We start from the raw sequence: 60,948 nt of genomic DNA, 5'->3' as shown, positions 1-60,948 counted from the left end.
CAAAATATTTTAATAGACACCCCACCAAAGAAGATATATAAATTTGAAATAAGCTTATGAAAAGATCTTAACATTACTAGTCATTAGGAAAATACGCACTAAAACCACAGTGATGCTGTTGGGGGAGGCAGGGGGACGGAAGAATTAAAAAACCCACAATGACATACTACTAATATCCACCAGAATGCTACAATTAAAATGACTGGTAATACCAAATACGGCAAGGATTTTAAGCAACTGGAACTCCCATACAATGCTGGTGTGAGTATAAAATGGTACAGCTTCTTCGGAAACAAGTTGGCAGTTTCTTAGAAACCTAAACATCCACATACCATACAACTCAGTAAACTTACTCCTAGGTATTTATCCAAGAGAATTTAAAGGCTTTGTTTACACTGAAAAACTTGTACTTGAATGTTCATAGCAGCTTTATCCGTGATCGCCCTAAACTAGAAACAACCTAAACATCCATCAACTGGTAAGTGGACAAAACCAAACTGTAGTACGTCCATACAATAAATAGAATATTACTAAGTGATAAAAAGATGAATCTCAAAGGCACTATGATAAATGAAAAGCACCAGACATAGTGACATATTATTGTGTGGTTCCATATATGTGAAAGCCTAGAAATGTAAACTGTAGTGACAGAAAGCACTCAGTGGTTGCCAGAGGACAGGGTGAACAGAGGAGATTGACTGTAAAGGGACGTGATGGAACTTTATGGGATGGAAATGTTCTGTATCATGATTGTGGCAACGGTTTCGTGACTGTATCCACTTGTCAAAACTCATCTAATTGTACATTTAAAATGGTGAATTTTATCATGTAATTTATACCTCAATAAAACAAAGAAACAATGTGCTTTGGGGCTCCCTTCTCTTTTAAGTGTGTTGATTCTAACTTTGAACTCTCTCTGGGATTGCACTTAGAACTGCAGAATTTTCTCTTGTATTTCCCTCGGCTCGGTTTCTGCTGGTTTCAGGAGTTTCTTGAAATTTCTGCTGAACTAATAATGCCACCTTTTTCTGATTTTCTAACTATGGTAAGAATTACAAAAACAAACCACCAAACCAACAACCCAGACCTTTGGGCATTTCAAGGGATTTAGGACAGGAGACGAAAGCATGTAGTCAGTTTGCCGACTAGTTCCACAGTATATTCTCTCAATGTTTTTAGGAGGCCAAGGCTTTCCTTGAAAATAGAGCAATTATGAGTAATAGGAGTTTGATAACCTTTAGGGGACACACCACTTAAAATAATTCAGTTGTTGGAATCACTTTCAATTCTTTTGGCCAACTGCAAAGTTTTGCTTTTTATTTCTCTCATCCCTATTAGCACTTAAGCTAGAGGCAATTTTTAACTTTGGATTCTCAAAGTCCTCCAGCTTGCTCAAGTTAACTTGACCTTTAAGATCTAAGTGAAGCTGGATTGAACCCCTATCCCATGTATGTTTGAAATCCATTGTCTCTCCAAGTCCCCCCCCCGAAATATTTGGGGGACTTATTTTTCTTCAATTCACTGGATTCATTTTCTGTATTTGCTAAATTACTTCCTCACTGCATTTAAACTAAGGTGTGAAATCTGCCCCTATCCTTTCTTTTTTTTTTTTATACCAAGTCATCATTCCTTCTGTCCATTACCCCAAACCCTTTACTTTCCTAAACACCACTAACCCATGGCTGTGTACAGCTGATCTGAAGGGAAAGTTGGGGTAACCAAGAAGGGCCCAGCAAGCATCTTAGAGTTGAAAATTAGACATCTGTTTCTTAAAGATCTGGGGGCCATTCACACATTATCTATTTAACTTAGCTTCTATTGTTTTACTAGGTATCTGGGTGCCTCATTTTTAAAATTCCATTTCCTCTTCTTAGCACCCCATCTCTCATTCCTATTTATTTTTTATTCAATTAATGAATTGAATAATTCATTCTTGAATTGGGGTGTTAACATCTAATTATTCTGTTTAACGGAGTCTTACCACATATAGTTCACCAATTTTTGAAAAATGGAAATTTAATTGCAAACCTCTTATGATTCTAGATTTGGAGTTTCAAATAGCCTCAAGATTTGGTATGATTATCTCCACAACTAATCAAGCTTTGTGGTAATTTTACATTTAATACATTATTGTATATGTTGCTATGGTACTGAAAATGTTCCTGTTTTGTATAAACTGTTTCCTATTTTCTACTCATACAGCTGTTGGTATTAGGACAAGGATCAGTCAGGGTCGCAACTGGAAACAGATGACATGCTCAAATTAAAAGATATGCTTTAATTAAAAGATAAATGCTCAAATTAAAAGATAAATCAAGGATATTTACAAAGGGGTTGGCAGGATAGGGGAACCACCAGGTATAATCCAGTAGCAGCAAAACCGTCACCATGCAGAAAAGATACAGAATGAGAGCTGCTACCAGTCCCCAAAAGGAGAGATGTATGGGGGAGGTCCTACTGAGAGGACCCTCTGATTGGCTGAAGGATACAGCCAGCCCAAACTCACAGGGAGGGAGTCAGGGGAATAAATACCTTGACCTCTCCTTCCGGTTTCCTCTGATCTGCTAGATAGAGCTCCTCACCGGCTTGACACAATGCAAATCCGGAGAGCAACGGAACTCCCTGATAAGCACAGCTCAGTCTTCCTGCAGGAGCAGGGCAGAGTCTGGATGTGGAGGGCAAACAGATGGTATTGGGCACAAGTTGCTTACTTTAATCAGAATAATTTTCTCTATTCACTGTTTTCAGTTAATTAATGAGGACTCTGGTTGCTGGTGACAAAAACTCAAGTTGAAGTAGTTTAAACTAAAAAAGGAGACACTGGAGTAAGGGCAGGGAGGAGCTGATTTTAGGGAAATAATGCTACTGGGGCACATGCTGTTTCTCATCTCTGCACATTGCTTCTTTTATAACAAAATGGGGACCTGGTCTCCAGCAGCACTGACACAACATCCTTAGAACAGTGTAATCAGACACAAGACGAGACTCTTCCAACTCCAAACAGAAAGTGTGGAGAAGAACTTTACTATGAGATCTAAATGAAGATTTACATAAATGGGATCGAAGAATAAGTTCAGAATATACCAAATTTTTAAAAATTAATGAGAAAATATAAATAACTAAAAAGATAAATAGATGCATTCAATGAGAATTTTTATTTCAATTATCCACAAAACAATATTATAATACTTTATAAAAATATTAAGTTTTAGGCTACCATTATTAAAAAAGTGTTTGTGCCAGGAGGCTGTTTTGCCAACTTCCTTTTTTGGTAAGGGTTAAGTTCCATATTAAGACACTGAAGATGAAAAGCTGTTGAAAAAAAATCTTCAAATGTACAAAGTTGTTTTCTTTTTTTTTCTGGCAATTTAAAAATACAGACAATTTTAAATGAATACACAATGAGTTAGTGTTTTATCCTTACTGTACAATGGTTATTATAAGGAACTACTTCATTCACTTAAAACCTAATGAATACCATCTATTTTTCCGTGCTTAATGTTCTGATCAGAATTAGTATATAAACATACTTTTGTTACCCTTTTTAAAATGCTCACAAAAATTACAATATCATAGTTCACATAAAGCCCTTTAAAAATCTCATGTCACAGGTTGTAGACATTAAGGGTAAATAATAACAGCACTCTTCTTAGGAAAGACCCTCGTGGTAGAGAGGGATTCAATACTAAGCAGGTTACGTAAACAGAAGAAACAACCACGTTTTTTAGTACCAGAACTGTTGCCAACTTGGGTGAAGTTCATTCATCACATTTTAAAATGGTTTGAATTTGAACATATATCATGGCACAGAATTTTAAATTTAATGATTAAATCAAGTAATAATCGTTAAAAATTATATCTTAAACATATGGGAACCTAACATAATGCTTGACTTAAAGTGTGACTATAAAATAGAGTATTTTAAAACATAAATACCAGATGTTTATTTTATTTATCAGAGTCAGTTTTTCCTTTGCTAGACACATAAACCAGTAATACTGCTATTCGAATTCATATTTTGGAATTTCTTTCTGAGTTAGTCATAAAAATCTGTCTTTTTTTGTGTGTTTCACTTCCGCATTTCAAATGGGCAAAAACTGTTCCCCTTTTTACTACTACTGTTATTATTCAGAATGTTTTCCCACCTCAAATTAACTATATTCTAAAAGAGAAAAAATGATGACCATTAAGTATATTTAAAAAGTGAATGTAGATCCAAACATGGATTTGAAAACTGGAATTCTAAAAATATTTTTCATAAAAGCTATATCACTGGAATTAGTGTGAAGCCTTAACTTCACTATTTTGAGGATGTAACACTCATTTAGTGTGTATGCTAGTTTTACAGTCATACCTCATATCTCTTGACGTCTCAGAAAACAGCTAAGTGAGGAGCTTTGAGTGCCAGCAAAGCCATTTTGCCACTCCATGACATCTACATTAAACATTACATTCCATCCCTCTACCTGTAAAACTTTCACATTCTTTTCTCATGTTTCTTTTAAATACATTTTCCTCTCTTAGTCTATATTCAATACAAGCAAAAGTGCATTCAAGTCCCTGATTCAGTGACATTTTCAATTTGTGGCACCCATCACCGTAAGAACATATTAGCAACATCTCACAGTACCAAGTCCTATTTTTTAAAAAAGGACTGTTTAAATGAGTGGTCTTACATTTCATGCTATCTAAAAATTAAAACACTTCCCCTCGGATTGGATGGTACAATTTCCATTATATATTGCCTTTAAAAAAAATTAAGGGCCAGCCCCGTGGCTCACTCGGGAGATTGCGGCGCTGGGAGCACCGAGGATGCGGGTTCGGATCCTATATAGGGATGGCTGGTTCACGTGCTGGCTGAGCGTGGTGCAGACCACACCTGGCTGAGGATGTGATCCCCTTACCAGTCAAAAAAAGAAAAAAAAAATTAATGCACCTTATGAAAGATCAACTCAGTTTCTAGTTACCTTCATTACTCTAAACTGAACTATTCAGAAAATGACTGAAGTGAAAAATTTCTTATTCTATTTTCCAGTTCCACGAATGAGTATCAACATAGTTCAATCTACTTTCAAATTCTACTACTGTGGTCTAACATTTAATCAAGTTTTAGATGACGTTTATATTCCTTTTTTGGTTCTGAAAAACCTGACCCTTTTCCATGCAAAAGGAGGCACATATTAAGATTGCATATTGGCTGATTAACTTAGAAAAAAACTTTTGAGAATAATAAATGCAAAAGATATTTAAAAACTGGAATGAAATTATTTGGTCCCATTAAGATCCTTAGTTTTAGATTTCATTATGGTATAACTTTTAATCTCCCAAGTTTTGTCTATAACAATAAATAATTTTCTCTTAACTATTCTCAGCTGGGGGAAGAAAAGCAAGGAAATGATTTATAAACAATAGCCTTGTTACTCTTCATGACCATGCTATCATCAGTATCTTAGCTCTACTTTCTTTGGAGCATGAAATAAGTTGGAAAATCATCATTGGTACTTTACAGTTTAACACTTGGAAAAAAAAAGTGGTTTTGTGCAACTATATCTGGAATTCCAGTTTACCATTAAATACACGCGGAGTGAAGATGTTCTTCTTTTGATTCCTGTATGTAAGTGAGGAACTCTACAAAGTTCTTTACATTTTGGCAGATTTGTGCATATAAAACAGGCTACTTGGATTATAAATTTTCCCCTGGCTGGTACTGTGGGTCTGTAGCAGTGAAGTAGTCTTCCAAGAAAGACTGAATATATTCAAATGTTGGTCTTTCATCGGGATCCTTCTTCCAACACAGATTCATCAATTCATGGAGGGATTCTGGACAGCCCTGAGGGCAGGGCATCCTGTATCCTCGTTCTACCTGTTCCAGCACTTCACGGTTTACCATACCTGATACACAAGATTCAAACATTACAAAACAGGGAGGAGAAGGGGAGGTTAGTGAGAAATTGGTAAAGGGCCACAAAATATGACTACATTGTGTAATGCTGAATATACTAATTATCCTGATTTGAGCATTACATATCGCACAAAGGTATTGATATTCAATGCTGTATTCCACAGATATGTGCAATCAATCATGTTTCAATAAAACAAAATTTTAAAAACTTGTAAAACAGGGGCCGGCCCATGGCTCACTCAGGAGAGTGCGGTGCTGATAACACCAAGGCCCCGCGTTCGGATCCCATATAGGGATGGCCGGTTCGCTTGCTGGCTGAGCGTGGTGCTGACAACACCAAGTCAAGGGTTAAGATCCCCTTACCGGTCATCTTTAAAAAAAAAAAAAAAAATTGAAAAACAGGAAAAAAAAAATAGCTATGGTCCTCGTATAGGCCAGCCACCAAAACAAAGACCAAAAATAGTCCTAACCACCACTATCAAAACAAAAACAACCCCCTAGCCACTAACTGATTCAAGGTATAAGTTTATTTAGTGAAATGATTCTTTCAACAAAGAAACAAAATAAATTTGAAATATCAGAGTACATCAAGAAGAGCTTAGAAAATGCTAATCTACGTTTCAACACAGAATTAGAACATAGAACATAGATTTTTAATTTCACCTAAAATCTTACATTTGACACTAATACCTTCAAAAGCTAACCCCATTTGATTAACGAGAATTCAGGGTGCCACTTTGACACGTTCTGATATTAACATTTGGTCATTTAACAATGAGGAATGGTAGCAAGATAATGTCTGGAAGAACATTCAAATAGGGATCCAGAAGAAAGAGTCCTGGTTTTGCCAAATATACTAACTACACAACTTTATACCAAGCCAATTCCCCGACCAGGTTCCTTATCTAATATTACCTGCTTGATTTTCTTCAAGCTGTTACACACAGCTCCTCTCCTGAATCCCTCTATAACTTCCCCCACCCACATTCCCTCAGCAGCAGCTCACCCTGTGTTACCACAGGCCAGCAGAAAGGATCTTTTTCCAATTTTTCTTCCAGACACTGTTTCAGCAAGCTGGCGATCACAACACTCTTGCTGTCTTCCACATCACCTTCCCTATCTGCAAGTCATGCCACCCCTCACGTCCCCTGCAATCTTGAACTGATCATCAGCAATGAGGTTTTTCATAGACTATGATTTCCTTAGGCCAATGGAGGGCGTTAAATCATTATTTCTATCTGTAGTTGTAATATTTCTAAGGAATAAGTATTCCTCAAAATACATTTTTTTGGTTTTTGGGGTTTTTTTTTTTTTTTTCATTAAAGGAAACTGAATGACTTTGGGGACAAATACTTGAAAGTTTTCTGAGCTTTTCATCTGAGCAGGCAGTATCATCTCTAGAAGTGAAATCCAATAGTCTTTACCAACCACAGAAATATAACCAGAAGTTGTAAAGGAGAAGCAGAAAGAAGCAAGGGAATGAACATTCAACGATGGTTTACTATAATAGGAAAACTTTTCTTCCAGTCTTATGCCTTTGTTCTTTTATGCTATGCTTCTTTACTATTATAATTAACTATTAAAATTAATCAACATAAATAAGCCTTAACCTGCAAAAATAACTTCTAATTACCAATAAACTCCTTCATTCAAAACCAGACCCTTCAGAATTTTCTGATAATCAGAAACTATCTAATTATTTTATGCCACCAGCTACGAAAGTAAAATGCAGCAGAGATGGCCTCTAAGAGAAACTCTATCTTCTGGAAGAGAATCATTTCCTGTAAGAGAACTTCTGAGCTTCCAAGTGAGACATGACTCCCTGCGCCCAGTGGGAAGCCAGATCTCTATTCCCCGCTCCTTGGTAAAAAAGGAGACAAAGATTCTAAGGATCGTCAATACTTAAAATCAAATGGTAATCATTTACCAATCTGACAATAAATTTAAACATTCATACCTATTTGCAATTGCCAAAGTTAGTTACTGTCCCAAAATAAGACTAGTGAACAGAAGCTATTGCTCTAAAATGGACAGCATGTTGTGAGAAGAGCCTGCAGTGGACAGGTTTGTGCCACATGTGTAAACTTCTTTCAGAATCCTCTTCAAATCACCAAAGAAAGACAGTGATGCTTATGTAGTATATCTTTTATCTTCTTTAAAGACTGGGAATCTACACCTTGTTTATATTCTGATTCTCATCTGAACATTGAACTAGAATATCCCAATCATATCAATTTTTGTTTTATATATTTTGAAGTTAGTTGCATACTCATTTTGGATTTTTATGTTTCTCTGTCGAATTGACTCTTTTACCTTTATAAAATGTCCCCTTTTGTCTGCAGTAATATTTCTTGCCTTAAAGTCTACTGCTACGTATAGGCTTTCTTCTGGTTAGCATTTGAATACTGTATCTTTTTCCGTCCTTTTAATTCCAGTCAGTGTTTCTGTGGCAGAACTGGTTAGCATGTTTGGCTGTTAACCAAAAGGTTGGTGGTTCAAACCTACCAGGGCCATGCCCTTCACTTTAATTCCAATCATGTTGTATATCTTATATTTAAGTATGCCTCTTATAAACAGCATTTATGTATTGTGTACATAAAATCCAGTCTTATCCCTTTGTTTTTAATTGGAATGTTTAGTGCACTTAAATGTAATACAATTATGAATACAGTTGGTTTTAATTCTACTATCCTTAATTAATGTTCATCCCACCCACAGATTGTCCCCAACTTACGATCGTTTGGCTTATGTTTTCCAACTTTATTATGGATTTATCAGGGTATTAAATGGATTTCGACTTATGGTATTTTCTACTTATGATGGATTTATTGGGATGTAGTTCCATTATAAGTAAAGGAGCTTCTGTATTCCTTTCCCCTCTCTTGCTTTTTATTTTAAGTAAGCATTTTTCATTATTCCATTTTTTTCTCTCCTCTATTAGCTTTTTATTTTACCTTCTATTATTATTTCAGTGTTAATCCCTAAGATTACAACATGCTTCTTTAATTTACTACAATCTTAGAAATAAGCACTTTTACACTTTTGCTCCTTTATCCCTCTGTCCTTTGTGTTATTACTGTCATAAAATTTACTTTATATACATTATAAATTCGATAAGTGGTTTTTTGTTTCTGGTAGCTGGCCAGCATTTTTTCATTGCTGGTGTTTTAGGTCAGCTGTTTTCCCGCAAGCACTTTAAAGACAGAATTTCACTCTTTTCTGGCTTCCATATCCTGAGGAAGAGCTGTCTGTTTAACTGCTGTTCCTATGTAGACAATACACCACCTCCTGTTAGCCTCTCCCAGTGAGTGTAAGTATCAGCAATTAACAGCAACAAGGGAAAGTGGGTGATAATACACAGTGGCATTAGATGTACGTTTGGAGGTATTAGGGAGGAGGGATATGTTAGATAACATGCAAAAACCAGAAGATTATCAGAATAGTTTTTCCTGAAGATTGGCTTTCACTAGCCTCAACTATTGGGATACTTTAGTAGAAGAGTTTGAGAAGTAACAGACTAAAAGAATATTCACTTGTAGCTGAATTTCAAGTGAGCTGAAAAGCCTCCAGAAACTATATGTCTTTTTTTGAGAAGGAAACTTTTTTATTTTTCATCTTAATGACAGATAAACTTCTTAAAGTATGGTTTATAAATATGCTTTGCTAAGAAAAATAAAACATGAAAAAGATCTTCTCGAAATACAGTAGTCTACTGAGGAAAAACAAGGCAAATACTTATACATATTTACGAAAATAAACTGGTCACATTATTAGAAAAGAAGAGTTACTTGTGGGGGGAAAAGACGACGCAGGATAATTAAGATACATGTGTTATCTGAGAGAACAGTACAGATAAAAGGCCCTTGTGGAATATGTCCTAAGGGAGAAAGCAGAGGTGAATGCAGGGCGCGCCTCCTGTGCTTGCCTTATGTCACCAATTGTGGCTCTCATTGGCTGCTGTCCATACAATGTCACAACAAAGAGAAGGACAGGAGGGAGGGAGGGCTAGGGAGAGAAGAAAAAAGGCCTTTTTTCCCGCCTTACATTTCTGCTCCTAATAAACTCCTGTTAAAGTCGCTAATGGGATAACCAAGAGCTAATGAAATGCAAGCTTACCTGGATAAGGCACTCTGCCCTTTGTTACCAGTTCTGTCTGTAGAATCCCAAATGACCATACATCAGACTTTATTGTGAATCGACCATACAGTGCAGCCTCAGGAGCTGTCCATTTGATTGGAAATTTTGCACCTAAAACAATATTGACAATCTTGCTTAAGTTAATTGTATACAAAAACTATTAGTGTAAATATAGCATGAGCAAGGCTAATCTCTTGTTAATATACCTCTTGTATGTGTCTCAGTGTCAAATTCTTCAAAGGTACAAGATACATGAGAAAAATTCTTTAATTTTAGAAATTTATATTAAAATAAATCCCATTTCTTCCTGGTATTCAATAACATTTAAAAAACAACAACAACCCCCCCCCCCCAAAACGGTGGTAGGGACAGAACACCACCCAAGAAAAGAGAGGTAGTGGGTCTAGCAAGCGAAAAATATGGATTGTAGGATCTGTAACTTTTAAGAAACAGTCTGGCATCTAACAACTGGAGATAACTATTGGCTCATGAGGGCATAGTCTGTTGGGTTCTAATATCTACTGGTTTTTGAGCATAATCTCTTTTCTATTTTATGATATCTTGTTAGAAAATTTTATTCTATTATCAGTTTTAAAAGTCTATGTTAATTTACTCAAATATTTAAGATTATAGGTGTCTTACATGGGTGAAGTTATTCACATACGTGTATATAGGGCTGTAAAATATAGTTCTTTAGATATTTAAACAAATGGAAGATCAATTTTCACTAGTGCAATCACAAAAGGTTTCATTTAAAAAGTGACAGCTAAGTTAAGCCTTAAAGAATGGTTAGGATTTTTATACATAAAGATTACACAAGAACAGGAAGATATTCCAGCTGGAGGTAACGGCACAAAGGTATGGAGGCTGAAAAGGAAGCTCTGTGTCTAAAGCAGGGTTTCTCAATCTTGGCACTGCTGACATTTTGGGCCTGATAATTCTTTGTTGTAGGGTGTCTTGCTCGTACATTGTAGGATGTTTAGTGGTATGCCTGGCCTTTACCCACTAGATGCCAGTAGAAGTCCCTGAGTTGTAACAACCATAAATGCCTCTACACAATGTCAGATGTCCCCTGGGGGAAGGGTGGGAAAATATTGCCCCTGACTGAGAACCTCTGGTCTAAGGCCATAGTTCAGTGGTTCATGAAGTTTATTACGAAAGGAATTAAAAAACGCTTATTTGTTGCCATGCCAACAAAAAGGGTAAAGAGGATATTACTTGCTATATTTATAATGTAAAGAACACCTAGTCAAGTTCATCCTTAGAAGAAATAACTATCAGATAGCCATAGCGGTACTTAGTGTATATAATTTTACAAATAAAATCAATGTTTCTATGACTTTTCTGAGGTGACCTAGAAGTATTCTTATTCTATAAAACCCTGTATGTTCAAAGGAGTGTTAAGTAAGAAAAAACACAGACCATTAGGTTATAAGCATTTATGTAAAAGTAATATACCTTGTCTTGCCGTGTATTCATTGTCTTCAATTAATCTTGCTAAACCAAAATCTGCTATTTTGCACACAAGATTTTCTCCTTCAAGAATATTAGCAGCTCGAAGATCTCGGTGAATATAGTTCATTCTTTCAATATACGCCATACCATCAGCAATCTTGGAAAGAAAAAAAAAGGCAAAACATGATACAAAGGAAAGCAGGGAGAAAATTTTGGTTAATATTAAATCAGATCACTGAAAGATCATATATCTCACAAGGAGATGATAGTAACAGGGCACAGTCTAACACATAACTGGAAAAATTAAAAACATTATAATAAAAAAAGCAGGCTAAATTTAGATTTTCAAAATCTGACGCCTACTTTGAAAGCCAAGACTTTCAACCCCCGAGTATATCCAGTCACCATTAGCAGCATAATGTCCTAATGTCTTCTTGTGTCAGTGGTTAGGAGAAGGGATAAATCACAGAGTTAATTAGTGCCTCTGGACACAAGCCCATCAAGATCCATGTTAGGCACAACCTAAGATGTCCTGGTGTAAACCTCACTACAAAGTAGAGGTTGGCAAACTACAGCTTGCAGGCCAAATGTGGCATGCAGCCTGTTTTTGTATGACCTCAGAACGACAAATAGTTTTCACATTTTTAAAGGACTGTAGAAGGAGGAGGAAGCGGAGATACGACAGAGATTGTATGTGGTCCACAAAGCCTGAAACATTTACCCGGCTTATTTTTTTACGAAAAAGATTTGCTGACCCCTCTATCATAGAATGTCTAAGAGCCTTGAACTCGGGAGCATGAACCAGGTCTGGCATATGCGTGTCTCATAGGTATAGTTTCTTGGTATAAAGTTTCTCCAAAGCACCAGATTCTGTGGACATTTGGATGCTGGCTGAGAGGTAAGAGCTCCAGAACTAGCATGTGAACTGAAGCCAATAAAAGGCCCCTTGAATACCTACCACATAGCTGAGTGGAAACTTTTAACGGTTTTCACTTTATAGCTAAAACACAAATTCGGAAGAGTAAAAAAGTCCCATTTATAACTATATTGCCATCTTGTTTTGGATTATCTTAAATAAAAAATTCACCATACACTTTAGATGCCTAATCTTTTCTTTGGAATAGCACTCATCCATTTAAATTTTCTTAAAATATATCGATTGAAATGTAAATAGATATAGACTTTATATTTGTGGAAGCACACATTTTCTAAAAGGCCATATGATTCAAGACAGCACTGGACTGGGAGTTAAATAACTGATTCTACTATTGATTCTGCTACCAACAAGTGATGTGAGTTTTAGATACCTCTGGTCTTCAGACACTATATTATCTATAACATTAGGAACTCACAATGGTCTATCCTCTGATGTTACTTCCTGTTCTAAAATTCTATTTTTTCACTATATAAACTACAATATTCCACTAAAAGTATTTTACATTTTAAGTGTATACTTTCAATTCAAATGGATAAATACACACACACACACACACACACACACACACACACACACACACACACGAAAATACCTGTGCAGCCATATCTACGAGTTGTGGAAGCTTTAAGTACTTTCCATCTCCTTCCTTAAGGAAATCTAATAAGCTCCCTGTAAGACAAAGTAAAATATTCATGGAAAATAAGCAAATCTTACATTAGGATTGAAACAAATACTCCTTTCCACTCCCGAACAAATCACCAAAGCACAACACAAAACTTCTTAGCTTTTCATTCGTTAATATTTTTTGTACTTTTGGAATTTCTGAATAATTATTTTAAACATTCTAGAAGAGGTCTCCATACAGAAATTTTGAAAACTCCTCCTGATAACATTTGAAAAAAGGGGAAATGCAATAACCTCACTTGATCAGAGGCACTCTTTCCTTGCTTTCATCAAGATACTTACCGATTTTTAAGTCAATCTGAATCAAGAATTCAGACAACTAGGAATATCTTATGGTAGTTAAAAATAAATACACATGGCTAAATGAGCTGCTGTGGAAGTGCTGGTCTGACCAACTTCTGTTAATTTTAACAGAAGGTACCATGGAACAGCAAAGTTCTATCAATAAAAATAAAGAGAAAGGCTAGAAAAGTCTGGTTGCTGCATCTCTGTTACTGGATAAAAGCTTACCATGTACTTGAATTTAATCAAGAATATCAGACAAACCTAAATTAAGGCATATTTTATAAAACATAAAACTGGACCATTCTCTTCAAAAATGACAATGTTATGAAAGACAAAAAAAGGCTGAGGAATGGTTCCAGATTAAAGGAAAATGACAACTAAATGCAACACATGACCACGGATTAGACACTGAATCAGTGAAGGGTAGTTGGTGGACTGGTCAAGTGATAGGAAAACCAAATCCAAAGTGAATGAAATAACATGAACAAGTAACAGAAACCAGGGGCAACAAGGTCTATCAGTCCAGAATAGTGGCTTTATGTTGGAGAACAAGAGGCAATGAGTTTGGGATGCATTACAGATGGCCAGCTGCGAAGTAACTGAATACCAAAATGGGGAATTACAATCTTAAAACTAGAAAGGCCTTCCGTTATCTTGTATTCTAAATCTTCCACCTCTGGAAATTATCCTAACCCAGTGATATGATGACACGGAATTCTACCATGTTCCCCCAATTAAATAATTATTGAAATCAATACACAGAGATAAATAGACCTTACCTCCATTATATTTCTTATACTACCAATATCTTGATTTAAAGTTCCCCTTGGAGAAATGGCAGAAGGACGTGGGACCACAGGAGCCAAGGGCCACTGCCACAGACACTGCTGCCTGGTGTGATCCGCCACATTCACAGCCACTGCCAATGCAAGGGGGCTTGCCACCACAGTAGCCACCATAGCCACTGTGCAGGTGGCCTACAACCCACTGGACTGCAGTGACACAGAGAGTCACCAGCAGAGCCCAGGGAAAGAGATAAGCAAGCGCTGACCCAAGACCCAGTTGTCCAACCCAGAGGGGGAACTATGCTGCCACACACAGTAGCACACCTAATGGTGGGAAGTATGTGCACAGCCTATGCAACTGCCTTGACTGAGGAGACACACACAGACCCCCATCCCAAAGAGTGTGGAAACCCAGGATACCCAAATACAGTAAGGGAGAAAATTCCCAATCACCACCAACCCATCCCCCAACTGGGGGAAGCAAGGGCCCAGGAAGAGCCTCTGCCTGTAGGAAAAAGGAAAGAGAAAACCCGCCCAGGGTCACCCATTCAAACTGAGGAGCTCCAATATATCCCAGTGCACCCATCAGGGTTATGTGATGCCATCCAGGGTTCCAGTAAACCTGCCCAGGGTCACCCACTCCAGCCAAAGAGTGACAGGGCACCCAGGTGCTTCTCCAAAAAACTTGAGAGCTTGCCTATGTCCTTGATGAACCAACACAGTGTCACTTACCTCAGCAAGAAACCACTAGGCACTCACGCACAACTCTAACAGTGAATACAGCCAAAGCACCCACACAGAGACTATACTACTCCATCTACCTGGGACCAATACTAAAACACCTTGCTTAATGGTCAAAATTTAAAAACATATATACAGGAGGAAGTCTCTCTCCTCACAGCCAAGAGTAATAGAAGCAACTGCTCTACGGGATGACCTGACATCAACATAGAGATAAAAGAAATATGAAAAAAATGAGAAAATATGATACCACCAAAGGAATACAATAATTCAAAAGTACCAGACCCCATACAGAAAGAAACCCTTGAAATGACTAAAAAGGAATTCTAAGCAACAATCTGAAGGAAACTCAATGAGATACAAGAAGACTAAGATGACACAATGAAATGAGAAAAACTATCCAAGACATGAGGAGGAAATTTACAAAGAGATTAATGCCTTAAAAAAGAATGTAGCAGAACCTCCTTGAACTAAAGGATTCAATCAACGGAAGAAAAAAAAATTTGAGAGCTTACGCAGCAGATTAGAGCAGGCAGAAGAAAGAACTTCTATTCTTCAAGACAGACTTTTTGAAATAACCCAGGCAGACAAAAAGTAGAAAGAATCCAAAAAGTGAAGAAAATCTAGAGAGCTAGCAGTAACCATAAATGCACAAACATCCAAATCATGGGTGTTCTGGAAGGGGAGGAGAAAGGAAAAGGCATTGAAAAACTACTGAATTAAACAATAGCAGGAAATGTCCCAGGTGTAAAGAGAGACATGGACCTTCAGATTCAGGAGGCTCAAAACTCACCAAACAGACTCAACTCAAAAACATCCTCTTGGAGACACATGATAGTCAAACTGGCAAAACTCAAAGACAGAAAAAATCTTAAAAACAGCAAGAAAAAAGTGAAAAGTCACTTATCAGAGAGCCCCCATTGGACTAACAGCAGATTTCTCAACAGAAAATCTACGGGCCAGAAAAGAATTAGATGATATATTCAAAATACTGCATGAAAAAACCTGCCAGCCAAGAATACTATACCCAGCAATGCTATCCTTCAGAAATGAGGGAGAAACAGTGTATCTCCCAGACAAACAAAAACTGTGGGAGTTCACCACCGCACAACCAGCCGTACAAGAAATCCTCAAGGGAGTCCTGCATATGGAGTCCAAAAAATGATAATCACTACCTTGAATATATAAGACAGAACAAAACACACTGGGAGAACAAAAATGCAAACAAGAAAGAGAAAGAAACTATATCCACCACATCAAATCAACCAATAAACACCAAGGACAAACAATAAAAGGGAAAGAAAGGAACAAAATATATTTAAAACATCCAAACAAAAATAGATAAAATGCCAGGAGTATGACAATAACTTTAAATAACAACCCGAAATGTGAATGAATTAATTCTCCACTCAAAAGACATAGACTGGCTGAGTGGATAAAGAAGCTAGACCCAAATATATGCTGTCTACAAGAAACTCACCTCATCTGTAAAGACACACACAGACACAGACTAATAATGAAGGGACAGAAAAAGGAACACCATGCAAATGGGAATATAAAACGAGCAGGAGTAGCTATTCTTCTATCAGATAAAACAGACTTTAAATCAAACACCATAAAAAGAGGCAAAGAAGGACACTGTATAATGATAAAGGGATCTATCCAGAAAGAAGACACAATTATCAATATATATGCACCCAACACCAGAGCACCCACATATATAAAGCAAACACTATCAGACCTAAAGAAAGAGACAGACCTCATACAATAATAGTTGGGGACCTGAACACCCCTCTCTCCATTGCACAGATCATCTAGGCAACAAACCAACAGAGAAACACAGGATTGAAACTACACTTTAGATCAATTAGACCTGGTAGATAACTACCGAACATTTCATCCAACAGCTACTGAATATACATTCCTCTCATCAGTACATGGAATATTCCCCAGGACAGACCACGTGTTAGGTCACTGATCAAGTCTCAACAAATTTTTAAAAATTGAAATCTTTTCTAGTATCTTTTCAGACCACAATGGATTAAAACTAGAAATAACAAGCAAAACTCTGGAAACTATACAAATACATGGAAATTAAACAACATGCTCCTCCAATGACTGATGGGTTCAAGAAGAAATTAAACAGAAAATCAAAAAATTTCTTGAAACTAATCAAAATAAAGACACATCATACCAAAACGTATGGGATACTGCAAAAGCCATACTAAGAGGGAAACTTATTGCAATAAATGCTTACATCAAAGAACAGAATGATTTCAAATAAACAACCTAACACTACACCTCAAAGAACTAAAAAAGAACAATTCAATATTAAAATTAGTAGATGGAAAGAAATTATTAAGATAAAACAGAACTAAAGGAAATAGAGAACCAAAAAATGATACAAAAGATCAATGAAACAAAAAGTTGGTCTTTTGAGAAGATAAATAATATTGACAAGCCATCATCAAGGGTAAATTTTTTAAAAAGAGCCATATAACAAAAAGGAGAAATGGGAAAGGAGACATTACAACTGATACAACAGAAATACAAAGAATCATTAGAGACTATTACAAACAAATTTGCAAACCTGAAGAAAATGGATAAATTTCTGGACACACATAAACCACCAAGACTGAACCAAGAAGAAATACAAGATCTGAAGAGACCAACAGCCACCAATGAAACTGAAGAAGTACTCAGCTGTCTCCCAACAAAGACAAACTCAGGACCGGATGGCTTTACTGTTGAATTCTACCGCACCTTTAAAGAGAAATTAATACCAGTTATCTTCAAATTATTCCAAAAAATTGAAACAAAGGCCATTCTCCCAAACTCATTCTATGAGGCCAGCATCACCATGATACAGAAACCAGACAGAGACAAAACAAAAAAAGAAAACTACAGGCCAATATCTCTTATGAATATAGATGCAAAAATCCTCAACAAAATATTAGTGAATAAAATTCAGCAACACATCCAAAAAATTATAAACCAGGATCAAGTGGGACTCATCCCAGGGAGGCAAGGATGATTCAACATTTACACGGACGCAAGTCAATAAATGTGATATACACATCAACAGTATGGATGCTCCTCAAACAATAACAGATAGAACCAACATACAATCCAGCAATTCCACTTCTGGGTACATACCCAAAGAAACAGAAATTATCATGTTGAAGGGATACCTGCACTCCCATGTTCATCGCAGCTCTATTTACAATAGCGAAGAGTTGGAACCAATGTAAATGTCCACCGACAGACTGGATAAAGAAAATGTGGTATATATACACAATGGGACACTATTCTGCCATAACAAAGAATGAAATTCTGCCATTCATAGCAATATGGACAACCTTAGAGAAACTTAGGTTAAGAGAAACAAGCCAGGCACAGAGAGAGAAATACTGCAGTTCCTCACTCATAAACAGGAGCTAAAGAAATAAACAAATAAATAAAGAGACATAAAAGAATCACAATAACTCATTGGATTTTCAAAAGGATAAAAGAGAACTGAGGCCATCAGAGGTGGGGAAGGGGAGGGTGAAGGGAGGTTAGCAAGAAATTGGTATAGGGCCACAAAATAGGATTACGTTGTATAATGTTGAATATTATTGTTGAAATTATTCTGATTTGAGCATCACATATTGCACACAAGTGTAGATATTCAACACCGTACCTCACAGATATGTACAATCAATTATCTTTCAATGAAACAAATAAATAAAAATAAAAAAAGTTCCTCCTTGTCTCTCTCTTCTAGTTCATCCAATGTATTCTTTGAAATGGCATATCTGGCAGTTGTTTGCAATAGAAATGCCATCAAAAGAGTGCCATGTGATTGAGGGCTTTAGGTTTGCTCTGGCTATCAATAGGCTATGTCACTTCACTTTTGGTTTCAGGCCCTTTTGAGGGGAAAATTTTTCCTATAGCAAACAGGTTGTAGTTACCCCTGTCACCACTAGATGGAACTATATCATTGGACAACTGATCCAAAAGAGTTAAAAAAAAAAAAAATTGACCAAACTCAACATAGGTAATAATCAGGCCTGTTGGCATATTTTCTGACTTACTGGGTCCTGTTTTAAAGCATCATTAGCAAAGGGAAAGAGAGGAAAGAGCATCAACTTTCCCTTCTCTTCGTCCTGGCCATAACCAACCCTGTTACTGAAGATCCCACCCCTGTGGTCTGGGGTTTGAAAGAATGGATAAATTTCAGTTGACAGTGGCAGAAAACAGCAGGTTCTTGGAATCCTGAGCAAGGGGATTATGTTTATATTAAAATGAGATGAAACTAATTTCCTTTACCTATTTCTTTGCTTTTGTACTAAAGATATCTTTTTGATATTATCATTTTAACTCGATTTGCAAATACTTTCTTATTTTTCACTTTCCAAGCTATTCCATTTCCTTTACTCAAGCCTACATTAAAAATAAATTTTCCCTTCTTAATTTTTGTTTTAAATTTTACACTGTCCTCTGGAACTATTCAGTAACTATTCTGTTAAACAAAGTATCAGATTTCTTCTTTTCAAATGTCTACATAAAAATCTGAAACTAAAAAATACTATACAATAAAAATCTACAGTTTACCCCTGAACAACAGGGGTGAGGTAGGTGGGGGGAGTTATGGGAGCCGACCCCCTGGAGCAGTTGAAAATCTAAGTTTTCAATTCCACCACCTAAAGCATACTGTTGACCAGAAGCCTTACCGATAATGTGGACAGTCAATTAATACATATTTTGTATGTCATATGTACATCGTATACTGTATTCTTACAAGAAAGTAAGGTAGAGAAAAGGAAACATTATTAAGAAGATAATAAGGAACAGAAAGAGTGAAAGATTACTTTTCACTGCGATAGCAATTTACTGGAGAGAGAACTGCTACTGTCGAGATGATTAGCATCACAAAGCATTTTAAGTGGATACTCACAACACATGAGCCCAGGGCTACAGCAACAGGAGCCGACTACAGTAGTACCGTATCATGCAGTTAGAATTTAAAACTGCATCTTTACAATCGTTTACATTGCTCTCAACTGCAAATGGCAACATGTCTGGTCTGGGTTAGTGTGTGTAAGTTTTAATAAATTAATTAATCAATTGTAATTTTGTGGTAGTAAATTATAAAACAGACTAGTATCTACATACACTTTGTGTATTCCCGACATATTTAACCTTTGCTTAATTTTTTCAGTACTTTTAGTCTACATGGTTTATCTGTCAGTGTTTGCAAATTGTTGCAAATCTCCAAAAAGTTTTCCAATATATTTATTTTAAAAACCTGCATATAAGTAGACTCACGCACTTCAAACCCATGTTATTCAAGGGCCAACTGTACATGGATAAAAATAAAAATAAAGACTTGTTTTAAAAATTCATCAACACAAATACCCTAAAAGGAACTAATATACACATACCTTTCGACATAAATTCAGTGACGATGTAAATGGGCTCTTCAGAAACAACAGCATATAGTGGAACAAGTTTATCATGTCTTAATTTTTTCATAATCTGAGCTTCTTGAAGAAAAGCTTCTGGCATCATTGTACCTGGTTTTAATGTTTTGATTGCTACTTTTGTGGTTCCATTCCATGTTCCTAGAGAAACAATGCATTTTACCATTTCAATCTATATTTTAAGGGATTTTAGACCAAACTTCGATGAAGAGCAATTACCTTAAATATTTAAACATATTTAATCATAAACTGTGGCAATTTAATCTATGGCTAAACAATGACAAAAAAACAAAAGTTCAGGCTTCTTACCCATCCATACTTCACCAAAACATCCTTGTCCTAGTTTAACCTCTAGTCGCAAAGATTCACGAGGGATTTCCCAGGCATCTTTTGCTAGACCTTGAGTCTGCGGTTTCACAGTTGGACACACAGTTGTTAGCTTGTGGCATAAACCATCAGCATGTTCTAGACAAATAAATAAACTACACTGTGAAATGGATTACACAAAAATTAAGGTACATAAAGTGTGTCAACATTTTTAAAAGTTTAAATTGTAGAAAAACAAAAGCATAATGTCCTATCAGTTTTACTCTAAAAACAAACACAAAAAGGGAACTGTCTATACAAAGCAATACATAAGGTATATATAAGAAGGGAAACATTTTGTTAAATACAATTTTTTAAATAATATCAGCTACAGGATTTTTAAAACATTTTTATTAGCACAATCATTATCACAAGTCATACTTATTCTTTAGATCCTTCATTCAATCCCTCCTCCCTCTTCTCTCTTTTCCCTTCCCCTCTAATAACCATAGATTTGTTCTCTCCATCTCGGAAATTAACTGCTCCTCTGGTGATCTGTTGCCTAGATGATCTGTCCAGTGTTGAGACAGGTGTGACCAAATGCTAAATACATTTTTTAAGTTATTATTATTCCTAAATACTTATTGTGTTCCAGCCTACTGTGCTAATTCAGCACTTTACAAGTATCTCACATAAATGAGGCTTCGAAAACTTGATGCAACCTTCCCAAGTTCCCACAGTTAGTAAGTGATGGAGACGGGATTCAAACCCTGGTCTGTCTGCCTTCTAATTTCTGCTTTTGACTACTGGACTTTATTTATTACCAAAGAGAATGCTATCATTAATTACAAAAGAGAATGCTATCACTTATCTGTTAGAGGCATACCAAAAATCAAGGGAAAAGTTTATTTAGGGGACTGACCTTTTTTCTCTTTTTTGGTGGCTGGTCAGTGTGGGGATCCGAACCCTTGACTTTGGTGTTATAACACTGTACTCAAACCAAGTGAGCTAACTGGCTAGGAGACTGATTTTTTAAATAAGGGAGACACAAAGGCAGGAACCCCCCGAGTCATAACGGCTTTACTTGTGAATCCTGCTTAGACAGACTTTCTTTTTGTAAATGACACACTCCCTGTCATTCTCATCCAGTAACCACACAAATTCATTCTAATAAGGGCAATCAAAAGTGATGTCAAGACTACTGCGTGATCAATGTCAAGATTACTGGTTGACTTGACAGACTCAGGTTGCAGCTCGCTGTCCTTGAAGAAGAAATTATCATGGACATTTTCCCTCCCCTAGTATCAATCATTTAAAGACTTTTAGATGCATTCATATATTAAATTTGTATTGAAAAACTGAGACACAAGACTCTAATATTGACTACCTTTCAAAGGTCCTTGAAAGACAGGAGTATCTATAGTTGCTATAGATGCATTTTCTAGGATGGGAAAAACAAATCTCCAGGCCAAATTTCACTGGATTTATACTTTAGGAAAACTTACATGATGCAGCCCATGCAGGGGATGGTAATCCAAAAGGACAACTTACATAGCTTTTAAGTTAAGTGTTTAGTTTTACCTACCTAGTGTCCATAAATAAAACATTTGCTTGCATGTTTTTAAATTTATTTTCATTATCTGTATTGGTATTTACACGTTATGAAACGAAACTCCAATATAAACACTATGCCAATAAAACAAAGGACTCAAATGATCATAATTTGATTTTAGCACATTATCCAACAACTAAGTTAATGTACTATCACTTGTCTTTTTAAAACTAGAATACAACGGACGTTTACTGGGCACGTACTGTGTGTAAAAACTGTGTTAAACCTTAAGAGAAATGAAGATATGGATTTTGCCCTCATAAAACAGAACATAAGAAAATAATTTTTACCTTTGAAATATTCACCTACCTGTGTAGTGTTTCACCAATTTCTGCAGAGTATCAAATGGAGCTCTGGTTGTGATATAGTATCCACCACTGTCAAGTTTCCTAATCTTGTAGTGTTTCACATTGTCACCCCTTACCTCATCCCAATCACGAATACAGAGGGAATAAGCACCTAGGAGAGAAAATGAATCCTTTTACTATATTTTTCTGAAAATACTTCCCAAGGAAATTTTTATCCTTATATTAATATAACAATATGGATACCTTTAGTAGTTTCACTCTCTCTCACTAAGAAAATACCTCGTTGATTCCCAGGATTCAGAAGCAATCTTTTAGCATCTTTTCTCCCCATTTTGCCAAAATACCATCTGGAAAAAAAATTAAAAGTGTTCTCAGCTGAAAAGGTATGAGGGTCAGAAAAATTATATATTAGTATCAATAAGAACAAGGTGGGTTAGGGTGGATGATAAAGCATAGCTATAGAACATAGCTTAAAAATAGTAAATCCTTTTGTCGGCGACAGAAGGAAATACTAACACTATAGTAAGAAGAACAGAGGTGGTTCTGCACTAATAGTGTTATCATCTGTATTCAGTAAGATGCAAGTACACCACACCCACATTATTAGGAACTCTAAATTTGTGTGGATTTTATTATTTAATAAAATTTTGTGAATAGAAATGACAGTCTCTGCTGTGGAAGAGCTCAAAGAATATTGGCATAAGACCAAACAAAAAACATGAAGTGTCAAATGCCACAGCAGAACAGAGAACTAATGAGACAAATTACATAACATTAGTAAAAGCAAACAAATATTGACAGAGCACCTATTATATACAAGGCACTTTGTTAAGTGTTATGATATAAAAATGAAGTAGCATTTATGGATTCCAGATAAACTAGTTTGACCTAAAGGTGAACTGAAGGTGAACTTTTTTAAAGTTGCAAGATCAGTACATAGAACCCCCATAAACCCCAACTTGGTTAACATTTCACTTTGTGATACTCTTTCTCCCCCTCTATATATGTATGTGTTTATGCGTGTGTGCACACATGCACACACATGCACACACACACGCACACACATGCACACACACGCACACACATGCACACACACGCACACACACATATATTTTTTCCCTCTGAACTGATAGAGAGTAAGGTGCAAACATGCTGAACCATTACCCCTAAATACTTCAGGGTGTACTTCCTAAAAGACAAGCATACTTTCTTACATAACCATAATGCAAGAACCTAATCAAGAAGTTAACACTGATACAATACTACTAACTGAAGGTAAAATTTAAAGTGACTGAATATGCAGAGAATGAAAAGGGTTAATATAATTTTAAAAAAGAAGCAAAAGGAGAGAGACTAGGCATAACGCAGTATGACTGATGCAGACTCATTTATGACCCTACTCTAAGTAGATACTATGACATTAATTATTAATTTTCAAATAGCATCTATTAATAGGATACATGAGCCGTATTAAGACTGGTATGTAATTGCGTGGTGTAAAGTTGTGGCTAAGTGGAATGTGCATTAAAACATTTTAAAAATAAAAATAATTAATAAAATATGAAGCGGTGCCATACTCTTCTGCCTGAATGGAATCTGCAGGCGCTACATAATTGCTAGGGATATAACCATTCTTTCCTGTAGCGATTGATCTTGCTTCCCACCAGTCTCCTTCCCTGCAACACATAAAAGAACAATCACCACAAGGTAGACTATTGCCCAAGGTACAATACATTCCAGTGTTGTCTTCTCTCTGAAGTAGACAAAAGGTACTACCTTCCATTTTTTATTGACGCTTTGATCAAGAATTAAACACAAAGAACGATATTAAGAAATAGGTACGTGAATTAAAGGAATAAGACTAAGCAAATGCACAATTGCATCCTTTTCAAACCAAAAAAAAAGAAAATACTGCACACTTTTAGTTATAAGACCTCTTTTTTATGTAATTCTTTCAACTTAAGATAATAAACTACACTGAATGAAACAATTGGGAGGTAAATCTTTTGAATTACTCACTTTTGACTGAATTTTTCTTTTTTAACAGCTTCATTGGAATATAATCGCATACCATAAAGTTCCCCCATTTAGATGTACAGTTCAGTGGTTTTTAATACATTCTTAGAGTTGTGCAATTATTGCCACGATCAATTTTAGAACATTTTCATCACCCCAAAAAGAAACCCTACACCCATTACCAGTCACTGCCTACCTTCACCCTCCGCCCATCCCACCACTGGCAACCACTAATCTGCTTTCTCTAAGAAGCCTATTGTGGGCATTTCATAGAAAAGGAATCATACAATATGTAGTCTTTCATGACTGGCTTCTCTCACTTAGCATAATTTTTTCAAGGTTCATCTATGTTGTAGCATGTATGAGTAGTTCATTCTCTTCTTTTTGCTGCTAAATGCTTTTCTCTTTAACAATACATAAAATCGTAATGTTCTTTTTTAGTCATCTTAAGAAAAAAATCACGATGCCCTAGCACTCCTGCACCCAAACAATTGATAATAAGCAATAATAATTAAAAACTGAATTTCAGAAATGTATATTTATAAAAATTTTATCCATAAGTATTTTAGAAAGACTCAAATTAAATTACAATTCAGAACATGAAAACTACATGTGGTATGTAATATATAAGCCTTGACTTCTCCAAAATTAAAGTGAAAAGAGCAAATATTATCAGTTTCTAATAAGGAAGATATATATGTAACTCACTACTTTACCAGAGATAAGAACTGAAAATAAGCTGTGTAAACTGAAATTTTTATTTTTTTAATTTTGATTTTGATTTTTTTTTGTCCTTTTTTGTGACCGTGCTCAGCCAGTGAGCGAACTGGCCATCCCTATATAGGATCCGAACCCGCGGCAGGAGCGCTGCTGCCCTCCCAGCGCCGCACTCTCCCGAGTGAGCCACGGGGTTGGCCCGTAAACTGAAATTTTTAAATGCTCATGGTGAATCTGCTCTCCAGAAATGAAATGGAAAATCGTTTGATAATTCAAATATTTACAAACTCATACATTTAGTCTTTGGTTTCCCAGTATATACTAAGTACTTTCAGATACACAAACTGAAAACTTGGTAATTGATTCTGCTAAGAATTCATTGATCCACTCAAACATTTACTGAATACTTAGTAAGTAACAGACTTTACAAAAGGGTGTGCTTGAAACAGAGGTAAAATACGACACAGTCCTTGACCTCAAGGAACTCTAGAGTATAGTTTTGCAACATCAGCACTAATGATGCTTTGGGCTTGATAATTCTTTGTTGGGGGGGTTGTTATGTGCATTGTAGGATGTTTATTTACCATCATCCCTGGCCTCTACCCACTAGATGATGGTAGTAGCATCCTGATTGTGACAACCAAAAATGTCTCCAGATACTGACAAATGTCCCCTGGGTGATTCTGCCCCAAGTTGAGAACCACTGGTCTTGAAGAATGACAAGCAGGCAACAAATTACAATTCAAAATGTGATGAGAGCTATGACTGAGGTTTGCACAGGGTTTTATGTAAATATCTAAGAAAGAATCTAGCATAGCAGGGGTTGGTGACTAGGCCAGGCAGAAGAGGAAGAACGTAAGGAAAGGCATCCTTGAGAAGAGATAGATGAACTATATTTTGAAGGATGAGAGGGGTTAGCCAGACAAAGGAAAGAAACAGAAAGATGAGAAGTCCGTCCAGAAAAAAGAAATACTATGTTGAAGGCATAGAGAGGGTGAGAAACCCTAGTGTACTCAGAAAATTGCAAGTTCTTCAGTAGGGCTGGGTGGTGGAGTTAGAAACTAGAGAAAGCACATAGTAAATTCTCAGTGAATGATGGCTATTGCTGTTGCTTTTATCTTGATAGCAACTGGTAGCTGCTGAAGGATTTTAAAGCAGAGACAGGACCCTATTTTCTGTTCTGGAACAGTAACTGGTAGCAGATGGGAAGAAAGACGGAAGGAAACATGACCGGAAGCAAAGAGACCACAAAGATACATTCTGAGAAGTTACAAAGTGGGTGTTATGCTTGCTAATGGAATCATGGAATCTATTTTCCATAATAAGCATCAAATTTACTGTAGTGGGCCACTAGGTGACAAAAAGTCTAAGAGTCACATAAGGAAAAATCAACCTCATTTGGTCAGTTTGGGAGTATGGGAGTTCCTTACCCAACTTTTCCCCTTTGTTTTTCTAGGAGAAAGAGATAAGATCTTTAAATCATCTGGTGCTTAAATAGAAACATAGAATTCTCCTTATATTTTTTTCCCACTCACCCATCTCTAAAGACATTTAATTTTTTTTTAAGCAATATACCCCTCAATACCTCTTCATTCTTAAATCTGTACTGTTTATGGCAGAACCACAGCAGCACAGTTTGTAGCAGTAATAACTTCTGGCTACAGCAGTCATATCACGCCATGTGTCTAAAGAAGCCACATGCATTGTCTGACCCAGAGGGCAGAGACCCATCCCCCACCACTCCCATCTCCAGATCTGCAACCTGCCCAGTGATTTCAGTGTAAATTTCAGGTTTCTTTCAGTATTTCTCCCTCAGAAAATATTCACAACACTTATGTATTGTTAATTATTTGAAATCTTTCACCCTTTTTAAATGAAAGGTCCTCTGTAGTTCTAGCTTCATAATCATATAAGGCCACAAATATAGTAACACCACCTATCAGAGGAAAAAAAGACCAAGGTAAATTATATAGATAAATTAACAAAAGAGAAATAAAAAAACTATTGCCAGCACATAAGCCTAAAGACAGTTTTCTCCCTAGGCTCCAGAATCTATTTTTAGAAGGTGGGGCTGTGGGCACCTGGAGTTTCCATGTTAACACTGTACTCTACGAATCCTAAAATTCTGTAGACTCAGAGAAACAAATTTAATTTTGATTCATGGTAGCAACATGTCTGGCTTGAAAAGAGTTAAATTTCAAACCGATGGGCAGAAAAAGCACTAACAGCACTGGAAAGTCCTGGCACTGATCTTCTCAACTTCTAAACAACGGACAGACATTTCCGCCTAATCATTAACAGTAATATCGAGGGTTTTAGTAAGAGTATTTGTTACATACTTAACACTTAAAAATAAGAATGTCATGTTTGTCTCAGAAACTAAATGGTATGGCTGATATGAATTATAAAGCATAAATTCCAAAAATAACTGTCATATTTAGCATTATATGCAGATGCTTAAGATTAGCACTGAATAGCCAAACTATTATCTGAAAATGAAATAAATAACAGTAGAACAGTTGTATACAATATGCATTTCAGTACTTACAATTATTCAAGGCAGATATTCTCATTAAAATCCCATAACTTATTCTTTTAAAAAAATTTGTATGTATTTATCATGCACAACACATTTTGAAATATGTATACATTGTGGAATGGCTAAATCAAGCTAATTACCATATGCATTGCCTCAGATACTTTCACCATTTTTTTGTAGTAAGAACACTTAAAATCTACTCTGTTAGCAACTTTCAAGAATACAACACATCATTATTAACTATAGTCACCACGTTGTACAACAGATCTCTTGAACTTATTCCTCCTATGTAACCGAAATTTTCTATCGTTTGACCAACATATTCTCAAGTGAATATGTATCGAATAGAATTTGAACATATTCTACTCAATATAATTCCACTGACTTGCCAGATCAAGTCTTAGATTTCAAAACATCCATCAATATTCTTTAGAAATGATAGGAAAAAAGGCATGTAGTAAAACTACAAGTAGACTAATAAGTCCAAATGCTATGAAAGGTATAAAACAGTATAAAACCTACTATCTCCAAGCACAGAGTAATAGAAAATCAAAGGTAAAAAATATAATCACGCACAATACTATTTACCTGGCTTCTTTCCTGAGTTTCAGTCATATATCAATCGCCTGTCTGACATCTCTACTTGAATGTCCGATAAGCACTTAAAGTTTATTACATACAAAATGAAGCTGTTGCTGTTTCTCCTCCGACCTACATTTACTCGAGTCTTCCCTATCTAAGCAAATGGCTCTATATACAAACCAGGTACTGAAGCCAAGTCTACCTACTCAGTTCTATATCCAAAACATTTTATTTATCTACCTTCTATTTCCACTCCTGCCACCCTAACCCGAGTCCTTGTCACCTCTCTCTGGGACTGCTGGGACTATTGACGGTACTAGCCTCCCACTCTGCTTCTATGGTATTGCTTTCCTACCATCCATTCTCCCCACAGCTGCCAGACTGAGGTGTTGTTTTGTTTAGTTTTTTTTTAAAGGAAACCTAATCATGTAAAACCTTTATTTAGCTCTCTTTAGTAGCTTTTTTCTGAATAAAACCCTAACTCCTTACCAGAGTCTGTGAGGTTCTGAGTAACCACGGTCTCCTAACTCTTCAATCCTATAACATACAATTTGTTCTCCCTGCGCTGGCCTCCCCACTAAAGCTTCCAAGTCCATCTGTACCTCCTGAACTTTGCATTTGTTATTCCCTCTCCCTAAAAAGCCCTTTTCTCAACTCTGCACGTAGATTATTCTCATCAATCAAATCTCAGCTCAAATGATCTCTGCTAGAGGTGATTTCCCCTGATCAACTACAGGGCCTTTACCAATAATTCTAGTTAAGTTCCCTCATAGCACTTAAGAGCCAATTAACCATCCTGTTTAGTTGTTCATTCACTAATTATTGTCCAACCCTTATTATGATGTAAACTCAGTCAGGGCAGACACTGTATTTGTCCTGCTCTCCTCTCTATATCTGGTAAACAGACACTCCATATTTGTTGAGTTAATAAATTAACACGTGAATGGAGTATTTCACATAGGTAAACTTTTTCAGGTTAACTAATGGGTGTGTTTAAGTATCAACACTTATTTTAACCACTTAGGATTACCATCTTTCCCAAACACGTAATCCTGAAAATTAAACTTTTGCCAGTGACTGAGAAATATCATTGTTGTCATCTATTATTGAAGTATTTAGAGTTAGGGGGCTGAAATAAAGATAGTAATAGATTCTTTGATGTCCATAACTCCCCAAATGAAGTCTAACAGAATTAGTGTATGGTAGTCTTTTGGCCATTGCTATCCGTCCAGAGGAGAGTAGACTGAAGAGACAAATTTACAGTCCAGGCTTATAGAAGAGATTTCTCTTTTGCCCCCACTGGCTGTTAATAAGGACATATGCTGCTCAATTTGCAGCTGGCAGCTGTCTTGCCAAGCCTAAGAATAAAGCGGACACTCCAAGAGCTGTGGGAGAGAGATGAAAGAAACCCAAGTTTTGATGGCATCATGGAACTGCTGGATCAAGGAATCCCGGAGCTAACCCTACCTTTTTAAGCCAGCTGTGCTTTGTTACTTTAACGGAAAAGCATCTTGATATGGAACACTTTACAAAATAGCTCGTTCTCTCTCTTTTTAAAATTTCTGAATCTGTTTTTTTGGAGCACTTTGTTTCCATGAAAGGTGGTTGTTCTCTGAAAGAATATGATAACGTAATAAACGGAGTTCTAGAATAGGACATTAAACCTTAGCTCTCCTACTTATTATCTGTGACTCTAAAAAAAAAATCATTTAAACTCTCTGAGCCTCAAGATTTTTCTTTTTTAAATCAGTAGTATCTGAAAGAAACATAGTATTATTACTATTACAATGCCCTTTAACTAACATTTATTAAGTAACTACTATAATACTGTAATACCAGAAAGTACTTTAAAATCCTGAGAAATTATAAGATTCTTGAGGGGGAAGTTTATACTTTTAATCTTTATATTCCCAGTGTCTGCCACACAGCAGGTACTCAATAATTATTTGAATAAGAGTTAGTGAAATAATTAATGGTAGAACTCAGTACATAATCACCATCATATTATAACCAAATTATTCAGAACCATGTCCATGTATACAGTAAGACTTTAGTTTTCCTGTTAGAGACTCTAATTTTCACATATAATTATTTGAGAATCCCTCCAGTAAGATATTTTTCTTAACGGCAGACAAACCTTGAGTGTGTATTGCCCAAGGCTGTGCTCTCAAACACACAACACATTTGTCCATTTAAATCTCACCTGTTAAGCCAGTAGGATATGAACTAGGCACCACTGAGAATGAGGAAGATGCTCCTCCAAAAGGTGTCACCCCTGAGGATCCTCCAAATGGTGTCATGGAACGACTGCTAAAATTAACTGATGTTCCCTTCGCTGAAGATGACGGTGCCACTGCAGTGTGTTCTGCTCCATAATGGCTGAGGCTTGTACTGATAGGCTCTGAAGTGTTTTCAGTTCTATATTCAATGGCTGGACTTTTGTTTTCTTTACTTTTAATGCAGCCCATTATCAAATCTACAGAGGCAATAAGGCAAATATTTTGAGAGTCAGTGAGCATGAAGAATACTTCAAAAAGATACAATTCAAAAGCTGACTTTAAACAAGGCACTTTCTCCGGCAAAAATTTTGAATTGCATAAAACAGAAAAAACAAAAAACACCACAAACAGCTGAAAATGAAGCCTCTTCCCTCATTTATTTTTATTACGATTCTGTTAAAGCCCGACTCCATTCACGTCATTCACAAACTCAACCACTTTTAATAGTCCAATGACAACATGCCACAGCATGTCGGGAACACCACAGGCTCTGAGCCAGAGAGGCCTACATTTGAATCCTGGCTTCCTACTTAGTAGCGGAGTGATTTCAGGTATATTGCTTAACCCTTCTGCACCCCAGTTACCTTGAAGAAGTATCACCTACCTCATATGGTTTACCGTGAGGATTAACTCAACTATATTACAAGTTCTAGACAATATGGCTACATTGTGGGTATTAGCAATTACCCACTATTTCGTATTCTTTCTATCTATACCAGCACTATGCAATAGAAATATAACCTAAGTCACAAATGGGAGCCACATACATAACTTAAAATATTCTAATAGCCATATTTTAAAAGTATAAAGAAACAAGTTAGTTAGCTTTAATAACACAAGTTTACACTTAAACATGGGTTTGAACTACACATGTCCACTTGTGCACAGATTTTTTTCAACCAACCAGGGATCGAAAACATAATATTTGCACATGGTACCCGTACACGGAGAGCGATTTTCCCTGTACACAGGTCCACAGATTTTGGTATAGGCAGGGGTTCTGGAACAAATACCCCACATACACTGAGGGATGACTGTATATTTTATTTAACCCAATGTATCTAAAATATAATCATTTCAACATGTAATCAATATAAAACTTTTTCATAAGATGTTTCATAGTCTCTTTTTTTTTCTGTACTAAGTCTTAGAAACCCAGTATGTATTTTGCACTACCAGCACATCTCAATTTGGACTAGTCACATTTCAAAGGCTCAACAGCTGTATGTGGCTAGTGGCTGCCATATAAGACAAAGTAGATCTCTACCTTTTCCCTTCCCTGTCAATAGACACAACCCCAATGCTTATCAAAGATATCTTGACAATATTTCCAACTTTATCCCTTACTATTTTCTCATACTTATTTTATGTTAACACATACAAAAAAAAATCCTATATCCCCAAAAGGTATGCCCTGTGCTTTCCCATTTTTAATGAGTTTTTCCCTCTAAAACTGCCTTTTGTCCAAAATACTCTTCCCGCATCTCTACCTGCTAAAATCCTATCCATTCACTGATGGTCATCACAAGTGTTGCTTTTCCATTCAGGCTTTCTCTATAATTGGAAAATATCTACTTCCTTAAAACCACCAATGTATATTTGTGGAGATTCTCATATGGGACTCTTACTTTATTCTGTTTTGTATCCTATTTTTTGCTTACTGACCTAATTCCCAACCCACCTCCAAATTAATAGCAGTACATTCCTTAAATGCTAGAGTTGTACTTTGTACCTTACTCATCTCTTGCCCACTGTATGGTCTACCAGTGTGACGTGCACACAGCAGAGGTTTACTAATATTACAAAATCTACAATAGTCTATTGAACTCCAACAGAAGCACTGATGTAGATTTCACTAATTCATTTACTTTTAAAAATCACTCCTATTTGCAGTTTTCCCCTTCCTATGACACTCAAAAGGAGGTAGGTGAGTAATAAGATGACTAACTCATAAATTCTGAAAAACTAAACATTTACAAACTCGGCTGTATAATATTAATTTTAAATGTAGCTGTAAATATTAAAATAGAAGCATTCTCAGAATCTCAGGATCAGAAGGTTTTCTGAACACTCTCTTAAATGGGCATATTCTAAATATGGGACGGTTAAGTACAAGTATTAAACATGACCGGGTCTAAGACTTTAAATATATACTGAAATACTATGAGGAAATTATAAGCTAAATATATAAAAGGCAATTGCTACTAAAAGTATAAGAAAAAACTAAAGGTAAGTAATTTCATGATCTGGGATTGGAAAAGTCTTTTAAATCATAATGTAAGTATAAACCTTAAAGGAAAAGATTAATAGATACAATCATGTAACTTCCAAATGGGGGCAGGGGTGGGGACAAAACCTCTTAAGTGAAACTAAAGATATAAGAAATAGGGAAAATATCTTTGTACTTGCTCATGCTCTTTCTTGCTCTCTCAATATACACATAAATGTACACATATGAAAGAAAACTGGTTGATATTAATAGACAACTTTTATACAAGAAAAGAAGATAGCTCCACAGAAAAACAGGAAAGCCTATGTAGAGGCAATTCACAAAAAAATCTGGAAGGCCAATTAACATATGAAAATACATGCAAACTTCCCAGTCTTTTAATGAATGCAAATTAAAGCAAAATTCCTTTTTTGCTTATCAGATTAGAAAATTCTGACTTAAATCTCAAGGCTGAAGGGTGAATTTTAACCGACAATCAACATATATCCACAAAATATGTAAACTGAAAATATATGAAAATATCAGTATAAGGAGTTTTCAAAATTACCTATATCCAAAGTCTAAATATTAAAAATATATTAATAACAATGACATAAATTAGACTTTGAAAGAATAACAGTTGTATGAAGGAAAAAAATTATGAGGAAAAGCTAGCAACTACTGTAATTTATTTTAAATTTGATAGCAGGTGACTGCAAAACACCATGTCAATCACAACAGAGAGACTACTATAATTACCCTCCCACTTCTGTTTCCATTCCCAGCTTCCTTAATTCCTCATCCTCCACCTTCTTCCTCACCCAGTAGGAACCTTCTCTACTCAGTAATCTCCCTGTAAGACACCACACCTAACTTCAAGTCCTCTTCCTTCAACAGTCACACCTTTTTTCCCTCACACTATCAAGTCTTCCATTACTACTTTAACCTGTCCTCCAGCCTCTTTTTCTTAATCCAGAGTCTTTGGCGCAACTCCTCACATACACCCAGTTACCCTTTTCAATAGCTCTGGGACAGACCACCATCTTCAGCCCAGTTCCACTAGCACCCCAGTATCAACACAAAGGAGTCATCATTACTGCCCATCACATTTAGAAAGGTTACTAAAAATGTAAATCACAGCCTACATTTGTAAGTAAACTTCAGGTGCAAGATGAGTTCAACAGATTTTTACGGGTTGTCTTAGAAACATATCATTTAAAACACTTACACGGGAAAGTCTCTTCTCAGTTTCAAGCTGCTGACTGACAGATATATACATTTATTAACAACATATATTAGACACTGTAAAAGGAGCTGAGGATGGCAATAAACGGTCCCCTTTCTTTAAAAAGGTCACAAATAAGTGTAAGAAACACAGTACTATAAAATGTGAAAAATGCTAGAGTGAGAAAACATGCTAGACTGGAGGTATGTGCAAAACACCATGGGAATACAACAGAAGTTATCAGCTCTACCTTGGGTACTTGGGAAAGAAAGTTTTGCAAAGGAAATAGCATCTGAGTTAGGTCCTGAAGAGTTGGATATTTAGGGAAAGGAAACAGGATATCCCAGGAAGAATGAAAAATGTGCAGAATGGCTCAGATGCTTGAAGAAGCACGGTGTATTCTGGGAACAGAAAACTCTTCTGTGGCACGAGTGTAATGGGGTGTTTGTGAGCATAGCAGGACAGGCAGCTAGAGACAGAGGAGAATTTATAAAGGATAGTTCACTATGCAATAACTTTTATACTTTACCTAGGAAGCATTAGGAAGCTATTCAGGGATTTTTAAAAAGGTAAGCAGCAAGAGAAGATACTTGTTTTTAAATGACTATAACAGAAAGGTGAATCATAGGCTGGAAAGGCAAAGTAACAGTAGAAGTCAGGCGAGTTATAAAACTACTGCAATGACCCATGTCAGAAAGGACAAATCAGGAACCCTGTGGGGCCAATGATGAAGGGGAAAATGAGAAGTGTGTAATAAGCAGAATAATCAAGTTTAGATGATCAGGTGAATATGGGGAGAGGCAACATGAAGAAAAAGTCATTTGTTCACTCTACAGTATTTATTGAACACTTTAAAAGCAGTAACAAGACATATGCGTTAAGGGTTTGATGACTCCAAGTTTTTAGGTCGAACCAGGTGGAAAGTTACACCACAACTGAGGTAGAGGAGAGAAGAACAGTTTTTCGGACCAATGAGTTCAGTTTCAGATATTTGTTTGAGTGCTTATGGGGCATCGTGTCATGAAGTCTAGTGAGGGATTGATAATAAGTTCAAAGCTCAGAAGAAGGTGGAAACCAAAGAAAGACTAAACAAAAATATTTCCACACTTTCAACTAAACCTTTTGAAGATAATAAAACTGACCCAAGGTACCGATTTAGAAGTAAAGAATTAATACAATGTGGAGGTCACCTACATGCAAGGATGGACAGGGAAAGAAATTAGGAAGCTGCAATTAGAGTTGGAATACTTCCATAAATATAAAAACATAGTTGGAAAAGATGATAATCAACTTTAAGACAGTGGAATGCGTTGGGAAAGAGTTTCAACTATATCTGTTGCATTTTTTTTCTTAAAAGAAACCTGAAGCAAATAGAGAAAAATGTTTTTGTGTCAAATGTGGATAATAGATATTACTCTTTTTGTATGTTGAAGTATTTTATAATTTAATCAGATTTTATCAAGTAGAATAGTATAGTGGGAATAAAGAGGCAGAATTTCAGGAAGAAAATGGCTAATACAGCACTATTAAAGACCACAATGAAATCAAGTAGCATTTAAATTGATTTTAAAAGGCCAACTGGTTAGTAATTAGGAGCTCACTGGCAACTTTAGCAAGAGCATTTGTTAACAACATGAAGATAAAAGCTAAGATAAAAAAACCCACAGTAAGTTGAAGAATAAATTAATGACTAGGTCATGAAAACATGGAGAATTTTTGGAACGTAATATCTTCAAAAGTTGGGAACACACACTTATTATCAAGAAGCTTTCTATCATTTCTTTGTCTAATTCACTGTTCCTCTCCTTCGGTCTTAGTGGAATCTCATACAACAGACACTTGGTTACTCAATGGCCACTCTCCTCCTCCTCTGACAAAAGAATCCTGATTTTGCTCGCCCTCCTTCCAGGTGCCAAGTCCTTCAGGGGAGGTTCAGCGTCTGTCCAGGCCTAGGTAGTAGTAATCATTGATTTAAGCCACTCATGCAGTCTTATTCCTTTTGTCAGATACCTTGTTGAGCCATGAGCATGGGCTTCTAGGAAGTTTTCCTCACTTGTAAAAAGGAATACAAGACGGGAATATTCTGTTTTCCTTCCCTAGACATTATCATCTGTGATGCCTAAATCTGGGACAGCCATTTGGAGACCACCAAGTACCCATCAGAAAAGAGTACATCAGTGTACTGAGAATGGGAGGGCAGACACACGAATGGAACTTGGGTCCATACTGGTGCTGTTCAAGTACTGAACTAAATAACCCTAAGACACACGTTAACTCCAGAAATTTTATTATGTGAGATAATGAATGCCTACGTATAAGCCAGTTTTAGTTTGGGAAAGTATCTTAAGTTATATACTACTCAAATCACATGACAATGCTTAATATTTGAGATCCCTTTTCAACATATCAGGATTTAATAGCTTAACAAAACAACCACAAAAATATCCCAAACTTCCCTTACAGTGTTTACATAAATCTAAGATATCCCTAAAATTGTAAAATTCATAGCCTACAAAAACAAGATTAAAATCTTAAGCAAACTATTTCATACAGACATGCACTTAAATACTTGCTGGAAAACAAAGATTTAACTGTCAACTTGAATATTACTGCTATTCCAGAGATTTTGAGTAATATGAACTTATTTAAAAATTAAAGTGATGGGGCCGGCCCCGTGGCTCACTCGGGAGCGTACAGCTCTGGGAGCGCCACGGCCGCGGGTTCGGATCCTATATAGGGAAGGCCGGTGCGCTCACTGGCTGAGTGCAGTCCGGGCACACCAAGCCGAGGGTTACGTTCCCCTTACCGGTCACAAAAAAAAAAAAAAAAAAAAAAAATTAAAATGATGGGCCCACTTCTCTCAGGCACGGTCAGAAATTCTTTACCTGAGGTGTTCTTTTCTAAAAAATCCATTTTTATGAATAGTTTACATACAGTAAAATGCACCCAGTTTTAAGTACATGGCTCAGTGAGTTTTGGCAAATGTAGAAAACTGTGCAATCAACACTATAAGCACAATATATGATGTTTTGATTATCCCCAAAAGTTCTTTTAATTTTTATTTTTTCTGTTGAATGAATGTTTATTTCCTGGATTTACAACAAATGCACGGTTTTATTTAAACAAAAAGCACCCTTTCATTATTTAATTTTCTAGATAAGTCTTAGAAAACAATGCAGGTAGTAAAGATTATTTGCAGTACCCATATTTGATGCATCATTTTCACAACCATACAGTTCAATGTGAAATTTAAATTCAGCCAATAATTCCAAGGTGACAGTCTTATCTACAAAGCCTCCATTTCTATTTCAACCAATTTATTTAATGGAACAATTTAGAGTACTTGTTTAAACTGATCCAAATAACATTTTTACAAAAGGGAAATAGGCCGAACGTGGCGCACTTGGGAGAGTGCGGCGCTGAGAGCGCAGCAGTGCTCCCGCCATGGGTTCGGATCCTATATAGGGAGGGCACTGGCTGAGCGCAGTGCGGCTGGTCACAAAAATGACAAAAAAAAAAAAAAAAGGGAAATAACTTTGAAATTCATTTTAATAATAGAAAACCATTTACTGTTTTTTGTCATTTTAAAAAATATTATTTATAATAAACATTATTATTACAAATTGTGATTTTTCTTTATGCCCTTTACCCAACATATCTCTCCCCAATCCCCCTCCCCCCACATCTCTAGTACGCTGAAAGTCCAGGGAATTCTTTAGGGCTCCCAAAAGTTCTATTGTACCTTTGCTCAGTCAATCCCCAACCCCAGTCCTTAGAAAATCCAACTGATCTTGTTTCTCTAACTGAAGATTTATCTTTTCTAGAATTTCATATAAATAGAATCATATGATATGTAGGTCTTTTGTATCTGGCTTTTCTCGCTTAACACTGTAGAGCTAAGAAACTTCCATATTGTTGCATATACAAGAGATCTTCAAAAGTTCATGGAAAAAGAAGATTATAAAAAAAACTATGTATGGATTGCAAAATTTTTGTTGGGAACAAAATTAACTTTTACCAACTTGTTATAACATGTCTGAACAGTATCGAGTTTGAGACGCTAAGAAGGATAAGACATCTGCTTGAAAAGAGCCCCTAACAGAGCAACATGAATTCTGCTAAAATTGAAGGAAGAACAACATCAAATATACGGTGAACCCCAGGTAGAAGAACACTGAAATCACTGATGCTTTATGAAAAGTTTATGGAAAAAAAAAAAAAGTTTATGGGGACAATGTCCCAAAGAAATCAGCAATTTACAAATGGATAACTTATTTTATTATTATTATTATTATTATTATTTTGTTTTGTGACCGGTAAGGGGATTGGAACCCTTGACTTGGTGTTGCCTGTACCGGGGTCAGCCAGTGAGCGCACAGGCCATCCAACCCTATACAGGATCCGAACCTGCGGCCTCGGCGCTCCCAGCACCGCACTCTCCAGAGTGAGGCCACAGGTTTGGATCCTATATGGGGATGGCCGTTGCGCTCACTGGCTGAGTGCGGTGCGGGCGACAGACACCAAGCCAAGGGTTACGAACCCCTTACCGGTCACACACACACAAAAATAATAAAAAATAAAAAATAAATAAGTAAATAATAAATAATAAAAATAAGATAAGGGCCGAACCCGTGGCTCACTCTGGAGAGTGCGGCGCTGGGAGCGCCGAGGCCGCAGGTTCGGATCCTGTATAGGGATGGCCGGTGCGCTCACTGGCTGAGCATGGCACAAAAAAAAAAAAAAAGGGACAAGACAAAGTTGAAGATGAAGCCTGCAGCGGCAAACTATGCACATCAATTTATGAGGAAAAACACAATATTGTTCTTGCCCTAATTGAAGAGGACCAGCAATTAACAGCAGTAAAAATTGCCAACAACACAGACATCTCAACTGGTTCAGCTTACACATTCTAACTGAAAAGTTAAAGTTGAGCATCCTTTCTGATGGGTGCTAAAAGTGTTGCGCCCAGATCAGTTGCAGACAGGAGCAGAGCTTTCAACAGAAATTTTAAACAACTGGAATCAAGACCATGAAGCATTTCTTCAAAGAACTGATGAAACATGGTTTTATCAGTAGGATCCTGAAGACAAAGCACAATCAAAGCCATGGCTACCAAGAGGTGGAAGTGGTCCAGTCAAAGCAAAAGTAGTCAAGAGCAAAGGTCATGGCAACAATTTTCTGGGATGCTCAAAGCATTTTGCTTGTTGACTTTCTGGAGGGCCAAAGAATGATAACATTTCCTTATTATTTTGAGAAAGTCAGACAAAGTTTTAGCAGAAAATTACCCAGAAAAGTTTCACCAGAGTCTCTTTCTCCACCATGACAATGTTCTTGCTCATTCTTCTCATCAAACAAGGGTGATTTTGCAAGAGTTTCAATAGGAAATCATTAGGCATCCACCTTATAGTCCTGATTTGGCTCCTCCTGACTCCTTTTTGTTTCCTAATCTTAAAAAAATCTTCAAAGGGCTCCCACTTTTCTTCAGATAATAACAGAAAAAAGACTGCATTGACATGGTTAAATTCCCAGGACCCTCAGTTCTTCAGGAATGGACTAAATGGCTGGTATCATCACTTACAAAATCTCTTCAACTTGATGGAGTTTATGTTGAAAAATAAATTTTATATTTTTTATTTTTATCTTTGAATTCCATTTTCCCATGAACATTTTGAAGCCCCGTGGTATCAGCAGTTCATTAATTTTTTATTGGTAAGTAGAATTCTACCATATGTCTATTCCATAATTTGTTTATCCATTCACTTGTTGATGGGCTTTTGGGATATTCCAGTTTGGGGCAGCTATAAACACAGCTGCTATAAACATTCCAATATATCTTTGGGTGGGTGGGCATGTGTCACCCCCCTGCCCAAGGCAATACCTAGGAATGAAACAGCTTGGTCATATAAAGTTAAATATATCCTTACCATAAGAAGCTGCTAAACGGTTTTCCATGGTGGCTGCGCCATTTTGCATCCCCATTAGCAATCAATGTAAATTTCAGCTGGTCCACATCCTTGATAACACTTCTAAGTTTTTCTTTTCTTTCAGAAACCCATCATGTGTATACATGAGTCAGGTTAGGATCCAAATATTCTGTATAGCTATCTTTTACATTTTATTTTATATAGAAAGCATTGGCAACTGAAATCTGTTGCTATCAAAAAATAACTGACAGCATAAAATGCATCTGGCTGAGTTCATGCTACACACAAATATTACAAAACTCATAAGATCTGCAAATTAATCACTGATTTCTAGTTCACTGATACAAATAATGATAATAAATAACTGCCAAACATCCTTAGCACTAATTGGCCAAAATTTATCAAGAGCATTTCAATGACAAGCCTATTCTCTGAATGAAGTACATTATTATCACTACATGTAGATTCAATGACAACCTAACTAAGATTGCACACTACTAAGACACCATGAGAATTCTCTTACATTTGTAATGCTTTCACAGGTCAGTTTCTCACATTTTAAAATCCCATTAGAGGGCCGAACCCTTGGCTCACTTGGGAGAGTGCAGCGCTGGGAGCGCTGAGGTCGCAGGTTCGGATCCTATATAGGGATGGCTGGTGCGCTCACTGGCTGAGCGCGGTGCGGGCGACACCAAGCCAAGGGTTCCGATCCCCTTACCGGTCACACACACACACAAAAAATCCCATTAGAAAATTAAGGTACAATTTACGTAAGTAAAATTTGCCCTTTATTAATGCACGGTTCTACAAGTTTTAACAAATGCCTGCAGTTGTGCAACTACCACCTCAATAATGATGAACAGCAGTCCTATCCCAGGACTCCTCCATGCCCCTTTGTAGTCAACCTCTACTCCCAACCCAAGGTAACCACTGACCTGTTTTTTGCTCTCAGAGTTTCACCTTTTCCAGAAACCATGGAAGTGGAATTGTACAGTATGTAACTTTTTGATTCTGGCTTTTTTCACTTAGCATAATGCATCCAAGATCTGTTGATGTTTTTGCCAGTATCAGTTCATTCCTTTTTACTGCTTAGTACTATTCCTCTGTATGTATACACTGCAGTTTGTTTATTCATTACCCAGCTGAGAAACATTTGAGTTCTAGTTTTTCAAAATCACAAATGGAGCCACTATAAGTGTGGAGTATACATACAAAATGTATATCACAGGGCCTGGTTTTCCAAACCCTTGCAGTTTTTGATATGGCCTAGCTTCTTAAAAGTACATGTAAAATGTTGACCTTGCAGGGGACAGGAAACTTTCCCCAGGCTGGTCTCTGCTGTAAGATAAAGAATTGTAGCACAGCAAGGTTGCTGGCTCAAAGGACAGACAGGTTACTGATTGATATGTAAAGATACTGGGAAATTGCTATAAGGAGAGAATGCCTGCTAAGATTGAGCTTTTGGTGGTGGATCAACTTAACTTTTTGAAAACTGCATCATGGAAGGTCACCTTGCTTGTTTTACTGACTGTTACCAGCTTCTATTGTTAAACTTGTTAATCTATAGTTAGCAAAAACCCCACCTATGTTCTCTTCCTGTAACTTCCTGGTCTGGACAATAAATGCAGGAAGAGAACACCAATTTGAGGTTAATTTCCCAAATGGAAGGAATGCCTCTATCTTGAGGGTTCTGGGAGATTAACCCCTTTTTGGGGCTTCTCACTGGTTGGAAGAGATGGGCTTTGAGTAATCTTTGGTGGCTCTGTCACCCATGGGAGGGAAAAGGGGTGACAAATCCGTGGGAGGCAAAGCAACATATAAGTATATACCTGCAGGTTTTTTTCTGTGAATATGAATTTTCATTTCACTAAGAGTGGAACTGCTGGGCTGTATGGGAAGTATATGTATAACTTCATGAGAAACCACAAAACTCTTCCAAAGCAGCTCTTACATTTTGCATTCTTACCATCAAAATGAGTTCAATTGCTCCACATCAAGGCTTAAAAAAAAAAAAACCTGACAATAAATAACAAGTCATTCAAATAGATTTGTAGTAATATCTCCTTGTGTTTTTATTTACATTTCCTTAATGACTAAGCACCTGTACTGGGCATGTTTTCATGTGCTTATTTGCTACCATATCTACACTGGTGAAGTGTTCAAATCAGTTTTCTAATTGAAGTGCCTGTTCAATTTTTTAATTGGGCTGTCTTCTTTCTGTTACAGTCTGTAAACATAATATTTACATCTATAACACTATTTTATATTCTCTATATATTCTGGAATCAGGTGCTTTGTCAGGTGTATGTACTGCAATATTTTCTCCCAATCTACAGGTTGCCTTTACATTTTTATAATAGTATCTTTAGACATGTTTTTAATTTTGATGAAATCCTATTACGGTAATTGAAAGGTGGAACCTTGAAGAGGTGATTGGATTGTAGGACCATGATGTAGTGAATGGATTAAAAATGCTGGTCAGGGACATGGTTCTGAGGGCTTGAAGAGAAGAGAAGAGTCTGTCTTGCTCTCTCTCTGCACTCTCTGCTTCCACCATCTAGTAAGGTGAGACCCCTGAGTCACTGTCACCACCACCACATGGACATTGGACCTCCCAGCCTCAGAAACTGTAAGCAATAAATGTTGTTTTCTTATAAACTACCCAGTTCCAAGCATTTTGCTGTAAGCAATGGAAACGGACTAATACACCTTGGTACCTTTGTCAAAAATCAACCATATGTGTGGGTCTATTTCTTTTTTTTTTTTTCTTTTTATGTTTTTTTTTGTTTGTTTGTTTGTTTGTTTGTTTGTCATTTTTTCATGACCGGCACTCAGCCAGTGAGTGCACCAGTCATTCTTATATAGGATCCGAACCCGCGGCGGGAGCGTTGCCGCGCTCCCAGCGCAGCACTCTACCAAGTGCGCCACGGGCTCGGCCCGTGTGGGTCTATTTCTATACTATTTGTTCAACTGTTCCATATGTCTATGATTATGTCAGTTATCACACTGTCTTCATTGCTGTAGGTTTACAGTAAATCTTGAAATTAGACAGTTTAAGTCCTCCAGTTTTTTCATAGTTTTCAAAATTGCTTTGGATACTCTAGGGCAGTGGTCAGCAAGTTTTTTCTATAAAGAAACAGACAGTAAATAATTTAAGCTTTGGGGACCATATAGTTTTTGTAACAACTACTAGACTCTGCCATTTTATTGTGAAAGCAGCCACAGACAATACACAAACACATTAAGTGTGGCAATGTTAAAATAGAACAATTTCCAAAAACAGGCAGTGGGCCAGATTTGGCCTGCAAGTCTCAGTTTGCCAAACCATGAACTAGAGTCTTCGCATTTCCACGCCACTTTTAGAATCAGCTTGTCAATCTCTACAAAAAAAAAAAATCTGCTGAGACTGTGATTGAGATTATTCTGAATCTAAAGAATCAATCTGGGGGAAATTAACATTTTAACAATACTGACCTTTTAAACCACGAATGTGGTGGCACTCCATTTATTTAGGACTTTAAAATTTTTTCTCAGCAATGTTTGTATTTTTTCATTGTATAGATTTTGTCCAATTATCTCTAGGCATTTCATGTTTTTTTAATGCCATTATAAATGGTATTACTTTATTTCTATACCAATTGTCCATTGCTTATATATATACGAACTTTGTTCTTGTGACCCTGCTAAATTCACTTATTGGTTCTAGTAGTTTTTTTTGTAGGTTCCATAGGATTTTCTATACTCGAGATCACGTGTACAAACACACACTGCCCTACTCTTTCCTTTCCAATGTTCATGCCTTTCTTCCCATTGCCTTACTGCACTGGCAAGCACCTCCAGTACAATGCTGAACAGAAGGGATGAGAGAGAACATCTTTGCCTTGGTTCCTGATCTTAAGGGGAAAACATTCAATCTGTCACCATTAAGTATGATACCAGCTGTAGGATTTTTTAATAGCTGACCTTTATCAGGCTGAGGAAAGTTCCTTCCTAATTCTTTGTTTGCTGAGAGTTTTCATCATGAACGAGTGCTGAATTTCATCAAAAACTTTTCTACATGTATTTAGATGATCATTTAGATTTTCTCCTTCACTCAGTTGATGTGGTGAGTTACACTAATTGATTTTTGAATGTTAAATCAACCTTGGCACATTTGCATTCTTGGGATAAAACCCATTTGGTCTTGGTATATTACCTATTTTTTATATTCCTGAAAACTATATTGTTCTTTAGTTTCCTTATAATTTCTGTGTTTGCTTTTGGTAGCAGGGTAATGTTGACTTCATGAAGTGTTCTGTTCCTCCTCTAATTTTTTAAAAAAGATTGGTATTACTTCCTTAAATGTTCAAAAGAATTTATCAGTGAAGTTATATGGGCTCGGTGTTTTCGATTACAAATTCAATATCTCTAATATATAGGACCACTCATATTAATTTTTGTTGTGTTACTTTGGCAACTTGCATCTTTCAAAGATTTGCCTAATCCAAGTTGTTAAATTAGTATTAGCATAAAGTTGTTCATAACATTCCTTTCTTAATCTAATTTAGCCCCACCCTTCTCTACTGAGGCCCATGGCCCTTCGGGAGTTTCCACTAAGTGTCCTGAGTGACCAACAATGACTTGATCCTCTTGACAGTAAAAACTCAACTGCCTGCCTGCCCTCTGTGGCCTGTGATGTCCCTCAGCTCAAATCAACTTGGTCTGGCTTTATACTTTTACTCTATGCATACACACTCTAGAATTAGGCAAAAAGTCAGAGACTTCTATGTACATTTGTAGCATTATTTTTCTACAGTGTCCTCTGCTGAAACTTTGTCCTGTAACTTCCACCTGCCGCAGCTTCCATGAATTCTAATGTCTGTCTCTTCAACTTGGTAAGAACACTGTTCTTTGCTCAAGATACCCCCCCATTTCTAGCTCTTCAATTTGTCATGTGTCTCCAGGCAGAAAACTGGGGTGGGTCAGGTAATTGAAGAACTCACCTTGTTAGTTTTCCTTCTTACAGTGATCACAGTCCCACATTGCTCTGGTCCAATGTCTAAAAACCACTGTTTCAATAATTTGGTCCACATTTTCACTTGTGTGTGTGTGTGTGTGTGTTTGGTGAGTGGGGAGGATGGTGATAAGAGTTTGGACATGTTGTCCCCACCAAAACTAATTTGGAAATCTGATCCCCAATGTGGCAGTGTTGGGAGGTGTTTGAGTCATGGGGGCAGATCCCTCATGAATGGATTAATGCTCTCCCTGGGGGAGGGGGGCTTGAGTGAGATCTTGCTCTATTAGTTCCCATGAGAGCTGGTTGTTTAAAAGACCCTGGCGTCCCACCCCACCCTTGCTTCTTCTCGCCATGTGATCTGCTTGTACCTGCTACAGGCTGCCATTTTCCGCCATGAGTAGAAGCAGCCTGAGGCCCGTGCCAGATGTAGCTGTTCCAGAATCATAAGTTAAATAAACCTCTGTTCTTTATAAATTACCCAGTCTCAGGTATTCTGTTATAGCAACACAAAAGGATAAATACAGATGGTAAATCCATCATGGCGATTTAAAATATTCTTAAAATGGGCCGAGCCCGTGGCGCACTTGGGAGAGTGCAGCACTGGGAGCGCAGCAACGCTCCCGCCGCGGGTTCGGATCCTATATAGGAATGGCCGGTGCACTCACTGGCTGAGTGCCGGTCACGAAAAAAAAAAAAAAAAAAGAAAAAAATAATAATAAAATAAAATAAAATAAAATAAAATAAAATATTCTTAAAAGTTAAATCCTAGAAAAATGTTTCATTCTTTGGTTTTAATACCATTAAAAGTGCAGAGGGTATTACTATCTAAAATAAATTTGTGCTTCAGTTTATATAACAGATATAGTATTTATTCCTTAATAATGATCACCTTCAAATAAATTAGCATTTTAAGTGTCTTCTTATAATCAAAGTATTCTGTAGCATTTTTCTTTTGTATAAATTCAAGAAAGAAAACATTTAAGAAAGTATTTCCTTGTGTATCTGCTTGCTAAGTCGAAATTTTATCCTCAGCTTGTTGCTAGGCTCTTTTATATTAATGAAGGGGTTTTACAGTAAAGATAAAAATGGTAATAGGGAAGAGGCAAGAATCTCATATAAAAATCAGAAACTACAGAACAGTCTGATCGTACAGATTAATCCCCAAAGCGTGATCAAGTTTGAATGCAGGTCTTGATACTAGAGAATCATTGATTAATTGTCAGGAGCAGACTGCCTCTCTATCATAATGTGGATTCAGCATCTCTATTTCTGTACTTCTGATGTTTTTAACCAACTATTTCACTCTCTGCTGGCATAGCTATTCCTTACCTCATAACTTCTACATTCTCATAACTTTTATTCATTTGTGGTCTATTCCAGGTTCCCTCAATCTTCCACAGCCATTGCCTGATTTGCCTATTTCTGAGTTTGCATTTGTATGAACAAGAGTAAGAACAAAAGAACATAAATTGCTATCTAATTGCCCTAACCTGCTGACCAGCTATGGTTTGGCTATCAGCTCGTTCCATAGTCTCCTTAAAAGACTGTGAGCAAGGGGCTGACCAGTTAGCTCAGTTCAGTTGGTTAGAGCTCAGCTGGTTAGAGCGTGGCCTTGTAACACCAAGGTCAAGGGTTCGGTTCCCTATACTGGTCAGCCACCAAAAAAAAAAAAAACAAAAAACGAAAACAAAAAACTGTGGGCCGACAAAGTACTATGATGACTGTTCTGTTTAGCATAAGCCCTTCTTAACATAGGTTTCCTGGACTGATCTTGCTTTAATAGCTAGTGTATATACACATCTTAGGAAAAAGCAGTACAAGTAAAAACTTCAGAGACTGAAAAAATTTCTACATTAGATTTTTTTCCTTTAAATGAAGTCAGAAATCTGGAAGATCAATGTTTAATGCTGATCTAGCTCCACGAAGTCACCTGCCATTACCAGAGGGAAGAGTCAGGTCAGTACATTAGAAGTTTTACCTTGTTCCCTCATTACACCTTAACAACTTTCTCATCTTCTCAGGTAATAGGCAAGAGAAGGCAGAGTAGAATAGAGCTTTGCTGATGGAGCAAGTTCTCAGGGGCAGGAAAGGTAGGCCCCTTTCCTATTTCAAACCCCCACCCCCCAAAAGGGAAGATAAATCACTGTACGCAAAAACCTGAGCCATTGCATTTGTCTTTTGTCTCAAAACCCTGTAGGAAGGGAAAGGTTAGTAAGGCAGTGACAGCACTAAGAAATGCTACCCAGGTATTCAAGATGGTCAGGCATTCTACTCTCTTTCCAAACCTCTGGCCTTTTGTAACATTGTTCACTGCAATGTTGACATTTTTTTTCTTTCCACATATCCCACTTCTTTTAGCAAACTTTATTCTATGTTTCTCACATTTGCTTAAAATATAATCTGAATTTTCTTTATTTCTGACTGTGCTTGCTGCCTTCACTGTATTAAAACTGTCCATCAGGTCCCCAAATAACTCAACATCACTAAATTCAATGGCCAATTTTCAGTCCTCTCATCTTGCTTGACCTATCAGCCACATTCGACACACGGGAACACTCTCTCTTCCTTAAAATGCTTTTCCCTCCTGGTTTCTCAGACATCACACTATTTGTTTTTCCTATCTGACTGGCTGCCCCTTCTCAATCTCCTTTGCTGGTTCTTCATCTCCCTGACATCTAAATACTGGAGGGTTGCAGGAAGGACTTTTCTGTCTGCATTCATTCCTTTGGTGATATCACCCAATCACAAATCTGGTGATGTTTAAGCATATCTCTACAAACTTCTGGTCTTCTCACTTGAACTCCAGATTAGTGTTTTAAATGTCTACTCAATATCTCCACCGAAAATCTAAAAGCATCTCAAATTTAACACTCCCAAGACTCCTAATCTTCCTCCCCAGACCAGCTTCTCCTGCAATCTTCCCCATCTCAGTAAATATTAGTGCCATTCCCCCAGCTGTTCAGGCCAAAAGCTGGAAGTCATCCTTAGCATCTCTTTGTTTCACACCCTTCCAATTCTCAGTAAATCCCTCGACTCAATTTTCAAAATATATCCAGAATCTAAAAACTTCTCTCCACTTCCGCTGCTACCCTGGTTTAAGTCAGATCATCTCTCACTAATTCAACAATACTGAATTATTGTAAGAGCCTAAATGGTCTCCCTGTTCCTGCGCTTGCACCCTTTACAGGCTTTTCTCAAAGTATTTGAATTATTCTGTTTTTTCATTTTTTAAAATTTACTTATTTTTTGTTTGGCGGCTTGCCCATGTAGGGATCTGAACCCTTGACCTTGCAGAGTTATCCTTTAAAACGTAAATCATTTCATAGGACTCCTCTGTCATTATCCATCCAAAGACTTCCCACTGCCCTTAAGAGTAAAAGCCAAAGTTCTTACAATGGCCTTCAAGATTCAAGATCCTACTATGTAGACCCCGTTACTTCTCTAAGCTCATCTCCTACTACTGTGCCCTTACTTGCCCATCTGCCACACTGGCCTCCTTGCTCTCCTTCAGACAGGCCAAGCGTGCAGCTGTCTCAGGCCATCACACTTCTTCTCCCTGCCTGGAAAGCTCTTCTGACAGACACCTGCATGATTTATCACCTCACCTTCTTTATGTCCTTGTGCCGTTACTACCTTCTCAATGAGACCCTCTCTAACCTATGTAAAGTAGCACTACAGCATTCCCCAGGGCACTGCCTATTCCCCTTTATTTTTCTTCATGGCATTTACCACTATGTAAAGCCCAGTGGTTGAAAACAGACTGCTCTGTTGTTTATTGAACATATAGCATAGTGGTTTAGAGCACAGACTTTAGAAACTGAATGTCTGCGTTCAAAGTCTGAGTCCAACACTTTAGATCAACGAGCTTCAGCAAATTACTCAACCTTCTGTCCCCTGGTTTTGTTATCTGTAAAATGGAAACAGTAAAAGTAAGCCTCAAAGAGCTGTGGTAAGGATTCAGTTAATAAATTTAACGCACCTAAAACAGTGCCTGTCATATGTTAAGCACTAGTGTTTGCTATGACAGTGATGATTTTGATCATGATGGCTCTCTTCTATAGAAGTATGCACAAAAATTTCTACTGAAATATAACATACATACAGAAAGCTACACATAGTAAACATACAGCTCAAGGAACTACACAAACTGCACACCAATGTACTCACCACCCAGATCAAGAAAGATATTACTGCCAGCACCCAAGAAGCTTACCTCATCTCCCTCCCAATCACTAAGTCCAGTCTGTTCCTCTCATGTAACCACCACCTTGACTTCTAATGCTATCGTTTAGTTTTTCCTGTTTCTGTGGCTTCCAAAAGATGAAATACATCATGTATTCTTTTATGTTTGGCTTCTTTCACTTAACTTTTGTGAGACTCATCTATTTTATCATGAATAGATGTACTTTGTTCATTTTCACTGCTGTATAGCATTCCTTTATATGAATACACCATAATTTACTAATCCATTCTACTGGTAAAGAATTCGAGTTGTTTCCAGTTTTTTGCTATTATTATAATAATGACAGTAATGAATATTGCTGCGCTCTCTCTTGGTATGCATAAATACACATCCTACTAGAAGTACGCCCTGCATTAGACTTCTGGGCCAAAGTGTTTGCCCCGCTAAACAGTTTTCTGGAGTAGCTGTAAGTTTATACTGTCACCAGCAGAGTAGGAGAGTTCTCATTGCTTTACATCTTCATCAATACTTGGTATATTCAATCTTATAAAATTTATGTGCTCTAGTAGGTGGGTAGTGATTTTAATTTTATATTCATAATTACTAATGAAGTGAACACCTTTACATATGTTTAATGGCCATTCTCTTTAGTGAAAGGTCTGTTAAAAGTATTTATTTACTATAGGGCAGTCTGCCCTTTTCTCATTGATTTCTAAGGCATTTTACATATTTTCTACATTGGAGGAGTAGGATTTTATCCTCTTCACTCCTGTATTCCCAGAACCTAGAACAGGGCTTTGAATAAGCATCACTAAATATTTTTAAAATAAATTAATGCTTGCCTGCTTTTCTTCAGATCCTAATCATCCCCATTTCTACAACTCTGCATCATAATTTGACAATTTATGGTGATTTCCAACATCCAATTCAACCCAAGAAGGTTCTAACATGTTGACTTTATAAAGTAGAACTTTGTGTATTAGTCTATTTCTGTTGTTAATAACAGAATACATGAAACTAGGTAATTTAGAAATAAATGAAATTTATTTCTTACAGTTTTGGATGGAGGGAAGTCCACAGTCCGAGGGGCACATCTGGGGAGTGTCTTCTTCTTGGTGGGAACTCTCTACAGGGTCCTGCAGCATCCCAGGGTAACACATGGCAAAAGAATCACAAGAGTTTTCTCATGTGCTCCTTATAAAACCACCAGTCCACACCCATGATAACTACTCCATGAATGGATTAATCCACTCAAAACGGCACAGTCCTCACCAGCCAATCACCTCTCAAAGGCCCTACCTTTCAAGTATAATCAGATTTCCCACGCTCTTAACACTGTTACAGTGGGGATCAAGGTTCTACCTCATGAACTTCTGGGGGACACATTTGGGCCACAGCACTTTCTTATAACACTCTTGGATACATAAATCTTTCAATGGCTTCCTACTATCTGCAGAATAAAATCTCAACTCTTTAACCTGGTATTCCAGGTTAACTTCCCCAATTTACTTTTCCAATCTGCTTTCCCTGTCACCTGCTAATCTTCCAGAACACATACTTGGGGTCAGGAAAGACAAAAAGGCCAATTAGACATTAAACAAAAATCAGGAGGCACAGACTGTCTTTTAAGCAGAGATAGCAGGATGTTACGTAAAAGCCCACAGACAAGAGAGAACAAAGTGGGTTTTTTAAATTGTAAGTAGTTTGGTGTTGGTGAAGTACAACATAAGAGAGAAAGAAGGAGAAAGATTTGGCCAGAATAGATAGGAACTGGGATATGCCACAAGGATTGTGTATTTCCTTCTACTTAACACAAATTGCATTTTATATATGGACATTCATTTAATCTCTGTTGAAAGAAAAAAAATCACGAGACTGTAACTTGATTCTGATTACTTCTATCCAGCAACGTACCTAATATTTATATCCCCTCAAAGAGCCAAGCATAGCAAAGGTTCTAGAAATATTTGTAGGTTTTCAAACTATTTCCTAACTTATCAACTCCCTAAGTCAGATTAAAGATTTTCAACTTTATACTAGGTGGTCGTACATTAGAATTACCTATACTGTATTAGAACCTGCTATATAACAACATGTGTAGTAAAGCTGGAACAAATTTGAATTAAGTTTTTAATGTATCTGGCTCAATCATTTGCAGATAACACAATATTACATTATACAACATGTTAAAGTATTTTTTAATACTATTTTACACTTTGATTGTACTTTATGTCTCCAAAGTAGTTTATTATTGAATTTGATCCCATAATAATCCTAATATATTACCAGGAGGAGTAGGTATATTTGAAGAACCTGAAGCCAAGGATATGAGGCTAAAAGTGAGCACAACCATGGAACCAGATTTTCTGACGTCTATGCCACATTCTTCCCATCACCGGTACAATCCCTAGGAAAGCCCTGTGTATTACATTTTCTATTCATGGTGTTATTAAGTACTAGCCCTTTAGGAAATGTTACAAACAGAACATTACTGGCAGCTAGCTTCACTGCTTGACCTACAGCACAAGTCTACTAACTTTGAAAACAGCCTCCCACCCCTTACCATGACGATATTCCCTTATGATGAATAATGCTGATTAAAAATTCTCAAATGATTCAACACATTTTTGGACTTTAAAAAAGATTTATTGCCCCTTACTGGTCAACCTCCCCACAAAAAAAAGATTTAAGGTCAAGAGTTCAGATCCCCATACTAGTCAGCCACCAAAAAAATTAAAATAAAAAGGATTTAAAATTACATTATTTCTATAAACTATTTCTAGGTAGAGGGGGAAAAAAGCCCTAGTTTGGCATTTTGCCTAGACAGCTCCAATTTACAACTAAGTTTTAAGTCTTTGAGAAATCCTAGAGAAATTAATTTATAGACTTAATTTCATAAGATATGAAATAAACAATCTCCATAGGTCACAATGCTCTATGGGCCATAAACACAGTCAGTGATTTTTCCCTAACTTTCATTTTTAAATCCTCTCCCTTTAGCATAAACCACAGAGGATAGGCAGGACCATAAAAGAACAGAAAACATAGGTGGAGAGGAGGAAGCAGCAGACTACTAAAAGGCATGCACTTTGTCTTGTAAAAGCAAACAAAGAACTTCATTTTCTAAAAGTCAAGGGAGATCAGAAAATGTTAGCAATGGAAACCAGTATTTGCAAGAGTTTGCCAACATTAGTAATTTTCTGTACCATCTTTTTCTTTTCTCTTTTTGCACTTTAGATATACAAGCAATTGACTTCAAAGTAAGCCAATTCATTCTAAACTCCTGAAGCCTCATAGTTTCCATAATGAAGTCTTGTAGAAACAGAGATGATAAGGATCAGCCATGAGAAGAGCCTGACACAAGGAATATGTAAAAAATAAATAAATAAAAAATAAAAAAATTGTAAAAAACCCAAAAAATCATAAAGAATACTTAAATTTTTTTTTGTTATGGATTACAGTAATAAAAATAATTAACAAACTAAAGCTTCAAGATTTTTAAAAAACTTGATCCCTGGTAACAGTTAACTACTTTTAGCCACTTCAGGCAATTATTAAAAATAGCTTTTTATAACACCAAGGTCAAGGGTTTGGACCAGCCTCCAAAAAAAAAAGGCACCTGCAAAGTATTATTAGGTATCATTCCCTCTATGAATTCAGTCAACTGTGGAAAAATTAAGCTGATGTTAAACCTGTCTTAAGAATCCTTATACTCTCAGATGTTCACACCTTATATCCTTGTCTTTTGTCATGATTTCTGACCTGCAAATTACAGTAAACAATTAGGATACTATTTTCAAGTCCTCATTAAATGCTCTGGGACACTATGTGGGCTCTTCTTTAACTGGGGTTTTAAACCTTAAAAACGTACCATGCAACTACTTGTATAATAATGTATGTATCCCTTCTTTTTAAAAAAATCTCTTTAAGTAAGATTAATGAGCAGAAAAAATTAGATTTAGTTTATAAAATTGATCCAAAGCTCTTCAATTTTCCCCAAATTCCTATGATACTTTATTTCCACCATGCTTTTGCTGTGACAATATTTTGAGTTTCAATGTATGTTTTATTCAACAGATTTAAAACTTAAAAAGTTTGATATATAAGTAAAATGTACACAACTGTAAACATGAAATTAATGCAGCAGATCTGGGAAAAGGGAGTTTCTGGCAATGGAAGCAACAAGCAAGGAATAGCCAGGTGTGTTTCAGAAACCAAAATAAGTCACATGATGGTGAGCATGGCTGGAGATGAGTATGGGGAGGAAAGACAAGAAGTCAATCAGTTTACAGGTCTCAGAGGTTACAGACCTTCCTGACCTCTGATACCTTTTGGTGCACGTCTTATATTTTTTAAAACCATTAACCTTTTCTCAGGAATTAGCAGGAACTGTACCCTTGCCTCTCATCTTCAAGCTAATATTTCCAATAATAGAGGTAAGAAAGAATTTCTTAAAAATAAGTTCTGATTGGTATCCAAGAATTTAATTGTAACTTGTGCACATTACCTGCATTTAAACCCATTTTCTTTTTTCTAGTTATTAAAAAAACCTGTTTATTTTGAAATAATTTTAGATGTAAAGAAGAGTTGTAACCGCTTTCTTTTAAAACATGTCCTTTATAGTTTATTTTGCAACCTAATATCCCTTCCTTTTCAAATAAGATGTTATATTATTACATGAAGTAAATAATTTATTTTGGTTTTGTTAGTGTTTAATACGAAGTTTTAAAATGTTTGATTCAAAATTTAAATTGCCAAACATGTAAAAATATATTTTTTATTTCAATTTTTAACTTTTATTTAGAAAATTCTGTCATCAATAAATTAAAAAGCTATGGCTTCGGCAGACACGAGGTACTTAAAAAAAGTTTATGATTCAATTTTCTTACTTTTGTTTCATTCAAAATCAAAGCCAGTTTAATTCCATGGATACCTCCTAGGTAAAAGGACATGTAAAGTACCAATTTTGCTTTTTAAATAGGCCTTTTTTTCCTTCTAAAAATAAAAGTCTACAGAATAATGATAATTACACAGTAGAAGGACAAAGACAAGCAATGATTTTCTAGCAATTTGTTGCGAAAGAACATGACTTTTTTAAATTAATGGAAAAAAGTGTCTCAGATCTTCTAAAATATCAAAAAAGATTTGATGCCTACAGGCCTTCTTTTCCAGAAACCTAATGGGTGAAAATGAAAGATTAGTTCTCACTTTGTCAAAATATACACTCGTTATAGAAGGCTCTTTTAGCTGGCATAGCTGTCTACTGGGCATCTATTGGGATATATTCCAGGTATCTCAAATTTACCACATCCAAAATGGGACTGTCGTCTTTGCCATCATAACTCACTCTTCCTTCTCTGTCCACACATGTCTCAATGAACTTGGTAAGCACAGTGCTCCCATCCACGCTAGAATGTCATTTTTAACTCCTACCCCTCTCATGCCCCATATATCAAATCAGTCACCAAGACTTGACCATACTATCCTGTCTGTAATCTCTAAAATTCTTCCACTTCTCCCCCAACTAATAACTACCTCCCTTAGCTACTAATTGTTTACTGTCTGGATTACTGAAAAAGACTTAACTGACCTCCATGCCTCTAGTGTTAGTGCTAGTTCTCCAATCTTTCCTGGCTGTAGTATAAAGAATGTTTGTGTTTTCTAAGAAAAAGAAAATCTGATTACAAGCCTTCAATGGCTTGCCCCCTCTTTCTCCCAGTATAAAGTACAAACCCCTTGACATGCAACAGAAGGCCCTGCTTGACTTGCTAAAGCAACTTACTTCTCCTGATTCTTTCCCTTCCTCCCCTTGCATTCTATGTTCCTCGTACACTGAATTTCTTTTAGATCCTCAACTGCACCATATTGTTTTCATAAATGTTTGGCACAGCGTACTTCTTCCCTTATGCTTGGCTTATGACTACTCAACCTTCAGGTCTTAGCTTAAACATTCCAAGAATCTTCCCTGGTCTCCCATGTGGTCTTATAGCACATTTTATTCCCTCCCCCACAGCATTTACTACACTAAATTTTCACTGCCTGTTTGTCAGTATTCTCCTCTGAACTGCAAGCTTTGGGACGGCAAATTTTGTCTCTGTTGTAACTTAGCCTCGTATCTGGCCCATAGCGGATGCCCAATAAATATTTTTAGAGTGCATGAATAAAAACTGACTTTGGAATTAGACCAACTTTTCAATTTTGGTTCTGTCACTTATTAACTACAGTGATCCTTGATCAAATTACTTAATCTCTCTCTTGAGTCTGCGTTTTCTCACTTTTTTCTGGAGAAATAATAACTATCTTGCAAGGCTGTAAGAATTAAATGATATCTTATGTAGAACCACCAGCACGTATCCTAAAACATGCAGGTGTTTACTTGGTTAAGACTCCTGGCTGCAAGGATGGAATCTGACTAGAGGTAGCTGAAGCAAAAAGAAGAATTTTTATAAAGGTTACAGGAGTGTGTCATAGAATTCAAGGTCATAAGAGAAAACTAGAACAAGGAACCGATGTCCTGGAAATTTAGTTTGTTCACATTCTCTTTTCTCCTGGTCCCTTTAACACCCACCTCCCTTTGCCATCTCCTCTCCTCTCCCCATGTATTTGTTACCCGCCCCCGTCCTCCCCTTCTCCATCCCCTCCATGTGTCTGTTTAAGTCTCTCTTCATCTTTAATCTCTGCTACTATGCCCATCTACTTCCTTCTTCCCTCCTGTGGCAGAGTGGATTTTTCAGCTTTTTACTTCACATGGTAAAACATGGATGCCAACAGTTCCAGAGTGATGATCATTTTAGAGCTAGACTGAGGGGCCCTAAGTATCAATTCCAAATTCTTAGAGGACTCTGGCCCAGCTTGGGTCAGCCGCCTCCCTCTGGGTCAATCCTCCCAGCCAGGAGGCAGGATCACTGCTGGAACATGGCAGATCTCACTTTAACCATGAGGTGGTGGGAAAGGTCCTAGAAAATGAGGGAGTCTGAGCAATCAGATCACTCGGGGCTTGCTACTCCATCTTTTCAATAAAAGCTATTAACGTTTCAAGAGAATTATATTACTGAAGTAAATTAGCTACAATAAGAATATATTGGTAATCAGTCACAAGTTTAAAGTTACACTTCTATGATTTTAAGTTTCATATGAATGGAAAACATATCAATCTAAAACATGTAAAAAGAATTATTTTTTCTCTTTAATTTTAACTTTCTAAATTTCTGATCTCAATAGCTAGTGCTTCAAATAAACTACAAATATAATCTATTTTTAAAAAAGAAAAGGATTTAAGAATATTCTAAGAAAGTTTTTAAAACTTATACAGCGTACTTTAACCAAAGACCCAAAGAGAAACTTGGGAAAATATCTCAAAAACATGTTTTAAATTTTAGAAGTCCAATGCGCTATCCATTGCGCCACGGAGCCACCTCTGTTTTAAATTTTAACTAGCATACAAAATGTCTTCCCCAAGCCTTGTCCCAAACTGAACAGAAGAGAAAATCCTTCTTAATGTGGAAAAAACACATGGGAAAAATCATCACGTAACCTTTTACAGCTCTCTAGCAATAAATACGGGTGCAAAGTTATAACAAAACTGAATCTGAAAGTTCAATTTCGTTGAATTGGAAAAACCAGGATGAAACAGTAAGAAGCAAGTCAGTTCATAGCATTTCTGCTTCCCATCTCCCACTCCCCAACAGATTTTTGTAAGTTTCCATAGTAGCACATGCCGGTTAATTATCCATCTGGTATTAATATTTGTAACATACAATTAACACTAAAAGTTACTTATCTTTTTTCCTTTGAGGATAATAAAGAGACCCATTTTCTTACATTAAACAAAACAGGCATGGTATTGATGAAATCTTCCCAATAAAATTTCATATTGCAAAATATGCCCCTTTTAAGATACATTTTGTCATACATATGGCCAAACTTTTCTTGTAATTCCAAATGTCCCTAGGACGTTTACTAAAATATGTCTAATTTCTTCTTGTATTAAGTTTTTCTAATTGCAGATTTTCTACATGATCATTATATTAAAATTTAAATATAGATGTATATAAGTAAATATACTGAATGCACTAACTTGTTAGACAATAATCACTGAAGATATATGCTGCAAGTTGAGCATCCCTAATCCAAAAATCCAAAATCTGAAATGCTCCAAAATCCAAAACTTTTTGAGGGCCAACATGACACTCAAAGGAAATGCTCATTGGAGCATTTTGGATGTCAGATTTTCGAATTAGGGATGCTCAACTGGTAAGCAAAAATGCAAATATTCCAAAATCTCAAAAAATATCCAAAACACTTCTGTCCCAAATATTTTGGATGAGATACTAAACCTACATGGTACTGATAACACCGAGATCAAGGGTTTGGATCCCCCTATCGGCCAGCCACCAAAAAAGAAAAAAAAAAAAGATTCTTAACCAGCATTATTATATGTGTTTTACAGATGAGGAAACTGAGGCCTGAATGGTTAAATAGGCTTGTGTTGTATTTAGTTAACTAGTAAGAGACAGAGCCAGAAGTTGTGAACTCAAGCAATCTTGTCTCAGTGCCCTCTAGGTTTTTATGGCTGCCATAACAAATTGCCACAAATTTAATGGCTTAAAAAAATACAAATTAAAAAAAAAAAAAAAAAAAAAAGAAAGCCTTGGGCCGAGCCCGTGGCGCACTCAGGAGAGTGCGGTGCTGGGAGCGCAGCGATGCTCCCACTGCGGGTTCGGATCCTATATAGGAATGGCCGGTGCACTCACTGGTTGAGTGCCGGTCACAGAAAAGAAAAAAAAAAAAATTTATTTACCCTACAGTTTAGAAGTCTAACACAGGTCTCACTGGGCTAAAATCAAGGTGTCAGCAGAGCTGCATTTCCTCCTGGAGACTCAAAAAAAGAATCAAATTTTCTTGCTCTTTCCAGCTTCTAGGGGCTGCCCACATTCCTTGGTTCAAGGACTCCTTCATGCATCTTTAAGGCCAGCAATGTTGTTTTTTTCTGACACTTGGTTACATTTGACTCTTTTGCCTTCCTCTTCTATTCTTAAAAACTCTTGTTACCCAGGGCTCACCTGGATAACCCAGGATAAACTTCCTACTTTAAAATCAGTTTATTAGCAACCGTAACTCCATCTACAACTGTAATTCCCCTTTACTGTGTACATAATATATTCACAGGCTGTGAACAACTTTGGGGAGCCATGATTCTGCCTACCACAGTGCCCATGTCTGTAATCAGTATATTGCAAAAGTTATGCTGATCTGTTAGGGTTCAGTCAGCTAGCACGTTTGGGCTCAAAATGTATCACGACTTAAAGCTAATTCTGTACGAAGCAACATAACTTTGCTAAATTAGGAGAATGGTTTAACTTACTAATTGAATTAACAAAGTGAGTCAACAGAGTTAACAACTCACTCATCTAACTAGGTCTTAAAAGGAAATAAGCAATAAAAGGAAATAAGAGATACCATCCTCCCCTTCTCTTACCAAAATTCTGAAGGACTAGCATTGTGGGGGGAGAAAGAGGAACAAGTAAAGCTGGCTGGGAGGGGAGAGAAGCACTGTAAAAGGTATAAGTGCAGGCAACAAGGCTGTGGTTGGCATTACAACCAGCCTGTTCAGATGATACTCTGTGCTATGGTTTGAATGTGTCCCCCAAGTTTCTGAGTTGAAAGCTTAATTCCAACAGAATGATGTTGAGAGGTGGGACCTTTAAGAAGTGTTTAGGTTATGAGGGCTCTACCCTCAACAATGAATTAACATCATTATGAAGGGAGTAGGTTTGTTACAAAAGCAAGTTCAGTCCTCTCACACTCACTCACCCCCTCCACCCCTTTCTCTCTCTCCCTTTCTCCCTCTTGCCTTTCTCCACGGAATGATGCAAGAAGGCCCTCGCCAGATGCCAGCACCTTGATATTGGACTTCCCAGCCTCCAGAACTGTGATAAATAAATTTCTACTCTTTATACATTACCCAGTCTGTGGTATTCTCTTGTAGCAACTCAAAACGGACTAAGGCACTCTGGGACCCAACTGTTCTTTGAATACCCCTAATGGGAATCTGGCAGAAAGCTGGTCTCTACAGAGCAATTACCAAAATCACCAAAGATGGGCAATTGGGGGTGGGGGGTTACTTCCTTTTTTATCACAACACCAAACATGGAGGCATTTTCCCTTTTTTCCCCCTCCCTAGAGCACGTGTGTAGGGGCAGGGGGAGGGGGAGAGATGATTGATATGTGTTCAGTGATACATTAATGAGAGTTAAGGAAACCTGAAATAGGATCTCTGTCTATTGTTATGGTTAGCCCAGAAGGCATCCTGCTGTGTGTACACACACACACACACACACACACACACACACACACACACACACACACACACACACTCTCTCTCTCTCTCTCTACTATAAATGTCATCATTAATAAATCCATATATATTCACACACAGAATAATTCTTCATTATTGTGGATTCTGTAACTGCAAATTCACCTGCTTGCTAAAATTTATTTGTAACCCTCAAGTCAATACTCACTGCACTTTAGCAGAGCAGCAAAAATTTTAAGTTGCCAGATGCACATGTTCCTAGTGCACGTCTGCCTTCTTGTTTCAGCCCTTGTACTGTAAACAAGTCTCATTTCTTTAGTGCCACTTTTTTTTTTTGCATTTTTGTGTTTTTTTGTTGATTTTGCTGTTTAAAGTGCCCCCCATCCCCTGCTTAATGCTGAAGTGCTGTCAAAAGGTCCCTAAGTGCAAGCAAAAAGGCTGTAATGTGCCTTATGGAGAAAATACATGTTAGAGAAGCTTCATTTGGGCATGAGTTACAGTGCTGTTTGTGAGCTCAATGTTGACAATCAATGATGTATATTAAATAAGGTGTCTTTAAACAGAAACACACATACAACAAAGTTAGTTTGTTTACAAAAGCTCACAGGAACCTAATCCTGTATTTCCCCTAGGAGCGATCGTTCAGTTTTTGATAATTTAGTATTCACTGTGACTTTATAGAACATACTACCACAAATAATGAGAACTGACTATATATGAATATTTCAATAAAAAAGATTCCTAAGTGAATCAAAAGTTATGTTTTCTTAAAAAACTGTGATACGGGCCGAGCCCATGGTGCACTCAGGAGAGTGCGGCGCTGGGAGCATGGCGACGCTCCCGCCGCGGGTTCGGATCCTATATAGGAATGGCCGGTGCACTCACTGGCTGAGTGCCGGTCATGAAAAAGACAAAAAAACAAACAAACAAACAAAAAAAAACTGTGATACATACTGTCAAATTTCCCTCCAATAAATCTAAAATGCTGTTCTTTTAAAAATGTTTTTTAAAGCATAGCTTTTTGTTTTATTTTTAAATTTTATATCTTTAAATGAATTCAAGGTTTCTGATAATTTCTGTACTAATATTCGCATTTGTAAGAGAATTAAAATTCATTCAAATGAATTGTCACATTATATTGTTCTACCCCAAATAAAAAGTAGTGAATGTACTGACTATATATTTACTTATCCATTACTGAAACAAAAATCAATGTGTGAGCAATCTGAGAGCAGGTATTATGACATCCATTTATATATCCAATACTGTGCACATTCGTTACATTCCAAAATGCTTTACTGAATAAATGAATGAGTAAAGGAAGAAACCAAACAAAAGGTAATATA

General features: G+C 36.8%; 1 pseudogene; it reads right to left on the bottom strand.

Annotated features, from left to right (window-relative positions):
- Positions 1-5,290: 5,290 nt before the first annotated feature.
- Positions 5,291-30,943, bottom strand: LOC134361781 (tyrosine-protein kinase Yes-like; annotated as a pseudogene).
- Between the last annotated feature and the right edge of the window lie 30,005 nt (positions 30,944-60,948).

This window comes from Cynocephalus volans, chromosome 13 (assembly GCF_027409185.1).
Source record: "Cynocephalus volans isolate mCynVol1 chromosome 13, mCynVol1.pri, whole genome shotgun sequence".
In the NCBI taxonomy this organism is placed as follows: domain Eukaryota; kingdom Metazoa; phylum Chordata; class Mammalia; order Dermoptera; family Cynocephalidae; genus Cynocephalus; species Cynocephalus volans.
Note: the sequence above shows the minus strand (reverse complement) of the source record. Positions and strands in the feature narration are given on the sequence as shown.